The 72089-nt window shown below is 45.2% G+C and overlaps 1 protein-coding gene across 4 annotated transcripts; it reads right to left on the minus strand.

The window, feature by feature from the left end:
* Positions 1-8234: 8234 nt before the first annotated feature.
* Positions 8235-56192, minus strand: LOC144496008 (putative G-protein coupled receptor 141). 4 transcript variants are annotated; one of them, XM_078216963.1, is made up of 3 exons: positions 56118-56192; positions 43702-43926; positions 8235-9746 (listed from the first exon to the last, which is right to left on the minus strand). In XM_078216963.1, exon 3 carries the CDS (start codon positions 9710-9712, stop codon positions 8825-8827), a length of 888 nt encoding a protein of 295 aa, XP_078073089.1. In that variant the 5' UTR covers positions 9713-9746; positions 43702-43926; positions 56118-56192; the 3' UTR covers positions 8235-8824. The 4 variants fall into 4 exon arrangements, with proteins under 4 accessions (XP_078073089.1, XP_078073090.1, XP_078073091.1 ...); XM_078216964.1 differs by lacking the exon at positions 43702-43926 and having other exon boundaries at positions 56118-56177; XM_078216965.1 differs by lacking the exons at positions 43702-43926; positions 56118-56192 and adding an exon at positions 17492-17616.
* Between the last annotated feature and the right edge of the window lie 15897 nt (positions 56193-72089).

Below are 72089 nucleotides of genomic sequence, written 5' to 3' on the forward strand. Positions count from 1 at the left end.
AAAGCTGGGGGTTCTTTGTACAATGGGTTTCAGGATGCCCTCGACGTAGCCGGAGAGGGTCTCGCATAGGGTCCCATTGCCCAATACGATGGGACGGCCGGGTGTGTTTGCCTTGTGTATCTTCGGGAACAGTAGAGATCTCCAATGTGGGGAGTACGTGGGATGAGAGCACGGAGGGTGCTCTGAAGGTCCGGATCAAAGGTCTTGATCAGTCTGTTGAATTGACGGGTGTGTTCTTTGGTCGGATCTGCGGGTAACTGTCTGTAGTGTTCCTCGTTGTTCAGTTGTTGGTACACTTCTTTTCAGTAATCCGTTCCACACAGACATCTCCATCAAGGACGGTCACCTCAGCACTTCACTGTACTGCAAGCCCAGGGATAACCTCACGATGCTCCACTTCTCCAGCTTCCACCCTAAACATGTTAAAGAAGCCATCCCCTACGGACAAGCCCTCCGTATACACAGGATCTGCTCAGATGAGGAGGATCGCAACAGACACCTCCAGACGCTGAAAGATGCCCTCCTAAAAACAGGATATGGCGCTCGACTCATCGATCGACAGTTCCGACGCGCCACAGCGAAAAACCGCACCGACCTCAGAAGACAAACACGAGACATGGCAGACAGAGTACCCTTCGTCGTCCAGTACTTCCCCGGAGCGGAAAAGCTACGACATCTTCTCCGGAGCCTTCAACATGTCATCGATGAAGACGAACATCTCGCCAAGGCCATCCCCACACCCCCACTTCTTGCCTTCAAACAACCGCACAACCTCAAACAGACCATTGTCCGCAGCAAACTACCCAGCCTTCAGGAGAACAGTGACCACAACACCACACAACCCTGCCACAGCAACCTCTGCAAGACGTGCCGGATCATCGACACGGATGCCATCATCTCACGTGAGAACACCATCCAACAGGTACACGGTACATACTCTTGCAATTCGGCCAATGTTGTCTACCTGATACGCTGCAGGAAAGGATCTCCCGAGGCATGGTACATTGGGGAAACCATGCAGATGCTACGACAACGGATGAATGAACACCGCTTGACAATCACCAGGCAAGAGTGTTCTCTTCCTGTTGGGGATTCACGGGCATTCAGCCTTTGATCTTCAGTAAGCGTTCTCCAAGGTGGCCGTCACGACACACGACAACGCAGAGCCGCTGAGCAGAGACTGATAACCAAGTTCCGCACACATGAGGACGGCCTCAACCGGGATCTTGGGTTCATGTCACACTATCTGTAACCCCCATGACTTGCCTGGGCTTGCAAAATCTCACTAACTGTCCTGGCTGGAGACAATACACATCTCTTTAACCTGTGCTTAACCCTCTCTCCACTCACATTGTCTTTAAGACTTGATTACCTGTAAAGACTCGCATTCCAACCATTATTTTGTAAATTGAGTTTGTGTCTTTGTGCCCTGTTTGTGAACAGAACTCCCACTCACCTGATGAAGGAGCAGCGCTCTGAAAGCTTGTGGCTTGTGCTACCAAATAAACCTGTTGGACTTTAACCTGGTGTTGTGAGACTTTTTACTGTGCTTACCCCAGTCCAATGCCGGCATCTCCGCATCATTACTCCTTATGTGCAGGGCATTGAAGTGCAAAGAAAAAATAAAACTAAGTGTAGTCCCTTCCAAAGGCGGCGGAATGATCCCATACCATCAAAAGTATTTTCGATTTCTTCCATAAGCTAATTGACAGGGACTGTAGTCCCCAACCATTTGAAGTGAATTTCTTTCTATGGACTGCCAGGGCATATGATAAGGATAATAAAAACAGAAAATTCTGGATAAACTCAACAGGCATTGTAGCATCTGTGGAGAGAGTTAACATATCGAGTCCAAATGACCCATCGACAGAACTAATGATAAAGATGCCTGACATGTGTGGATGCTGAGTGGAAGCAGCAAGGTGATGAGGACACGACCGGGAGGGAGATGGTGTGTGTGGGACAGCGAGTGGTGATGTCCCTTGAGCTGGCAGTGAATCAGCTCCCTGTGGAGATGTTATCAGTGTGTGAGTTGAGAGTGATGAGAGGAGTGACTTACCCTGACCAAAGGGAAGAAATCATTCATCCACTTTTGGCAGTAGATGCCTATTTTGCTTTGCAGGACATAGGTGTTTACCACCCCTGCCACCATCTCCCATGTTGGGTTTATATCCTGGCTCAATGGCCTTCTCTCTGTCTGTGGGTACAGTAATGCTGACCCTCCCTCCACTGCATCCAGCAGTGAGTTGAGGGAGGTGTCAGAAAACTTGGGGGAAGCCTTCCTTGCAGCCATCTGTTGCTGTTGACCAAGGGATGATTGCTAGGGCAGCCTTTAAATGTTGCAAACCTGTGGGCTGAAATCTTTTTGTCTAAATGTGGTGCGAAAACCCGCCACTGCTGTTGGGCTCAACTTTTCTAGCCCGCCATAAGCCTTCGCTGCATTAATGGAAAATTCCACCCTTCAAAGTGGCAAACACAAGACAAAACAAATGGCTATGGACAGGAAAATTAGACAAGATCCCAAATAGCAGCTAACATGAAAGATCCATGGGCAATGAACACTTCAAGGTGTTCATAATGGCCTAAAAAAAGAGGCAAATGAAAACCTCAAAGGAGGTAAGGAAGGCCTCATAGAAACGATAACCAGGCCTTAAGGAAGATGCAACAATAGACTGCAGTTAGAGTGCAACTTTCAAAAATGGTCCATAGACAACGAAAGATCTCCAGGAAGAGGCAACAGATGACCTCAAAGAGGAGGCAGTGGAAGCTCCCAGAAGGAGGGCAATGAAAGACCTCAGATAGGAGGTAACAGAAGACCTGAGAAGGAGGGCAACGAAAGACAACAAATAACCCCAGAAAGAAAAGAACAAAAAGAATGGAAACAAGTCAGTACTTGGCGGAGGCAGACCTGGCCAACAGCTGAAGTTAAGACAATTAAAATGAAGGTTCATTTGTGAAAACATCCAGTAAAAACATGATGGAATCCTCTCAGAAGAAATGCAGAAATTAAAGAAACTAGAAATTATTGAGCATAAAGAGGAATCAGCAATGGAAGAGCTAGAAATATTTTAAAAAGTCAGCAAAAAGAATTAAAACTCTTGAGAAGTCTTTAAAACAAGATGAAATAGCTGACAGCAAACTTGGAGAAAAAAGAAGTTCCAAAAATTTACAAAATTAAGTTGGGGAGAAATTAATGAAGATAATGGAGAATAAGCTATACTCCATGAAAAAGCAACTAGGAGATAAGAACTGAATTATAAGAATTAAATCAGGAGAGTAAGAGCTTGAAGACCAGAGGCAGGATTTTAGGCCTCACTCGTCCCAAAACTGTAAAATCCCACCCGAGGTCAATGGACCTTCCCATTATCCGCCCCACTCCCGCTCCAATTCCCGTGGCGGACGGTGCAGTAAAATTCCAGCCTAGGTTTATAGATGAACCTAAGCAGTGCAGGGCTTATACAATTGATATAGCACAATTTAATTTGGAACTGTCAAGTCTCAATAAGCAATGTGAAGAAACTATTCAGAGCCTTTAGAAGGAAAGTTGACAATGAAAATTTAACTGAAGAAGTAAAAGCATTGAAATTGACAGCAAATTCAGCAATTCTGAAACAGAAAAAAAAATTTGAGATTATGGACAGAACAAGATTGCTGAAAGAAGACCTTAAGACATAATCCTCAACTCCAGTCTCCTGCTTTATCCCCATAACCCTTGATTCCCTTACTGACCGAATCAAAGAGCAGAAGGGAGACATCGCTTAGACGAATTCTGGGAGACGTCAGCGCAGTTACCATAACTAGACAGCAGATCTCGGCAAGACATCCTCTGTGATCAATGCAAGGAAGACCATCGAATCAGAGGGTGGCAGGGAGATGTCACTGAGAGGAATTCTGGGAGACGGTGCAGTCACCATGACTGGACTGCAGATCTCAGCAGGACACGCTCTGAAAGGGTGAGTCTGTTTGAAGGGAAAGGAACAACTGGCAAATGGAAGGCATTCCTACATATGGAGCATTTTTATTTAATTGGCTGGCCTGTGACTGAATTTTCCAGAGCTTTTTGAGAATGAACTTCTCTGCCGCCACTCTGTATTTTAAACCCTGGTAGTGCCACTGGACCACACTTAATGTTGAATATTGTCATAGAATCATAGAAACCCTACAGTACAGAAAGAGGCCATTTGGCCCATCGAGTCTGCACCGACCACAATCCCACCCAGGCCCTACCCCCATATCCCTAAATATTTTACCCACTAATCCCTCTAACCTATGCATCTCAGGACACTAAGGGGCAATTTTAGCATGACTAATCAACCTAACCCGCACATCTTTGGACTGTGGGAGGAAATCGGAGCACCCGGAGGAAACCACGCAGACACGAGGAGAATGTACAAAGTCCACACAGACAGTGACTCAAGCCGGGAATCGAACCCAGGTCCCTGGAGCTGTGAAGCAGCAGTGCTAACCACTGTGCTACCGTGCCGCCCAAAAATCAGAGTGGAGAATGTGGGCATTGATCCCACTACCTCTCACATGCAAAACGAGCGCTCTACCATTTGAGCTAATTCCCCGTGGCATTGTATTTTCCAGCAAGAACACATTTTGTGCCCTGCTAGTCTTTGTACTTTCTCCAAATGGTTTTCAACATGGAGGAGCTATTCATTGGTAGAGGGAGGCCAATATATGGTAATTAACAGGGATTTCCTTTCCATGTTTGATACTATGCCATGAGACGTCATAAGGTCTTGGGTCAATACAGAAGATTCTCAAGACCATACTCTCCCATCTGTATACCACTATGCCACCACTTCTGCTGGGTCTGTCCTGCAAGTGGGACAATGCAGATCCAGGGATATTGATGAAATGTCTGTGACAATGACCGTTAAGATATGCCACTCAGGCTGTTGCTTGACAGCTTTTCCAGTTTTGGCATGAGTTCCCAGATGGTAAGTGAGAAGAATTTTACATGGTCAACTGGGCAGGGATTGCTTTTGGAATTTTCGATGCCCAGGCCAATGCCACGGGGTTTATCCAGATTTAACGTTCTTTGATTTTTCTGCAGCAGTTCAATACAAATGAATGGCTTCCTCGGCCATTTCAGATATCTGTTAAGCATCAACTACATTGCTGTGAGTCACAGAGTCAGACTGGTTAAGGGCAGTAAGTTTCCTTCCCTGAAGAACATTAATGGTTAACCTGATGGGTTTTCACAAAAATCCCTAGATTCATGATGATAATTACTCGCACTAGGGGCAAAATCTTTCCATTTCTCTGCACAGTATTGCAGTGGGCAGGAAAAACAGCGTTGAAACAGTCGGCGCCAGTGGCAGCTTTCTCCGCCATACAGGTACACAGGTCACTGAAAGTGGCAAAGCAGGTGGAGAAGATAGTCAAGAAGGCACACGGCATGCTTGCCTTTATCGGCCAGGCCATTGAGTTTAAAAATTGGCAAGTTATGTTGCAGCTTTATAGAACCTTAGTTAGGCCACACGTGAAAACGTGGTAAAGTCGGGCGTGAGGCCATTAACGCGATCCGCGCCTGCGTCTGCGCAGATGGCCATTTTACCGAAGCCCCAGAATGGCCGCGATCCGATTCGCGCCTGAAACGGGCCCAACGGTGATTTAAATGCATTTACCAAGGTGCGTGAGATTATTCTCTGGTGGGGGGAAGGGGGAGGCAGGTCAGATCATTCTCTGGTGGTTGTGGGGGGGAGGGGGTGGAGGGAGGAGGAGGCAGGTCAGATCATTCTCTGGTGAGGGGGGGGAGAGAGGAGGAGGCAGGTCAGATCATTCTCTGGTGAGGGGGGGGAGGGAGGAGGAGGCGGGTCAGCTCATTCTCTGGTGAGGGGGGGAGGGAGGAGGAGGCGGGTCAGATCATTCTCTGGCTCGATCGTTGTCTGGTGGGAGAGGGAGGGAGGAGGGAGGCCCGATCATTGTCTGGAGGTGGGGGGGGGGGGGGGGGGGGGGGGTGGGAGGAGGGCAGATCGTTGTCTGGTTTGAGGGTGTGGAGGGAGGAGGAGGTAGGAAGGGGGGAGGGGATTGCGATCAGTCTGGGTAGCTGGGGGGGAGGTGGATAAGGGGAACAGTGATGTCTATAGGGGCCATCGCTCCCGCTTTTCGCTCCCGGGCCGCTTTCTCCACTTTTTGCGGCTCAGGAGCGATCTGACACAGGCACGCTTTTTCAAATTTTTTTCTAACTGCGCATGCGCAGTTCAGAGCTCCGATCGTTTCAGGCGCGCTAAGCTCCGCCCACAGCGCGATTCAGACTCGTGATTTTTTTCCAGGCTAAGTGCTAATCTGCCTTAAAGCAGATTCCCAAGTCAGATCTGAATTGCACCCAGATTCAGCACTTAGAATGAAAATGGTAAAATCAGGCCCGTAGTGTTCAATTCTGGTCGCCACACTTCCAGAAGGATGTGGAGGCTTTGGAGAGAGTGCAGAAAAGATTTACAAGGATGTTGCCTGGTATGGAGGGCATTAGCTATGTAGAGAGGTTGGAGAAACTTGGTTTGTTCTCACTGGAACAACGGAGGTTGAGGGGCGACCTGATAGAAGTCTACAAGATTATGAGAGGCATGGACAGCGTGGATAGTCAGAAGCTTTTACCTAGGGTGGAAGAGTCAATTACCAAGGTGCGTGAGACAAGGTTTAAATGAGATGTACAAGGCAAGTTTTTTACACAAAGGAAGGTGGGTGCCTGTAACTCACTGCCGGGGGAGATAGTGGAAGCAGAGACGATAGTGACTTTTAAGGGGCGTCTTGACAAATAGATGAATAGGATGGGAATGGAGGGATATGGTCTCCAGAAGGGTAGGGGGTTTTAGTTCAGTCAGGCAGCATGGTCGGTGCAGGCTTGGAGGGCCAAAGGGCTTGTTCCTGTGTTGTAATTTTCTTTGTTCTATTAGGGAAAAAATGAAAAAATCCTGAAGGGGCAGGTCCCACCACATAATGCTCGCACCAGAACTTGTAGATTGGGTGCCATTTTTAAAGGCTGCTTTGATACAAGAAAGTAAAATCTGAACATCCCAACGCAACACCCCCCGCCACCCCTCCATCCCTGTCCCAGGGGAAAGAAAATTAAAAGGAAGGGCAAAACAATTGCAGCAATAGTTTTGAACTTGGGCCATTGAGCATTAAAAACCATAAGAACCCTAAGAGTGCATTGAACTTTGTGGTTTAGGTGAGGGTGGCAAAGAAGAATTGGGGGAGGAGGGTGGTTGTCAAAAGTAGCCTGGATGGAATGAGCTACAAGAGCAGAGGATTGGACGACTTCAGTTGATATAGTGTAGTCGTCCCAATGAAGAATGCCTAGCAGAGCAGAAGAGATGCTTTGTATTAATCTTATGAATTCAAGTCTGGGATGCCAATAAGAAAAAACATAAAACAATTTACATTTGCGCAATGTATTTGATGTAGAAAATGACCCAAGAAACTTCTTAGAAGCAGAAAGAAAATGGAGGCTGAACAAAGGAGGGGAGCTAAGAAGGATCTTAAAGGAAAAGAGGAAGATGGCATGTAGGAATGATTTTTAGAATTTGGGGTCTAAGTAACTGAAAACATTGCTGCACATGGTGTGGTAAAAGGAAGGGAGTGGTACAAACAGGCCAAATTGATGTTGGGGAGTTGGGATGGGAATTAGAAAAATGGAGTGTCTCTGAGGCCAAGAAGGGATTTAAATACTAGATGAGAATTTTAGGTTTGAGGGTTTCTGCGAGAGGAAGAACTGCTGTACGTCTACAAGGGCCAAAGCCACAATTCAGGACAATGATAAGGGATAAGTTTTGATCAGTAGAGTTTAGGATGAAATTAAGTTTATAGAGGGAAAAGTTTGAAATAGTTGAGGCTGCAGATAAAAAATGAATACATGAGTGTTTTATCAGCAGATGGACTGAGACAGAAGACGTAAATGGTCTTTATGGTGGAGAGGATTTGTAGTCAGAAACTCAACACATTACAAATATGATGCCAAGGTTATGAACAGTCTGGTTCAGCTGAAATAGTGACCAGGGAGGGAAATTATATCGGTGGTGAGGATACAGGATTGTTGGTGAAAATGTTTGTTCATCATTGTTGGATGATCAGTCTACCTGGTTTTAAGAAAAAAATTGATAATATACAGACTGCTTCATAAAAGTCTGTGTCCATTGGCTAGATGACAAAGTATTAGGCTGGATTGTTTCATGTCTAAAATTTGGGAACAGAAAAGTTGGGGTATATGAAGGTGTTTATAGAAATGTTTTTTATTCAAAAAGAATGTATTACTTGAAATAATTCTAGAAGATACAATGGTAAATCCATATTGTACAAAGTTGAAAGTTTGCATCAGAATCCATTATTACATATACTCCTTTGGAGAATGGCAAATGCATCCAGCTTCACGTAGGATGGTTTTCTATCATTCAATGAGAATGTAGAAGCACGTGCATGAGCTTGTCTTCAGCAAATCAAATCCAACTTTCCAACAGAGGATGAAACAGGCAGCAATATTAAAAATCACATCAGTAACAACTAAATGAGTCAAACAAGATGTGTTTAACCTTTGACAGAAGATTTACTTTACAGATTTGGAATGATAATGGACTTCTCTTTGTTTTATTTCTCATCTGTCCATGATTCCAAATTTGTACCATAAATAACAATTTGTTGTTAGAACGCAAAGAGATCCCATGAACTTCAAGTTGGTAAGTAGATACATGTTTCTAAAATAGCTAATTTTTAAAAGGAATGTTTTTGTTATGTGAAAGTATAGAAAGTGCCCAAAAGGAAAAGTTCAAATAAATATATACAATTTTCAATCTTCACTGGCTCATAGCTTGCTAAATTTTTAAAAGGAATACCAAATCCAAAAAATTAGCAAATCAAAACAACTCATTCCTGTTATGGATAAACCTATTTCATTAATTGAATGCATAATCGATGAATTTGCCTCCGATTTGTTGATGTAAGATATTCTGAATCCAAGATATGGAACAAAAAACACAAACATTATCAATATAAATGTCAGTGTCTTTAGTTGGGCACGAAAAACTTGATGAGCACATGTCTGTGAGCCATGCTTGATGGCCAGATTTGACATTATGCTTATCTGCCAGATAAGCATAATGATAACTGTACATATTGTTGTACAGATTAAAATGTAGTTGACTATCCTCACAGGTGCTGATGAAATTTCAGCCTCAAAATGAAAACACACCTTTTCATCATAGTTCTGGTTAACACCATAATTTTTTAGAAATATTGGAAAAATAATGACAGTTACCACAAGCCAAAGGGTTACACTGAACACTAAAGCAATCCATGGTCTGTAAAACTTTAGATTCTCCCTCTTTTGAAAGACATTAAGAAATCTTGTGGTGATGATGATCACATAAAATGCAAAGGTTAAGTACATGTGAACATGTATAACAGCACTGACCAACTTGCAGAAAACTAACCCAAACTTCCATTGTTTAGTTACATAGTAAGAAATACGAAATGGCACTGTTATAAGAAAAATGACATGTGCTACTGAGAGATTGATTATGATAAATGACTTTGAGTTCTTGTCACTCTTGAGTATCCGATGTAGCATAACACTAGCTCCAATAACTCCTCCCACAAACACAATAGAGTACAGTGCTATTAAAACAGACTTCTGCTCTTCATGTACTATTTGATTATCATTTGAAGAGTTGGAATGGCCGTCAATAGACATTGCAGGTTGTTCTGTCATTTCTGTAGCTGATGAATTTTGTTTGTTGTTCGGCCTTCAATAAAACAAAAGCTCGTAAGTTCATCAACACAGTGATAATTTCACAGACAATTTACTTTCTCATACCAATAAAAAATCTTAGTCATAACCCAAATGTGCAGTTTTAATATAGGTTTTAATTCACCACTGTGCCTCAATCTAATTGTAATACCTGAACTCATCTTTTGGAAACACCGCAAAGCATTCTGCATGCATTGGAATACTTTGAATTCAGTGGCTGTTATAAAGCACTTCCAGCAGCCATTTTGTACGAGTTAAGATCTTACAATTAAACACTGGAGCTTTAAATGCTGAAAACATTCAGAAGGTTGGTCAACAGCAGGAGTGAGAAAGTAAGGTAGCATCTGAAACATTAACTTTCCAGAAGTGATGAGTCATTGATCATCCTCCTCTTGAAATCCGTAGCTTCATAGTTGCCAGTCTTCAGCTAATTTGATTCGCTTCATGTGACATCAAAAAATAGCTAAACACATTGGATACAACAAAAGCTGTGGGGTCCTGTCAAAATGCTGACTGTCGTCCTGAAGACTTGTGCTCCAGGACTAGCTGTGCCCTAGTCAAGTTGTTCCACTGTAGCCACCATACTGGCATCTAACTGACAATGTGAAAAATTGCGCAGATATTTCCTGTCCATAAAAAACAGGACAAACACAATCTATCCAATTGTTGAAATAAGCAAGATACTGTGGATGCTGGAATCTGATACAAGAACAGAAGATGCTGGAAAACTGCTGGCAGGCTGAGTTTGATAAGCGTCCTCTATTCTTCCATCCAATTACTGCCCTCCCCGTCATCAGCAAAGTGATGGAAATTGTCATCGACAGAGCTAGCAAGTGGAACTTCCTCAGCAATAACCTGCTCACTGATGCTCAGTTTGGGTTCTGTCAAGGCCACTTAGTTCTAGACGTCATTACAACTTTGTCAGTGAGCTTGACGTCCGTGGTGGGGAAGTTGTTGGAAGGGATTCTTAGAGACAGGATGTATGCGCATTTAGAACGGAACAATCTCATTAGTGACAGACAGCATGGTTTTGTAAGAGGGAGGTCGTGCCTTACAACTTTTGTGGAGTTTTTTGAGGAAATGACAAAAACGGTTGACGAAGGAAGGGCCGTGGATGTCGTCTATATGGATTTCAGTAAGGCATTTGACAAAGTCCCTCATGGCAGGTTGGTTAAGAAGGTTAAGGCTCATGGGATACAAGGAGAGGTGGCTAGATGGGTAGAGAACTGGCTTGGCCACAGGAGACAGAGGGTAACAGTCGAAGGGTCTTTTTCTGGCTGGAGGTCTGTGACCAGTGGTGTTCCTCAGGGCTCTGTACTGGGACCTCTGCTATTTGTGATATATATAAATGATTTGGAAGAAGGTATAACTGGTGTTATCAGCAAGTTTGCGGTTGACACGAAGATGGCTGGACTTGCGGATAGCGATGAACATTGTCGGACAATACAGCAGGATATAGATAGGCTGGAAAATTGGGCGGAGAAATGGCAGATGGAATTTAATCCAGATAAATGCAAAGTGATGCATTTTGGAAGAGCTAATGTAGGGGGGAGTTGTACAATAAATGGCAGAGCCATCAAGAGTATAGAAACACAGAGTGTGCAAGCCCACAAATCCTTGAAGGTGGCAGCACAGGTGGAGAAGGTGGTGAAGAAGGCATATGGTATGCTTGCCTTTATAGGATGGGGTATGGAGTATAAAAGCTGGAGTCTGATGTTGCAGCTGTAGAGAACGCTGGTTAAGCCACATTTGGAGTACTGCGTCCAGTTCTGGTCGCCGCACTACCAGAAGGACGTGGAGGCTTTAGAGAGAGTGCAGAGAAAGTTTACCAGGATGTTGCCTGGTATGGAGGGTCTTAGCTATGAGGAGAGATTGGGTAAATTGGGCTTGTTCTCCCTGGAAAGACGGAGAATGAGGGGAGACCTAATAGAGGTGTATAAAAGTATGAAGGGTATAGATAGGGTGAACAGTGGGAAGCTTTTTCCCAGGTCAGAGGTGACGATCACGAAGGGTCACGGGCTCAAGGTGAGAGGGGCGAGGTATGACTCAGATATCAGAGGGATGTTTTTTACACAGAGAGTGGTGGGGGCCTGGAATGCACTGCCAAGTAGGGTGGTGGAGGCAGACACGCTGGCATCGTTTAAGACTTACCTGGATAGTCACATGAGCAGTCTGGGAATGGAGGGATACAAACGAATGGTCTAGTTGGACCAAGGAGCGGCACAGGCTTGGAGGGCCGAAGGGCCTGTTTCCTGTGCTGTACTGTTCTTTGTTCTTACTTCTTTGGTCCAAACATGGATGAGAGCTGAATTCCAGAGATGAAGGTGAGAGTGACTATATTTGATATCAAGCTGGTTTGAGATAGTTTTCTCTTTGGCACCAAATAGGCAACAAAACACGCGGGACTCTTAATCCTACTTACAAAGGATGCCATCTGTCACCTTAATTATTGAACCCCCACAACTACCACTTTAGATTTCACCAAGCAGCCTCCTGCTCCAAGGTCCTACGGTCTGCATTCTGGCAGTCATTACAACAGTCTTTATTGGAGCTGAATATTATTTAAATGAAGAAAGCTGCAGCACAGGAGGATTTGGGGATCCTTGTGCATAATTCACATAAAGCTAGGGAGAGGGAGAATGGATTTAGTAGTACTCCTCCATCATAGTAAAAGCACATGCGAGACAAATGCTAGCCGGAATTCTCCCAAAAATATTCTAAGTGTTGAATTCGCAGGAAAACTGGAGAAATTCACTTTTTTTCTGTGGGAATTCAGACAAGAATCTCCCACATTGTGCAATGCACAGGCCACCAGCGTGAATATCATTAAATTGCAGGGGGTGTGGGGCCTATTCCTGCCTGGGAAGCTGAAACCAGCAGGCCTCTGCACGTGCGCAGTGGCCCCGAAAAGTCTCCCGTTTGTGGCCAGCTCAATTGCTGGCCAGCCCCGGGATCCCCACAGTGCTGCCCCCCCAATACCCCCATAGCCTGACCACGGCCCCCCTGGGCCCAGCCCCAATCTGTCCCCCCCTCCTCCTAGCATTGCAGACCCGCTGGGTAGCAGACCCCCTCCCGAACCCCAGCCCACCCCAATCGCTGGCCTCCCTCCTGTCCCCAGTTGATCGCAATGCAGAGTGGCAGTGGGACCCCCATCAAGCACCACCCCCGTTGGCACTGCCCTATGGGCAGTGCCAAGGTGCCCCGCACATGGGCACTTTATCCCTTCGGCAGTGCCAGGGGCACAGCCTGGCAGGGTGTCCATGCCCAGGGGGCAGCCCCCACCGTTTGACCCCCTGGGGTGCCCTGATTGCGCCCCCTTCACTCCAGCGGGGTCATCCCAATAGTTCCCTGAAAGTGGGGACCTACTGTAAACCCCACTAGAGTGAAATATATATCTATAGCAATAGCACACTATCATCACACATGCAGTAAGGGTGCAACTATACTCATGGGTGACTTTAATTTACACAAAGATTGGACAAACAAAACTAGCAATGGTATCTTGGACTGTGAATGTAATGGTTATTTTTAGATCAGTACATTAAGGAAACAACCAGAGAACAGGCTATTCTAAACTGGGTAACATGCAATGTTAAAAGATTAATTAACAATCTTGTATGGGGTCCCTTGGGGAAGAGCAACCTAATGTGATAGAATTCTTCATTAAGATGGAGACTGAAGTAGTTGAATCTGAAACTAGGGTCCTTAATCTAAATAAAGGGAACTATGATTCCTTATATAAATATGTGAAGAGAGAAAGATTAGTAAAGACTGTAAGAAGCCAGGTAAATTATAATGGGGAACAAAGAAATGGCAGGAGAATTGAATACGTTCTTTGGTTCTGCCTTCACAGAAGAGGGCACAATAACCTCCCACAGATGTTAATGAGAGGGCAGAATTAAAGGAAATCAATATTCTTAAGAAAATGGTGCTGGAGAAATTAATGGGGTTAAAGCCTGACAAATCACCACGGTCAGATAATCTAGATCCCAGAGTATAAAGGAAGTGGCCCTGGAAATATTGGATGCATTGGTGGTCATCATCCAAAATTCTGTAGACTCTGGAGCAGTTCCTACAGATTGGAGGGTAGCAAATGTAAACCCACTATTTAAAAAGGGAGGGAGAGAATTGGACAACAAAGCCAGCATGGGTATATGAAAGGCAAATCATGCTTAACAAATCTACTGGAGTTTTTTAAAGGTGTAACTAGTAGAATAGACAAGGGAGAACCAGTGGATGTGGTGTATTTTGACTTTCAGTGGGCTTCATAAGATAAAATCCTTCATAAGAGTTTAGTGGGAAAAATTAAAGTTTATGGGACTGGGGGATTGTATTGGCATGGATCGAGAATTGGTTGACAGACAGGAAATAGGGAGTGCAGCGGATCTTCATAAGGCTGATACCAGGCTTGACGGGACTGTTCTATGAGGAGAAGTTTTTTTTATTTATTAGCGTCACAAGTAGGCTTACATTAACACTGCAATGAAGTCACTGTGAAAATCCTCTAGATCTGATTGAAACGTATAAAATTCTAAAAGAGCTGGACAGACAAGGTGCAGGGAGGATATTTCCACTGATTGGGGAATCTAGAACAAGAGGACACAATCTTAGGATACGGGGTAGACCATTTAGGATTGAGATGAGGAAACATTTCTTCACTCAAAGGGTACTGAACCTGTGGAATTCTCTGCCACAGAGGCTGTGGAGGCCAAGTCACAATGTATTCAAGAAAGATATATATATATATATATTTTAAACTTTATTGGCATCAAGGGGTATGGGGAGCAAGCAAGAATATGGCATTGAGATAGTGGATCAGCCATGATCATATTGAATGGTGGAGCAAACCCAAAGGGCTGAATGGTCAATTCCTGCTCCTAGTTTCTATGTTTCAATAAGAGCATGAGAGACCTGAGGAGGTGGGTGGAAAGGCAAAGCTGGGCATGGGAAGATCTTCTGAACTTACCTTTTAACAGACTGCTTCATGCAGATGAGGGCTCATGATTCCTCCTGAGGGGTCATAAACCAGAACTCTATAAAAACCTGACTCCATGAAAATGCAGAGGAGCATGACATGTTGTTCCCCACATTGGAACAGGCCAGTTTAGAAGTGCCAGATGTGGGCTTTTGACAGGAACCAACCGCAACCTTTATTGGTACTCCCTAAATTTGGGATTAAAATGAGCAGTTAGTTTCTTTTTTCGCTTTTTCTGGTGGTGCCTGAATAGCCTCTTTCTGCACCATAACTTTGCTATAGTTCTAAAATTAGTTAGCCCAGGAACTTGGTAGGGAATCCTGGAATCGGGACCTGCCTGCCATTTTTGAAAGGATCCCCAATCAACCCGACTCAGTGAAAATCCAGATCCTAGAGCCAGACTCAAAAAACCCAAACTTCTGATAGCTGCAGAAATTGGAAATAAAATGAGCAAAGGTTGGGTACCAGGATTGATTGGTACAGAGATAGGAAGAAGTGGACCTATCTAAGTGAAATATATCTGTACCCCAAGTCTGATAAACTTTCTGTTATTTGCGTTGGATTCAGAGGTAATCAATTTCATAAAAGCCCAGTATCTGTAACCTTCCGATTCTTGACCTTCAATGAACTAGCCATCCATCATGTATGTGCAGAGACTATCATTGATAAGGGCCTATTCATCATAAGAAGCAACCTGTTTCTCCAAATACACTTTCCATCAAGCAGGAGCATCCCTAGAAGTGCTGAATGTAATTGTTACAGCCCAGTCTATATCACCGGTTCACTAGGATCAATTAATAAAGTTTACCTAGATCACATGGACCCTGTAGCATTTTATCTGTGGAGTTGAACATTACTGTAAAATTATTTTGCTTTCTTTAATACATTTAAAATTTGGGGTGTGTTTTTGTACAGAATTATTTATTTAATAATTCAAAGATAATTCAAAGTAATTCAAAGTCCAAAGATATGCGGGTTAGGTTGATTGGGCAGGTTAAAAATTGCCCCTTAGAGTCCTGAGATGCGTAGGTTAGAGGGATTAGCGGGTAAATATGTGGGGGTAGGGCCTGTGGTCGGTGCATAGTCGATGGGCCGAATGGCCTCCTTCTGCACTGTAGGGTTTCTATGATTTCTATAATAGTGACCGCTTTCATTGCAGTTCACAGATGAGAAGGTGGAAATTAAAGTCTTCAAAATGGTCTAAAAGTTCTAAAGCATTAGGTGTTGAATTTGTTGTTGTTATATGAAAATATGAAATACAAATATCAATCAAGCCAAATACTGAGAAAAAACATTTTGATAACTTCGAAACATAGACATTGCAGCTGCTTACTTCAGTCTTTCGTATTCCCAAACACAGTACAGCAAACATAGGATAGATGTAGGAAAAATACCAACAGCATTACGATACAGGTCATACCTCACAGTGTCTTAATTCTTAAGGTATTACATATCAGTCAAATGTTATTTGTCTGTGTATCTTTCAATAGTTATACGATCATAGATTGCACCCATGGACACTTTTCTTGCTGGTAAAATCTCTGCTGTAACAATCAGTAGACAGTATTTAAATGGGCTGCTTATAATACTTCCCATAAAGCAGTTAGACTCCAATTTTACTGATATTGTATAGAGTGAGTCTAAAAGGTATGCAGTCATTTTTAAAATGTGGGATACATCAAATAATTCACACACCACCCTTTCTCCAAGAGGCACAAACACTTCCAAAAATGGTCTGCACAATGCAATCTGAGAATATTATCTTGCAAGTTAACTGTCAACTTGGCCTCATAGCCAAAACAGCAACCATGAAGTAGATGAATTCTCTCCCCACTTGTAGTAGTCTGGTTACGTTCCTTGGGTTCAGTCAATCTGTCCTCTACAATTATGCCACAGGCACTGTAATAATGTAGTCATTATCATAAAAGAGAGGGATTTAACTCTGTGACAACACAGAATAACCTGTGGTGAGTACACACAGTTCCATATGGTTTTGGCAGCGGTAGTGAAACATTGTAATGATCATACCACTCAGCAGTAATAGAGCAAAAATTGTAAAGCAGGTGCCCAATTGCACTATTCCATCACTGTGGACTCTTCAGAAACAATGGAAAGAATTTTACAGCACCTCACTGGTGTATTTACAGGTGGTGGGGTTAGCCCATCACTAACCCTGATCTGTCCCCCATATTACAGAGGGTTGGAAAGGCACCAGACAAACCACCTGCCTTTAGGCCTATTGAGGCCCTCAACTGGCCAGTAAATGTAATTCCACCTACCCCACAATAATACATATAGCCGGGGAAGGCAAAATGAATGAGGCCAGCCCACCACTTACAACTCAGGTTGTAAGGGAAGTGGTGATACCTCCTTTAGGGATCGACTGTACCCATAGGGAGCACCCTACAAGATGATGCCTTCACCTGCCCTCCAAAACCCAATCCCACATCATCCTTGACCCCTTTCCTCAGGATCATCGATCCCTCTTCCAGACTTACTCAAGTCCAGTAGGGATCTTATGTTTTTCAAAGATTCCCTGTGGTCCCAACAATGGCCATTACTGTGTGCTGGTACTTCTGGAACTACTCAGTTGCAAGCCAATCAGATTGACCAGCAGGTGGACATGGACAAAAGAGCTGAATGCCAGAGGTGAAGTGAGAGACTGCACTTGACAGGCAGTGTTTGACAGAGTATGGCATCAAGGAACCCTAGCAAAACTGGAGTCAATGTAAATCAGGGGTAAACTCAGTTGGTTGGAGTCATACCTGGCACAAAGTTAGATGGTTGCGGTGGTTGGAGGTCAATCATCTCAGCTCCAAGACATCACTACAGGAGTTCCTCAGCATAATATCCTGCGCCCAACCATTTTCAGCTGCTTCATCAATGACTTATTTTCCATCATAAGGTTGGGAGTGAGGATGTTCACTGATGACTACACAATGTTCAGCACCATTCACGACACCTCAGATACTGAAGCAGTTCATTTCCCAACACAACAAGACCTGGCTTGGGTTTACAAGTGGCTAACATTCATTCCACACAAGTGCCAGGCAATGAGCAACTCCAACAAGAGAGGGTCTAACCATCGGCCCTCAACATTACCATTATGGAATCTCCCAACATCAACATCCTGGGGGTTACCGTTGACGAGAAACTGAACTGGACCAGCTATATACGCATTGTGGCTATCAGAACAGGTCAAAGGCTAGGAATCCCGTGGTGAGTAACTCACCTCCTAAACCCCACCCCCATCAAAACCTGTCCACCTGTCTACAAGGCACAAGTCAGGAGTGTAATGGAATACTCTCCACTTGCCTGGATAACTACAGGTCCAATAACACTCAAGAAGCTCAACATCAAGAGGAGAGCTAGAAGAGTTGACTAGGATCAAGGAACTAATTGATGGGGTGGAGGATGCAGGGGTAAGGGGAATTACAAAATTAATGGTAGAGGAGAGGGCGCAAGTGAATGAAGGCGGTAATTTAGATAAGGGAGTAGAGGGAGAGGGTGTTCGCGACTCATCAAAGCGGGTCCAGATAAAAGCTGGAATAAGGACACTTTGCCTGAATGCACGAAGCATTCGGAACAAGGTAAATGAGTTGATGGTGCAAATCAGCACGAGTGGGTACGATCTAGTGGCCATTACAGAAACGTGGCTGAAAGGTGACCAGGACTGGGAGATGAATATCCAGGGGTATCAGGCGTTTAGGAAGAATAGACAGGAAGGAAAAGGTGGTGGGGTCGCGCTATTAATAAGAGATAATATCAGGGTAGTACTGAGGGATGACATAGGCTCTGAGGAACAAAACGTGGAATCATTATGGGTAGAGATGAGGAATAGTAGAGGGAGAAAGACACTAGTAGGTGTGGTATATAGGCCCCCAAATAATAATGTTGAGGTAGGGAGGGCTATAAACAAGCAGATAAGGGATGCGTGTAAAAACGGAACGGCAATAATCATGGGGGACTTCAACATGCACATTGACTGGCAGACTCAAGTCGGTAAGGGTGGAATGGAGGAAGAGTTCTTAGAATGCTGTCGGGATAGTTTCCTTGAACAGCATGTTACGGAACCGACGAGGGAACGAGCTATTTTGGATCTGGTATTGTGTAACGAGGTAGGTAGAATTAAGGATCTTATTGTGAAGGACCCTCTTGGGTCTAGTGACCACAATATGGTCGAATTTCTGATTCAGATGGAAGAGGAGAAAGTTTGGTCCCAAACCAGTGTCCTCTGTTTGAACAGAGGGAAATATGATAGGATGAGGGATGAATTACATAGAACATAACAGCGCAGAACAGGCCCTTCGGCCCACGATGTTGCACCGACCAGTTAAAAAAAAAAACTGTGACCCTCCAACCTAAACCAATTTCTTTTCGTCCATGAACCTATCTACGGATCTCTTAAACGCCCCCAAACTAGGCGCATTTACAACTGATGCTGGCAGGGCATTCCAATCCCTCACCACCCTCTGGGTAAAGAACCTACCCCTGACATCGGTTCTATAACTACCCCCCCTCAATTTAAAGCCATGCCCCCTCGTGCTGGATTTCTCCATCAGAGGAAAAAGGCTATCACTAACCACCCTATCTAAACCTCTAATCATCTTATATGTTTCAATAAGATCCCCTCTTAGCCGCCGCCTTTCCAGCGAAAACAATCCCAAATCCCTCAGCCTCTCCTCATAGGATCTCCCCTCCATACCAGGCAACATCCTGGTAAACCTCCTCTGCACCCTCTCCAAAGCCTCCACATCCTTCCTGTAATGTGGGGACCAGAACTGCACACAGTACTCCAAGTGCGGCCGCACCAGAGTTGTGTACAGTTGCAACATAACGCTACGACTCCTAAATTCAATCCCCCTACCAATAAACGCCAAGACACCATATGCCTTCTTAACAACCTTATCTACTTGATTCCCAACTTTCAGGGATCTATGCACACATACACCTAGATCCCTCTGCTCCTCCACACTATTCAAAGTCCTCCCGTTAGCCCTATACTCAACACATCTGTTATTCCTACCAAAGTGAATTACCTCACACTTCTCCGCATTAAACTCCATCCGCCACCTCTCGGCCCAACTTTGCAACCTGTCTAAGTCTTCCTGCAAACTACGACACCCTTCCTCACTGTCTACCACACCACCGACTTTGGTGTCATCAGCAAATTTGCTAATCCACCCAACTATACCCTCATCCAGATCATTAATAAATATTACAAACAGCAGTGGCCCCAAAACAGATCCCTGAGGTACACCACTTGTAACCGCACTCCATGATGAATATTTACTATCAACCACCACCCTCTGTTTCCTATCCGCTAGCCAATTCCTGATCCAATTTCCTAGATCACCCCCAATCCCATACATCTGCATTTTCTGCAGAAGCCTACCATGGTGAACCTTATCAAACGCCTTACTAAAATCCATATATACCACGTCCACTGCCTTGCCCCCATCCACCTCCTTGGTCACTTTCTCAAAAAACTCAATAAGGTTAGTAAGGCACGACCTACCTGCCACAAAACCATGCTGACTATCACCTATCAATTCATTACTCTCCAAATAACTATAAATCCTATCCCTTATAATTTTTTCCAACATCTTGCCGACAACAGAAGTGAGACTCACCGGTCTATAATTCCCGGGGAAGTCTCTGTTCCCCTTCTTAAACAATGGGACAACATTCGCTAACCTCCAATCTTCTGGTACTATACCAGAGGCCAACGACGACCTGAAGATCAGAGCCAGAGGCTCTGCAATCACTTCTCTTGCCTCCCAGAGAATCCTTGGATAAATCCCATCCGGACCAGGGGATTTATCTATTTTCAGACCCTCCAGAATATCCTGCACATCCTCCTTATCAACTGTAATACTGTCTATTCTACTCCCCTGCAACCCAGTGTCCTCCTCAGCTATATTCATGTCCCCTTGCGTGAACACCGAAGAGAAATATTGGTTCAATGCTTCACCAATCTCCTCCGGTTCCACACATAACTTCCCTCTGCCATCTATAACTGGCCCTAAACTTGCCCTAACCAACCTTCTGTTCTTGACATACCTATAGAACGCCTTAGGATTCTCTTTAACCCTATCCTAAGGTAGACTGGGAGAGCAGGCTGGCAGGTAGGATAGCTGAGGAACAGTGGAGGATTTTTAAGGAGATCCTTTTCAGTTCTCAGCAAAAATATATTCCAGCAAAAAACAAGGATTGTAAGAAAAGGGAGAACCAGCCGTGGATAACGAAGGAAATAAAGGAGAGTATTAAAATAAAAACAGCTGCGTACAGAGTGGCCAAAAATAGTGGAGAAACAAGTGATTGGGAAAAATTTAAGAAACAACAAAGAGAGACTAAGAAAGCGATAAAGAAAGGAAGGATAGACTATGAAGCTCGGCTAGCAATTAATATAAAAAATGATAGTAAAAGTTTTTATAAATATATAAAAAGGAATAGAGTGGCTAGAGTGAATGTTGGACCCTTGGAGGACGAGAGGGGGGAGTTAATAGTGGGAAATGAGGATATGGCTGAGTCTTTAAATAAGTTTTTTGTGTCGGTCTTCACGGTGGAGGACACAAATAGTTTGCCAAATATTAACGATAGAGGGTTGGCAGCAGGAGAAATACTTAATACAATTAATGTTACCAGAGAGGCAGTGCTGGGAAGACTAATGGGACTGAAGGTGGACAAGTCCCCGGGTCCGGATGGAATGCATCCCAGGGTATTGAAAGAAATGTCAGAGGTAATAGTGGATGCGTTAGTGATTATTTATCAAAACTCGTTGCATTCTGGGGTAGTGCCAGTTGATTGGAAAATGGCTAATGTTACGCCGCTGTTTAAAAAAGGAAGGAGACAAAAGGCGGGTAACTATAGGCCGGTCAGCTTAACGTCTGTAGTAGGGAAAATGCTGGAATCCATTATTAAAGAGGAGATAGCAGGGCATCTGGATAGAAATGGTTCGATCAATCAGACGCAGCATGGATTCATGAGGGGAAAGTCGTGCTTGACGAACATGTTGGATTTTTATGAAGATGTGACTAGGGCGGTTGATGGAGGAGAACCGGTGGATGCGGTGTTTTTGGATTTCCAAAAGGCGTTTGATAAGGTGCCCCATAAAAGGCTACTGAAGAAGATTAGGGCACACGGAGTTGGGGGTAGTGTGTTAAAGTGGATTGCGGGCTGGCTATCCGACAGGAAGCAAAGAGTCGGAATAAATGGGTGTTTTTCTGGTTGGAGGAAGGTAACTAGTGGCGTGCCGCAGGGATCGGTACTCGGGCCGCAACTATTTACCATTTATATAGATGATCTGGAGGAGGGGACGGAGTGTAGGGTAACGAAGTTTGCAGACGACACAAAGATAAGTGGAAAAGTGAATCGTGTGGAGGACGGAGAAGATCTGCAGAGAGATTTGGACAGGCTGAGTGAGTGGGCGAGGATATGGCAAATGGAGTATAACGTTGAGAAATGCGAGGTTATACACTTTGGAGGAAATAATAACAAATGGGATTACTATCTCAATGGAAACAAATTAAAACATGCTACCGTGCAAAAGGACCTGGGGGTCCTTGTGCATGAGACGCAAAAGCCCAGTCTGCAGGTACAACAGGTGATCAAGAAGGCAAATGGGATGTTGGCCTATATTGCGAAGGGGATAGAATATAAAAGCAGGGATGTCTTGATGCACCTGTACAGGGCATTGGTGAGGCCGCAGCTGGAATACTGTGTGCAGTATTGGTCCCCTTATATGAGGAAGGATATATTGGCATTGGAGGGAGTGCAGAGAAGGTTCACCAGGTTGATACCGGAGATGAGGGGTTTGGATTATGAGGAGAGGCTGAGGAGATTGGATTTGTACTCGTTGGAGTTTAGAAGGATGAGGGGGGATCTTATGGAGACTTATAAGATAATGCGGGGGCTGGATAGGGTGGAGGCGGAGAGATTCTTTCCACTTAGTAAGGAAGTTAAAACTAGAGGACACAGCCTCAAAATAAAGGGGGGTCGGTTTAAGACAGAGTTGAGGAGGAACTTCTTCTCCCAGAGGGTGGTGAATCTCTGGAATTCTCTGCCCACTGAGGTGGTGGAGGCTACCTCGCTGAATATGTTTAAAGCGCGGATGGATGGATTCCTGATCGGTAAGGGAATTAAGGGTTATGGGGATCAGGCGGGTAAGTGGTACTGATCCACGTCAGATCAGCCATGATCTTATTGAATGGCGGGGCAGGCTCGAGGGGCTAGATGGCCTACTCCTGCTCCTATTTCTTATGTTCTTATGTTCTTATCATCCAGCACAAAACAGCATGCTTGATTGTTACCCCATCCACAAACATTCAATCCCTCTACAACTTGCAGCCATATGTACCATCTATGAGATGCAATGCAGCAACTCACCAAGATTCCTTAGGCAGGACCTTCCAAACCCACAACCACGGTGGTACAGTGGTTAGCACTACTGCCTCACAGTGCCAGGGACCCGGGTTTGATTCCGGCCTTGGGTGACCGTGTGGAGTTTACGCATTCTCCCTGTGTCTGCGTGGGTGTCCTCCGGGTGTTCCGGTTTCCTCCCACAGTCCAAAGATGTGTGGGTTAGGTTGAATGGCCATGGTAAATTGTCACTTAGTGTCAGGGGAATTAGGTGGGTGAATATGTGGGGTTATGGGGATAGGGCCTGGGTGGCATTGTTGTCGGTGCAGACTCAATGGGCCGAATGGCCTCTTTCAGCACTGTAGGGATTCTATGGATCCTATTCTACCATCTAGAAGGACAAGAGCAGCAGTTACCTGGGAACACCACCACATGGAGGTTCCCCTAAGGAACTCACCATCTATATATCATCGTTCTATCGCTGTTGTTGAGTCAAAATCCTGGAACTCTATCCTTAACAGCACTGTGGTTGTATGTACAGCTCAGGGCTGCAGTGGGTAAGAAGGCAGCTCACCACCATCTTCTCGAGAGCAATTAGGGATTGACAATAAATGCTGATCTAGCTAGCAATGCCCACATTTCAAATGAATTTTTAAAATAACATTACCAAGTTTTGTGTCATCAGAAAACATGGAAATACTATCTTTTGTTCCCTCACCTAAAATGTTGATGGAAATTGTGAATAGCTGGGGCCCAAGCACTGACCCCTGTGGGACCCTTGTTTCCTGTCTGCTAACTAACTCCTGAGCGGACTATAGCTGCTTCATCAATGCCCTTTCTTCAACATATTTGTCGGAATTGGGAGTGTGCACTAATGGCTGCACACTGTACACGTACATATGCAAATCCTTACATAATGAAGCAGTCCATGGCCTTATGGAACAAGAGCTGGACAACATTCAGGTTTTGCTGAGTGTCAAGTAAAATTCAGACCACATAATTGTCAGACAATGACCATCTCCAATAAGAACTTAACCACTCTGTCTTGACATTTCATGGCATTGCCATTGCTAAACCCCAATCATTAAAATCCTGGGGTCACCATTGGCCAGAAACCAAATGGAAAAAGCCACAGGAATACGCGGACAATGCAGAGTTCTTTTGACCTCAGGTGGGATTTTCCAGCCTTGGGGCGAGCGTGGCCAGAAAATCCTGCCCAAAGAGTGGAAAACTGAAAGGCCAAGGGAAACGGAAAGCAGTTTGAAGTTCATGCAGTGATTATACTCTGAGATGCAGGGAGAAGTTTAAGTATTTGTCTAGCAAGACATGAAGGGAGACCGCAAAGAACAGGTCCCAACTTAAAGAGCAGATCGCTCCAAAACCAAAGAGACGGACAGAAGGAAGTTCCAAGAAAATCTAGTCAAAGGGAAACAACAAGAATCTGGACAAACATAGAACATAGAACAGTACAGCACAGAACAGGCCCTTCGGCCCACGATGTTGTGCCGAGCTTTATCTGAAACCAAGGTCAAGCTATCCCACTCCCTATCATCCTGGTGTGCTCCATGTGCCTATCCAATAACCGCTTAAATGTTCCTAAAGTGTCTGACTCCACTATCACTGCAGGCAGTCCATTCCACACCCCAACCACTGTCTGCGTAAAGAACCTACCTCTGATATCCTTCCTATATCTCCCACCACGAACCCTATAGTTATGCCCCCTTGTAATAGCTCCATCCATCCGAGGAAATAGTCTTTGAACGTTCACTCTATCTATCCCCTTCATCATTTTATAAACCTCTATTAAGTCTCCCCTCAGCCTCCTCCGCTCCAGAGAGAACAGCCCTTGCTCCCTCAACCTTTCCTCATAAGACCTACCCTCCAAACCAGGCAGCATCCTGGTAAATCTCCTCTGCACTCTTTCCAGCGCTTCCACATCCTTCTTATAGTGAGGTGACCAGAACTGCACACAATATTCCAAATGTGGTCTCACCAAGGTCCTGTACAGTTGCAGCATAACCCCACGGCTCTTCAACTCCAACCCCCTGTTAATAAAAGCTAACACATTATAGGCCTTCTTCACAGCTCTATCCACTTGAGTGGCAACCTTTAGAGATCTGTGGATATGGACCCCAAGATCTCTCTGTTCCTCCACAGTCTTCAGAACCCTACCTTTGACCCTGTCATCCACATTTAAATTAGTCCTACCAAAATGAATCACCTCACATTTATCAGGGTTAAACTCCATTTGCCATTTTTCAGCCCAGCTTTGCATCCTATCTATGTCTCTTTGCAGCCTACAACAGCCCTCCACCTCATCCACTACTCCACCAATCTTGGTGTCATCAGCAAATTTACTGATCCACCCTTCAGCCCCTCCTCTAAGTCATTAATAAAAATCACAAAGAGCAGAGGACCAAGCACTGATTTCTGCAGGACTCCGCTAGCAACCTGCCTCCAATCCAAAAATTTTCCATCCACCACCACCCTCTGTCTTCGATCAGACAGCCAGTTACCTATCCAATCGGCCAACTTACCCTCTATGCCACACCTCCTCACTTTCATCATAAGCCGACCATGGGGGACCTTATAGAATCATAGAAACCCTACAGTGCAGAAGGAGGCCATTCGGCCCATCGAGTCTGCACCGACCACAATCCCACCCAGGCCCTACCCCCACATATTTACCCACTAATCCCTCTAACCTACGCATCCCCGGACTCTAAGGGGCAATTTTTAACCTGGCCAATCAACCTAATCTGCACATCTTTGGACTGTGGGAGGAAACCGGAGCACCCGGAGTAAACCCACGCAGACAATGTGCAAACTCCACACAGACAGTGACCCGAGCCGGGAATCGAACCCGGGACCCTGGAGCTGTGAAGCAGCAGTGCTAACCACTGTGCCACCGTGCCGCCCTTACTAAAATCCATGTATATGACATCAACTGCCCTACCTTCATCAACACACTTAGTTACCTCCTCAAAAAATTCTATCAAATTTGTGAGGCACGACTTGCCCTTCACGAATCCGTGCTGACTATCCCGGATTAATCCGCATCTTTCTAAATGGTCGTAAATCCCATCTCTAAGGACCTTTTCCATCAATTTACCAACCACCGAAGTAAGACTAACCGGTCTATAATTACCAGGGTCATTTCTATTCCCTTTCTTAAACAGAGGAACAACATTCGCCATTCTCCAGTCCTCTGGCACCATCCCCGTGGACAGCGAGGACCCAAAGGCTCTGCAATCTCATCCCTTGCCTCCCAAAGAATCCTAGGATATATTTCATCAGGCCCAGGGGACTTATCGACCTTCAGTTTATTCAAAACTGCCAGGACATCCTCCCTCCGAACATCTATTTCCTCCAGCCTATTAGCCTGTAACACCTTCTCTTCCTCAAAAACATGGCCCCTCTCCTTGGTGAACACTGAAGAAAAGTATTCATTCATCACCTCGCCTATCTCTACTGACTCCATACACAAGTTCCCACTACTGTCCTTGACCGGCCCTAACCTCACCCTGGTCATTCTTTTATTCCTCACATAAGAGTAAAAAGCCTTGGGGTTTTCCTTGATCCAACCCGCCAAACGTCCTGTTTAATTAAGACAAGAGTGAGGAGCAGAGACTCCGGGCCCTATTTTACCATTTTGATTCTAAGTGATGGGCGGACTTGAAACTGGGAGTGTTTCAGATCCGACTTTTAGATCCGTTCTCATGCGCACTCTGCCTAAAAAAAAATCAGCAATTCCGAATCGCGCTGCAGCAGCCTGTGGGTGGGGCTTAACATGCCTGAAATCCTGCAGCTCTGATCAGTGCCTCCAACTGCACATGCGCAGAGAAAAAAATGATAGAATGCAGCTCCCCTGCCACATCGCTCCCAGGCCGGATAATGCCTCCCACTGATCCCCACAGACATTGCCTCACCCCCACACTGACCCCCTTATCCCCCATGCCCTCCCCTACTTAGACTGATCGTGGGCCCCTCCCCCCTTCCACCGCACCGATCTCAGGCAGAGTTGCAGTGGACCCCCCTTCCCCCTCACTGATCTCAGACAGAGTGGCAGCGGACCTCACCTATTCCCCCCTCCGCCACCTATCTCAAGCAGAGAGCCGCGGACCCACCTCTACTCCCCCCCCCCCCCCCCCCACCCCCAACCCCCCACCCACCCCACTGATCTCAAGCAGAGAGCCATAGGACGCTCGGCACTTACCTCCTCACTAACTGGAACGCCCGAATCAGACTTTTGTGGAGCATGAGTGTTTCACGCCGATTCTGGATGGGCGAACGCGGTGGTAAAGGGGGAAGTGCCGATAAGGTTGGGCGTGCAGCCAATTAAGTCAATTTAAATGCATGCAAATACATTTAAATAGCCATCATGTCCATTTCGGGCGCAGTCCTGATCGCCGCCATTTTCAGGCTTTGGTAAAGGGGGAACCGGTGCAGAGGGGGGCGCGGATCACGCTACTTGCCTCACGCCCGACTTTACTAAATTTTCACACCCGAAAACAGGCGCAACTTGATGGTAAAATCAGGCCCTCCAAGTTAAAAGGCAGGGCTGCAAGGTACAGGCCTGGAATAATATGGGCTTGCACGAAGCCAGAGATCCAAGGAAACCCAAAGGTTGGTGGCTTCTTACTGCAGGCCTGTGAGACAGCAGTGTTCTGTTGGCATGGTTCTGTATCTGAAAGACTGTGTGGAAGGTGAGGCTTGAATGCACATGGTGATCCAGGGCAGAGGAACATTGGAAGGAGAGGTTAGAATCCTGGAGCTGGATCTTTGGTGAAGACATCCGAGAGCAAACATTGTTTGGGAGAAGCTTCAAAGGCATGTATTTTGAGAACAGAGATTGGACACCTTTATGTGAAAGACAGAGTTCCAGTGAAAGCAGTTGGCTCACGGTGCAGTAAGCAGCTGGAGGGAGTTGATGAGAAACCCACAGAAGATTTTTGGGTGTTATTTGTCTCTTGGTTTCAGGACGTGGTGTATCTAACCACAGGTTGCCTATTGGTTTACACAGACTGTGTACTTATTGTGAACATTGTGCTTAAGATGGATCTTGTAATTTCTGTTACTTTTATGAATCTATCTATATCTATAAAGATATAGTTTTGGTTAAAGGAGTAGTGTATTATAATTAATTTTTTCTTGTTTAATAAAGATTTTATTCTTTTGTTAAAAGTTACCAGCATTTTCTGTGACTCTCCAGTAGCCATGCTCCAGGTATCTAAACAAAAAATAAAAGTTAGGGGAGAACAAGCCAGGTTCCACTCTGGGATCTGAATTGTCTGGTTGTAACATCAGTTGGGATCGTAACACTAGACAATAGCATTCTGAACAAGAACCTCAATATGGACGGTAATTTTTCAATGGTTAATGACTGGGACACTATCAATTCTAAAATCAAAGCCAATTCTACACACTGGATGAACATCCCTTTTCAAATAATTATGGAGAAAGAAGGTCATATGACTCATGTGACCATTTTGAAATCTCTACATTCTTTTGAGAACTGAGAAATCTTCTGACTACTGTTTTAACACCAACTCAAAAGTATTCCAACAGCCCGACTGAACAAGCAGCTAGTTACCATTTCTCAACTCCTCAAAAACTCTGTGACCTGGGGCTCAGCTCCACCTCCACAACAGGTCCACAACAAATACCACCTCTCTGACCAAAAGAGAAAATGCTGGAAAGGCAGCTTTCATTCCCTCCCCCTGCAGTATAAGTATGTCCCACTCTCTTTGCCTTTTAGCTTTGGCAAAGGGTCATCTGGACTGGAAACGTCAGCTCTTTTCTCTCCTTACAGATGCTGCCAGGCCAGCTGAGATTTTCCAGTATTTTCTCTTTTGGTTTCAGATTCTAGCATTCGCAGTAATTTGCTTTTAGCCACCTCCCTGGTCCTGCACTCAACCCTGGAACAGCTAGATAACAAAGACACCTATGTCAGACTCTTATTTATCGACTACAGTTCAGCCTTCAAAACCATTATTCCTACGAAACCCATTTCCAAACTCCATGGCCTGGGGCTCGATCCTCAACTTCCTAACCCACAGACTGCAATCAGTAAGGATAGGCAACAACACCTCTTCCATGATCATCCTCAACACCGGTGCTCCACAAGGCTGTGACCTCAGCCCTTTACTATAATTCTCATACACCTATGATATGTGGCAAAGTTCCCTTCCAACTCGATTTATAAGTTTGCTGATGACACCATCGTAGTGGGTCAGTCTCAAACAATGACGGTATTCACGGTGGAAAGGGATCTGGGTGGTTGTACTGCTGGTTTGCGGTGGACAGAAAGGATCGAGCATGTGGACATAAAGAAAGAGGATGTGTTGGAACTATTGAATGGCATCAAGGTTGGTAAGTCGCCGGGACCGGATGGGATGTACCCCAGGTTACTGTGGGAGGCGAGGGAGGAGATTGCGGAGCCTTTGGCGATGATCTTTGCATCGTCGATGGAGACGGGAGAGGTTCCGGAGGATTGGAGGATTGCAGATGTGGTCCCTATATTCAAGAAAGGGAACAGGGACAGCCCGGGAAATTACCGACCGGTGAGTCTAACCTCAGTGGTTGGTAAGTTGATGGAGAGGATCCTGAGAGACAGGATTTATGATCATCTAGAGAAGTTTAGTATGATCAAAAGTAGTCAGCACGGCTTTGTCAAGGGCAGGTCGTGCCTTACGAGCCTGGTTGAGTTCTTTGAAAATGTGACCAAACACATTGACGAAGGAAGAGCGGTGGATGTGGTCTATATGGACTTCAGCAAGGCGTTCGATAAGGTCCCCCATGCAAGACTTCTTGAGAAAGTGAGAGGGCATGGGATCCAAGGGGCTGTTGCCTTGTGGATCCAGAACTGGCTTGCCTGCAGAAGGCAGAGAGTGGCTGTGGAGGGGTCTTTCTCTGCATGGAGGTCAGTGACCAGTGGAGTGCCCCAGGGATCTGTTCTGGGACCCTTGCTGTTTGTCATTTTCATAAATGACCTGGATGAGGAAGTGGAGGGATGGGTTGGTAAGTTTGCTGACGACACCAAGGTAGGTGGTGTTGTGGATAGTTTGGAGGGATGTCAGAAGTTGCAGCGAGACATAGATAGAATGCAAGACTGGGCGGAGAAGTGGCAGATGGACTTCAACCCGGATAAGTGTGTGGTGATCCATTTTGGCAGATCCAATGGGATGAAGCAGCAGTATAATATGAAGGGTACCATTCTTAGCAGTGTAGAGGATCAGAAGGACCTTGGGGTCCGGGTCCATAGGACTCTTAAATCGGCCTCGCAGGTGGAGGATGCGGTCAAGAAGGCGTATGGCGTACTGGCCTTCATTAATCGAGGGATTGAGTTTAGGAGTCGGGAGATAATGCTGCAGCTTTATAGGACCCTGGTTAGACCCCACTTGGAGTACTGCGCGCAGTTCTGGTCACCTCATTACAGGAAAGATGTTGAAGCCATTGAAAGGGTGCAGAGGAGATTTACAAGGATGTTGCCTGGATTGGGGGGCATGCCTTATGAGGATAGGTTGAGGGAGCTTGGTCTCTTCTCCCGGGAGAGACGAAGGATGAGAGGTGACCTGATAGAGGTTTACAAGATGTTGAGAGGTCTGGATAGGGTAGACTCTCAGAGGCTATTTCCAAGGGCTGAAATGGTTGCTACGAGAGGACACAGGTTTAAGGTGCTGGGGGGTAGGTACAGAGGAGATGTCAGGGGTAAGTTTTTCACTCAGAGGGTGGTGGGTGAGTGGAATCGGCTGACGTCGGTGGTGGTGGAGGCAAACTCGTTGGGGTCTTTTAAGAGACTTCTGGATGAATACATGGGATTTAATGGGATTGAGGGCTATAGATAGGCCTAGAGGTGGGGATGTGATCGGCGCAACTTGTGGGCCGAAGGGCCTGTTTGTGCTGTGGCTTTCTATGTTCTATGTTCTATGACGAGATGGAGTACCGGAAAGAGACAGAGAATCTGGTGAACTGGTGTGATGACAATAATCTCTCCCTCAATGTCAACAAAATGAAGGAAATAGTCAGCGACTTCAGGAAACGTAATGGAGGACATGTCCCTGTTTACATCAATAGAGACGAAGTAGAAATGGTCGAGAACTTTAAGTGTTTAGGTGTCCAGATCACCAACAACCTGTCCTGGTCCCTCCATGCCGACACTATAGTTAAGAAACTCACCAACGCCTCTACTTTCTCAGAAGACTAAGGAAATTTGGCATGTCCACTATGACCCTTACCAACGTTTATAGATGCGCCATAGAAAGCATTCTTTCTGGATGTATCATTGCCTGTTATGGCTCCTGCTCTGTCCAAGACCGCAATAAATTACGAAGGGTCATGAACAAAGCCCAGTCCATCACGCAAATCAGCCTCCCATCCATTGATACTGTCTACACTTCCCATTACCTCAGAAAGCAGCCAGCATAATTAAGGACCCCACTCATCCCAGACATACTCTCTTGCACCTTCTCCCATTAGGAAGAAGACACAAGAGCCCGAGGACACGTACCAACCGACTCAAGAACAGCTTCTTCCCTGCTGCCATCAGACTTTTGAATGGACCTACCTCGTATTAAGTTGATCTTTCTCCACACCCTCGCTAAGACTGTACCACATTCATAGACTCCCTACAGTGCAGAAAGAGGCCATTCAGCCCATCGAGTCTGTACCGACAATAATCCCACCCAGGCCCTATCCCCATAACCCCACACATCTACTCTGCTAATCCCTCTAACCTACACATCCCGGGACACTAAGGGGCAATTTAGCATGGCCAATCAACCTAACCTGCACATCTTTGGACTGTGGGGGGAAACCGGAGCACCCGGAGGAAACCCACACAGACACGGGGAGAACGTGCAAACTCCACACAGACAGTGACCCAAACCGGGAATCGAACCCAGGTCCCTGGAGCTTTGAGACAGCAGTGCTAACCACTGTGCCACCGTGCCGCCTATTCTGCACTCTCTCCTTTCCTTCTCTATGTATGATATGCTTTGCCTGTATAGCATGCAAGAAACAATACTTTTCAGTGTATACCTATACATGTGACAATAATAAATCAAATCAAATCAAGATTTTAAAGTTTCTGATCAATGCCTGCCAAGCAATCTCAGCACCAGGCCCATTGTGCTGCAGTGCCATTGATTTCAAAGATATTTGTCATAGAGTCATAGAGGTTTACAGCATGGAAACAGGCCCTTTGGCCCAACTAGTCCATGCCGCCCTTTTTATTAACCACTAAGCTAGTCCCAATTGCTTGCATTTGGTCCCTATCCCTCTATACCCATCTTACCCATGTAACTGACTAAACGCTTTTTAAAAGACAAAATTGTACCCGCCTCTACTATTGCCTCTGGCAGTTTGTTCCAGACACTCACCACCCTCTGTGTGAAACAATTGTCCCTTTGGACCATTTTGTATCTCTCCCCTCTCACCTTAAGCCTATGCTTTCTAGTTTTAGACTCCCCTACCTTTGGGAAAAAATGTTAACTATCTAACTTCTTGACAGAAGCCAGAGGGTGGTTGTAGAGAGTTGTTTTTCAAACTGGAGGCCTGTGACCAGTGGTGTGCCTCAGGGTTCAACCACTGTTATTTGTCATTTATATTAATGATTTGGATGAGAATATAGGGGGCATGGTTAGTAAGTTTGCAGATGACACTAAGATTAGTGGCATAGTGGACAGTGAAGAAAGTTATCTCCAATTGCAACAGGATCTTGATCAATTGGGCCAGTGGGCTGACGAATGGCAGATGGAATTTAATTTAGACAAATGCGAGGTGATGCATTTTGGTAGATTGAAACAGAGCAGGACTTACTCAGTTAATGGTAGGGCATTGGGGAGAGTTACAGAACAAAGAGATCTAGGGCTACATATTCATAGCTCCTTGAAAGCGGAGTCACAGATGGTGAAGAAGGCATTCAGCATGCTTGGTTTCATTGGTCAGAACTTTGAATACAGGAGTTGGAACTTCTTGTCGAAGTTGTACAAGACATTGGTAAGGCCACACTTGGAATACTGTGTGCAATTCTGGTCACCCTATTATAGAAAGGATATTATTAAACTAGAAAGAGTGCAGAAAAGATTTACTAGGATGCTACCATGACTTGATGGATTGAGTTATAAGGAGAGGCTGGATAGACTGGGCCTTTTTTCTCTAGAGCGTAGGAGGCTGAAGGGTGATCTTATAGAGGTCCGTAAAATAATGAGGGGCACAGATCAGCGAGATAGTCAATATCTTTTCCCAAAGGTAGAGGAGTCTAAAACGAGAGGGCATAGGTTTAAGGTGAGAGGGGAGAGATACAAAAGTGTCCAGAGGGGCAATCTTTTCACACAGAGGGTGGTGAGTGTCTGGAACAAGCTGCCAGAGGTAGTAGTAGAGGCAGGTACAATTTTGTCTTTTAAAAAGCATTTAGATAGTTACATGGGTACGATGGGTATAGAGGGATATGGGCCAAATGCGGGCAATTGGGATTAGCTTAGGGGTTTTTTTAAAAATGGGCGGCATGGACAAGTTGGGCTGAAGGGCCTATTTCCATGCTGTAAACCTCCATGACTCTATGACTCTATAACGGATCTATGCCCCTCATTAGTTTATAGACCTCTATAATATCACCCCTAAACCTCCTGCACTTAAGTCCAAGTCTATCCAGCCTCTCCTTATAACTCAAACCATCAAGTCCTGGTAGCATTCTAGTAAATCTTTACTGCATTCTTTCTAGTTTAATAATATCCTTTCTATAATAGGATGACCAGAACTGTACACAGTATTCCAAGTGTGGCCTTACCAATGTCTTGTACAACTTCAATAAGACGTCCCAACTCCTGTATTCAATGTTCTGACCAATGAAACAAAGCATGCTGAATGCCTTCTTCACCACTCTGTCCACCTGTAACTCCACTTTCAAGGAGCTATGAACCTGTAGCAGGGGCCTTTAGAAGCAGGAGACATGACTGAAATCAGTGTTGTGTAATGGATGATGCTGTACTGTATCCTCATTTGGCTTACCGCTGCCACCTCATGTGTCAGGTTGGTGCTACATGAAGACAGATGAAAGGAGCGCAAGCAGGATGCACACCAGGGCGGATGGTAAAGATGTCCAACAATGTGTAGATGCTGAGTTCAAGCTGTGGAACAATGAAGACACTACCCACAGGGGAGATGAAGATGTGTGTAGGAAAGCAAGATGTGAATGGTGTCCCTTGAGCTGGCGATGAATGGGCTGCCTGTGAATGTGTGAGTTGGAAGTTGGGGGTTTGGGGGGGCGGGAGTGCAGTGTTTGAGTGTGTGTGTGTGTATTGGCTGTCTGCACAGCCCAGAATTTCTCACCAGCTAATCCAGCACTCCATGGAATAACGATCTGAAGGGTGCCCCACATCCTCACACTGATGGGGCCAGTCTGCAAAAAACTGTAGTTGGGAATATTGACATCAGACCTCTTTACATCACTGGCGGGGGATAGGAACATAGAAACATAGAAAAACTACAGCACAAAACAGGCCCTTCGGCCCCACAAGTTGTGCCAAACATATCCCTACCTTTTAGGCCTACCTATAACCCTCCATCCTATTAAGTCCCATGTACTCATCCAGGAGTCTCTTAAAAGACCCCATTGAGTTTGCCTCCACCACCACTGACGGCAGCCGATTCCAATCGCCCACCACCCTCTGTGTGAAAAACTTCCCCCTAACATTTCCCCTGTACCTACCCCCAGCACCTTAAACCTGTGTCCTCTTGTAGCAGCCATTTCCACCCTGGGTAAAAGCCTCTGAGAGTCCACCCAATCTATGCCTCTCAACACCTTATATACCTCTATTAGGTCTCCTCTCATCCTACGTCTCTCCAAGGAGAAAAGACCGAGCTCCCTCAGCCTATCCTCATAAGACATGCCACTCAATCCAGGCAACATCCTTATAAATCTCCTCTGCACCCTTTCAATCTTTTCCACATCCTTCCTGTAATGAGGCAACCAGAACTGAGCACAGTACTCCAAGTGGGGTCTGATGAGGGTCTTATATAGGTGCATCATTATCCGCAGATTCCTAAACTCAATCCCTCGATTGATAAAGGCCAGCACACCATATGCCTTCTTAACCACCTCCTCCACCTGTGCGGCCAATTTTAGAGTCCTATGGACCTGGACCCCAAGGTCCTTCTGATCCTCTACAGTACTAAGAGTCTTTCCCTTAATATTGTACTCCTTCATCCCATTTGACCTGCCAAAATCGACACTACGCATTTATCTGGGTTGAAGTCCATCTGCCACTTCTCGGCCCAGTCTTGCATCCTATCTATGTCCCTCTGTAACTTCTGACATCCCTCTAGACTATCCACAACCCCACCAACCTTCGTGTCATCGGCAAACTTACCAACCCATCCCTCCACTTCCTCATCCAGGTCATTTATGAAAATAACAAACAGCAAGGGTCCCAGAACAGATCCCTGGGGCACACCACTGGTGACCGACCTCCATTTAGAAAAAGACCCATCTATACACACTCTCTGCCTCCTTTGGGCAAGCCAGTTCTGGATCCACAGGGCAGCAGCCCCTTGGATCCCATGCCCTCTCACTTTTTCTGGAAGCCTTGCATGGGGGACCTTATCGAACGCCTTGCTAAAATCCATATAAACCACATCTACCGCTTTTCCTTCGTCAATGTGTTTAGTCACATTTTCGAAGAACTCCACCAGGCTTGTAAGGCACGATCTGCCTTTGACAAAGCCATGCTGAGTATTCTTGAGCATACTAAACCTCTCTAAATGCTCATAAATCCTGTCCCTCAGGATCTTCTCCATCAGCTTACCTACCACTGAGGTTAGACTAATTTCCTGGGCTATCCCTATTCCCCTTCTTGAAAATAGGAACCACATTCGCAATCGTCCAATCCTCCGGCACCTCTCCCGTCTCCATCAACGACGCAAAGATCATCGCCAGAGGCTCTGCAATCTCTTCCCTCGTCTCCCACAGTAACCTGGGGTACATCCCATCCGGACCCGGCGACTTATCTATCTTGATGCCATTCAAAGATTCCAGCACAACTTCTTTCTTTAAGTCCACATACTCAATCTTTTCAGTCCACCGCAAGCCCGCAGTACATCCACCCAGGTCCTTCTGCACTGTGAAAACCGAGGCAAAATACTCATTGAGCACCTCTGCCATTTCTACTGGTTCTGTACAGACATTCCCGCCTTCACCTTTTATAGGCCCTATTGCTTCACGTCTCATCCTTTTACTCTTCACATATTTATAGAACGCCTTAGGGTTTACCTTAATCCTACCTGCTAAGGCCTTCTCGTGACCCCTTCTGGCTCTCCTAATTTCCTTCTTTAGTCCCTTCCTACAAGCCGTATACTCTTCTAAATCCCTATCTTCGCCAAGGTCTCTGAACCTCTTGTATGCTTTCCTTTTCTTCTCGACTAGGTCCCGCACAGCTTTCATGCACCACGGTTCCTTTAACCTACCAACTCCTCCCTGTCTGCTCGGAACGTTGTCCTGTAGAACTCTAGACAGACATTCCTTGAAAAACTGCCACCTCTCTTCAGTACATTTCCCTGAGAATACCTCCTTCCAATTTACTCCTCTAATTTGCTGCCTTATGTCTTCATATTTCCCCTTACTCCATATAAACGCTTTCCTAGCTTGCCTGATCCTCTCTTTTTCCAATGCAAGCATAAAGGAGATAGAGTTATGATCGCTATCCCCAAGATGCTCTCCCACTGAGAGATCTGACATCTGTTCAGGTTCATTGGTCAGTATCAGATCAAGTACAGCCTCTCCTCTTGTAGGCTTGTCCACATGCTGTGTCAGGAACCCCTCCTGAACACACCTATCGAACTCCTCCCCATCCAATCCCCTTACCCTCGGGATATTCCAATCTATGTTTGGGAAATTAAAGTCTCCCATCACAACAACTCTGCTATTATTGCAACTCTCCAGGATCTGTTTCCCTATCTGCTCCTCCACCTCCCTGTTATTATTGGGCGGCCGATAGAAAACTCCCAGCAAAGTGATCGACCCCCTCCCACTCTGAACTTCCACCCACAGAGACTCTGTGGACAATCCCTCCACAGCATACACCTTCTCTACAGCTGTGACACTATCCCTGATCAACAGTGCCACTCCACCCCCTCTCTTGCCTCCCTCCCTGTCCTTCCTGAAACATCTGAATCCCAGCACCTGGAGTATCCAGTCCTGTCCCTGAGACATCCAAGTCTCCATAATGGCCACCACATCACACTTCCAGGCATCGTGTGGGGGATCAGGAATCAAGATCTTGCCAGTGAGATTCTCATTTCCAAGTCTGCAATATTTTGCACCCGCGTTTGCTGCGAGTGCAAATGGCTACATGTGTGAGAGAGAGGGAAAGAGTGCGTATCAGAGAGTGTGTGCATATTTGTGTGAGTGATAGTGTGTGAGCAAGAGTCTATCCGAGAGTGCGTGCCTTTATGTGTGTTAAATTGTGTGTGTGTGAGGGAAGAATCTGCGTGAGAGAGAGGGGGAGAAAGCGTGTGCTCGTGCATGAGAGTGTATGTGTGTGTGAAAGTCTATGGGCTTGATATTACCAGTCGTTCAACAATGCTGCTGCTGCTTCTTATTGTCACCCATTCTCACCTTCAATATCAGAAAAGCAATAACTCAGCCATGCTGCTGCTGCTGCAGTTTCATTAGTGAAACTTGGCTACAGGAGGGGCAGGACTGGCAGCTCAATGTTCCAGGGTTCCAATGTTTCAGGTGGGATAGAGGCAGAGGGATAAAAGGTGGGGGAGGTGGCATTGTTGGTCAGGGAAAATGTTACAGCAGAATGGCTTGTCTCCAGAGGCCCTATGGGTGGAGCTGAGAAACAAGAAAGGTATGACCACATTAATGGGGTTGTATTATAGACCACCCAATAGTCAGCGAGAATTGGAGGAGCAAATCTGGAGAGAGATAGCTGACAACTGCAAGAAACACAAAGATGTGATAGTAGGGGATTTTAATTTTCCACATATAGATTGGGACTCACATACTGTTAAAGGTTTAGACGGGGTAGAGTTTGTAAAATGTGTTCAGGAGAATTTTCTACATCAGTATATAGAGGTGCCAACTAGAGAGGATGCGATATTGGATCTCCTATTGGGAAATGAGTTAGGGCAGGTGATGGATGTGAGTGCGAGGGAACACTTTGGAGCCAGTGGTCATAATGCCATTAGTTTCAACCTGATCATGGATAAGGATAGATCTGGTCCTCGGGTTGAGGTTCTGAACTGGAAAAAGGCCAAATTTGATGAAATGAGAAGGGATCTGGGAAGTGTGGATTGGCACAGGCTGTTCTCTGGTAAGGATGTAAATGGAAAGTGGGAGGCCTTCAAAGGAGAAATTTTGAGAGTGCAGAGTTTGTATGTTCCTGTCAGGATTAAAGGCACAGTAAATAGGAATAAGAAACCTTGGTTCTCGAGGGAGATTGTAACACTGATTAAGAGGAAGAGAGAGTTGTATGAAATGTACAGGCAGCAAGGAACAGATCAGATGCTCGAGGAGTATGAAGAAGGGAAAGGGTTAATGTTTTTTTTGTATTCAATGCATTTTGTACCTAAAAGGTTGAACTTTGTACCTGGAATGTATCACAAACATAACCCTTCCTTATGGCTGGTCTTCCCTTTGTTTATATTGCTCCTGGTAGTAGTATAAGCCATTTGTTCTTGGTTTCATCTTTTTACTTTTAGTATAAGCCATTTGTTCATGGTTCCCTCGCTTGTTTATATCATTCTGATAAAACAGACAGTTAAATATAGATGTTAGGTGGTAAGTCTTTCTTTCCCGTAGGCTTGTGTATGATTTAAACAAAGGAAGCAGCTACCAAATGGTAGAGTGCGAGAATGGCCGTTTGAAGGAGGACTCCCACTGGGACAGCTGCACTCGTACTCAGTCACTTCAAAGGAAAAGCTGCGGGAAGAGCAGGGGACCAGAGGTGGCACCTTGGCTTCGACTACCAGGAGAATTGTGCTTTATGACCCAAGGATATCAGATAGTCTCTAACCATGATCCAGACACTATCAGAAGCTGTTAAAGGAACTATAATTTATGATCAAGGACTGTTAACTGGACTTTGCTTTATGACTTGTATTGGGAACCCTGATGTATAAAGGTCCACACTTCTTGTGTTCAGAGAGAACTTTGGCTTCCGCTTTCAAGGGGTCAAGTTCTCCCATAAGCTTGTGAGAATAAAGCCTGACTGTATTTTGACTCATACCAGCCTCAAGAGGTATATTTACCGACTTCAGAATATAAAAAGTGCAAGAAGCTACTTAAGAGGGAAATCAGGAGGGGTAAAAGAAGACATGAGGTTGCTTTGGCAGACAGAGTGAAGGAAAATCCAAAGAGCTTCTATAGGTATGTTAGGAGCAAAAGGATAGTGAGGGATAAAATTGGTCTTCTTGAAGACCAGAGTGGTAGACTTTAACGCAGACAAGTGTGAGATATTGCACTTTGGAAGGACAAACCAAAGTAGAACGTACAGGGTAAATGGTAGGACTCTGAAGAGTGCAGTTGAACAGAGGGATCTGGGAATACAGATACAGAATTCCTTATATGTGACGTCACAGGTGGATAGGGTCGTAAAGAGTGCCTTTGGTACATTGGCCTTTATAAATCGGAGTATCAAGTATAAAAATTGGAGTGTTATGGTAAGGTTATATAATGTGGAGATGCCGGCGTTGGACTGGGGTAAACACAGTAAGAAGTTTAACAACACCAGGTTAAAGTCCAACAGGTTTATTTGGTAGCAAAAGCCACACAAGCTTTCGAGGCTCTGAGCCCCTTCTTCAGGTGAGTGGGAATTCTGTTCACAAACAGAACTTATAAGACACAGACTCAATTTACATGAATAATGGTTGGAATGCGAATACTTACAACTAATCCAGTCTTTAAGAAACAAAACAATGGGAGTGGAGAGAGCATCAAGACAGGCTAAAAAGATGTGTATTGTCTCCAGACAAGACAGCCAGTGAAACTCTGCAGGTCCACGCAACTGTGGGAGTTACAAATAGTGTGACATAAATTCTGATTCTAGGATCGCATGATAAAGACTCAGGAGGAAAAAAGCAGAAATATTTATGTGAAAACCGCACCGACCTCCTCAGAAGACAAACACGGGACACAGTGGACAGAGTACCCTTCGTTGTCCAGTACTTCCCCGGAGCGGAGAAGCTACGGCATCTCCTCCGGAGCCTTCAACATGTCATTGATGAAGACGAACATCTCGCCAAGGCCATCCCCACACCCCCACTTCTTGCCTTCAAACAACCGCACAACCTCAAACAGACCATTGTCCGCAGCAAACTACCCAGCCTTCAGGAGAACAGTGACCAAGACACCACACAACCCTGCCACAGCAACCTCTGCAAGACGTGCCGGATCATCGACACAGATGCCATCATCTCACGTGAGAACACCATCCACCAGGTACACGGTACATACTCTTGCAACTCGGCCAACGTTGTCTACCTGATACGCTGCAAGAAAGGATGTCCCGAGGCATGGTACATTGGGGAAACTATGCAGACGCTGCGACAACGGATGAATGAACACCGCTCGACAATCACCAGGCAAGACTGTTCTCTTCCTGTTGGGGAGCACTTCAGCGGTCACGGGCATTCGGCCTCTGATATTCGGGTAAGCGTTCTCCAAGGCGGCCTTCGCGACACACGACAGCGCAGAGTCGCGGAGCAGAAACTGATAGCCAGGTTCCGCACACACAAGGACGGCCTCAACCGGGATATTGGGTTTATGTCACACTATTTCACATAAATATTTCTGCTTTTTTCCTCCTGAGTCTTTATCATGCGATCCTAGAATCAGAATTTATGTCACACTATTTGTAACTCCCACAGTTGCGTGGACCTGCAGAGTTTCACTGGCTGTCTTGTCTGGAGACAATACACATCTTTTTAGCCTGTCTTGATGCTCTCTCCACTCCCATTGTTTTGTTTCTTAAAGACTGGATTAGTTGTAAGTATTCGCATTCCAACCATTATTCATGTAAATTGAGTCTGTGTCTTATAAGTTCTGTTTGTGAACAGAATTCCCACTCACCTGAAGAAGGGGCTCAGAGCCTCGAAAGCTTGTGTGGCTTTTGCTACCAAATAAACCTGTTGGACTTTAACCTGGTGTTGTTAAACTTCTTACAAGGTTATATAAGGCATTGGTGAGGCCGAATTTAGAATATTGTGCACAGTTTTGGTCACCTAGTTACAGGAAGGATGTAAATAAAGTTGAAAGAATGCAGAAAAGGTTCACAAGGATGTTGCCGGGACTTGAGAAGCTGAGTTACAGAGAGAGATTGAATAGTTTGGGACTATATTCCCTGGAGCGTCGAAGAATGAGGGGAGATTTGATAGAGGTGTATAAGATTTTGATGGGTATAGATAGAGTGAATGCAAGCAGGCTTTTTCCACTGAGGCGCGGGGAGAAAAAAACCAGAGGGCATGGGTTAAGGGTGAAAGGACAAAAGTTTAAAGGGAATATTAGGGGGGGCTTCTTCACACAGAGAGTGGTGGGAGTGTGGAATGAGCTGCCGGATAAAGTGGTAAATGTGGGGTCACTTTTAACATTTAAGAAAAACTTGGACATGTTCATGGATGAGAGGGGTGTGGAGGGATATGGTCCAAGTGCAGGTCAGTGGGACTAGGCAAAAAATGGTTCGGCACAGACAAGAAAGGCCAAAAGGCCTGTTTCTGAGCTGTAATTTTCTGTGGTTCTATGGTTCTAAGTCAGAGAATTTGGCGCCAGCCAAATCTCTGTTCACTGCAGCAGGATGGGAAAATCCCCTTGGTGTGAATAGCCATACCATTCTGGCTTGTGTATGTGTGTGCGTAAGTCTGTGTTTTGTGTACTTGTGTTAGAGGGTTTGAATGTATTTGTGTGAGTATCTGTGTGTAGAAGTCTTTGTGTTTGTTGCATGCATCTGTGTGTGTGTGTGTGTGTGTGTGTAGAGAATCAAGGTGACTATGGGGTGCTTTTACGTGAGAGTGAGCACATCGAAACTTGCAATGAGTCTGAAATACATACCATGCTTTCCTCATTCTCCCTTCCCAAAAACCTTTACACAGGGCATTTTGGGAAAGGAGGAACACCAAAGCTAAAGGCAACCTGCCTCTGATCCCTACTTTTGTACAAATTCCACTGAGGCCAACTCGGAGAGGGTGCTACAGAAGTGAATGCAAGGTCCATGTTGGCTAAATGAAGGTGAAATGGCAAATAAAACATTTTATTGGTGAACTCTGCTGTTTGGCACATTTTAATGGATATTTTTTATTCACTACTTTTATTGAAATGTATTGCTTTGACATTGATTCTTCAGAAATTCATGCTTAATGTTTAGATTTGATTTGATTTATTGCCACATATATTAGCATACAGTGAAAAGTATTGTTTCTTGCGTGCTATGCAGACAAAGCATACTATTCATAGAGAAGGAAAGGAGAGAGTGCAGAATGTAGTGTTACAGTCATAGCTAGGGTGTAGAGAAAGATCAACTTAATGCAAGGTAGGTCCATTCAAAAGCCTGATGGCAGCAGGGAAGAAGCTGTTCTTGAGTCGGTTGGTATGTGACTTCAGACTTTTATATCTTTTTCCCAATGGAAGAAGGTGGAAGAGAGAAGTCTGGGGTGCGTGGGGTCCTTAATTATGCTGGCTGCTTGCCGAGGCAGCAGGAAGTGTAGACAGAGTCAATGGAAGGGAGGCTGGTTTGCGCGATGGATTGGGCTACATTCACGACTTTTTGTAGTTTCTTGCAGTCTTGGGCAGAGCAGGAGCCTAACCAAGCTGTGATACAACCAGAAAGAATGCTTTTTATGATGCATCTGTAAAAGTTCGTGAGAGTCGTAGCTGACATGCCAAATTTCCTTAGTCTTCTTAGTCTAATGTTGTATGAAATATTAGTGAAATTTGATCATCAGTCCCCAAGATGCTTGGACAAGCCATTTGTACAGCTGTACAGCATACAGCATATTGTGGTACAGTACCTGTATACGACAGGCAGGGGTAGCCTCAGAGCAATGCAAGGCGGGTATTGAAAATTTCAAAAGAAGGAATTCTAATTTAAGAACAAAAGGAATCACCTGGCAGACAAAATCGGTGAACATTTCAAAATTGAACAGGTCTGTTATTGCAACACTGTACTAAGAAATTTGAACACATCCAGATTAATCTCTCCATTTGGGTTGCACTTTGGTTGCAATCATTCCAGGAAAGGTGCTTAAAAAAGAGAGAATTAAATGTCCTTGGTCAGGATTAATGGAAGGAATCTACTTCCAGAAACTTTGACACCATCTCCCTGTTAAAATTTGTCAAGGTCTCTGTTCCAGAATGGCTGCTGTCTTCTTGGGGAAAGAGAGAGGGAAAAGAAAACATTGATAAGCAATGGGCAATGGGTGTGCAAAGACTTTAGGGCAGGTAAACGAATATGCGAACAAGGAAGCCATGAAAGGCTGGACTTTACTGTAACAAGAAAGCTATAGTGAGGAGGCTGGGCATATAAATAACTGACACATTACAGGGACAGGTAGGAGACAAAAATAAATGTCAATTGATAATCATTACCCTTACGAAACCAATCAGAATCTGATCACTCACCACCCAAACCAATCGAGGACCGGTCATGCACTGTCCATCCCAATTAGTGTTTAGGAACGCCGCTGATCTTGCACACGAGCTGTGTCCAAGAAAGAATTAAAAAGCACCAGCTCTCAGCTGCTAGCCACATACTGAATTTGAAACTGAAGATGAGAACCTGTTTTCCAGCTAGAATGCAGAAGATGACCGAGAGAGTGAAGACCGAGTGTGTCTTTGTGCCCCAGGCTGAATAGGGAAGCAGGAACCACACTGAGTGAGCAAAGACACCGCCTAACTTTGTTAAGTATCACTTTGTTGTTACTTAATAAACATTTCCTGAGTTACATCACTAGATTGTATCCTATTTCCTGAATGATTAAAGTTTCAATGGAAGAAATTAATATTGTGTTGAGTGCAAACTGGATTTAGAGGTTCAACACCCTAAAAAAGCTTATACTGCTAAACACAATCTATAACTCAAAACCCCAACTAGTTTGTCCTTTTTTCAAAACTTTCATCCCCACAGCAACCTCAGCCAGAGTCTTAACTTCTCAAAAGTCTAACAACCTCATCATAGACAGGGATTCTAATTATCCCTCTTTCTAGAAATCTCTCATTTTACTTTGCATTTCTAGGAATATCTCAATATAAGCTTTTTGTCAAGTATAGAGTTCATCATATCATCACCATCAAGAGAGAATCTAATTATCTCCCCATGACATCACTGAATCTTCAATCATCAACATTCTGTAATTTACATAGAAAATAGAAGCCATTCAGCCCTTCAAGCCTGCTCCACCATCCATTTTGATCATGGCTGATCATCAAATTTAATATCCTGATTCCGCGTTCCTCCCTCATCTCTTGATCCCTTTAGCCCCAAGAGCCATATCTAATTTTTTCTTGAAATCACACAGTGTTTTGGCCTCAAATACATTCTGTGGTGTTGATTCCACAGATTCGCCACTCTTTGGGTGAAGAAATTTCTCCTCATCTCAATTCTAAAAGACTTATGCCTTATCCCCAAACTATGACCCCTAGTTCTGAATTCCTCCACCATTAGGAACATTCTTTCTGAACCTACCCTGTCTAACCCTGTTAGAATTTTATAAGTTTCTGTTCAATGCCCTTTCACTCTTCTAAACTCCAATGAATACGATCCTAACCGACTCAGTCTCTCCTCATATGACAGTCCTGCCATCCCAGGCATCAGCCTGGTAAACCTTCATTGTACTCCTTCTATAGCAAGGACATCCTTCCTCAGATAAGGACTGCAAATAATACTCCAGGTGTGGCCTCACCAATGCTCTGTACAATTGCAGTAAAACATCCCTATCCCTATACTCAAATCCTCTTACTATGAAGACCAACATACCATTTGCCATCTTTATTACCTCTGTACCTGTGCGCTTACTTTCAGCGACCAGACCAGAAACTTAACTAGATCAGTCTTAAATATAATGTGGCTACAAGTGTATCATTTTGCAAATTTATCAATGTTCTCCTGTTATTTGATGCAGTCCTCCTCAGTATTGACTGTCTCCATATTATGGATGGTCAAGCAATGCATCTCTCTGTGATTAGTCACATGATGTGCTGTGCATCACTAAAAGCATTCGCAAGGTTCTATCTCTGTTCTATCTTAGACTGTGATGAAACAACAGCTATCTCAGTAAACTCTGACTTGGTTAAGTAATCCACAGTATGGCTACCTACTCTTTTTCTCTTTGCTGTAGAAGAGGCTAAAGCCCCAAAATGTAACAGTAAGGGACAAAACTGGTGATGAAAAGTCTTTAACAAGATCATCAAGAAAGACCAGTTTTAAACAAAACTGGTAATGAGAAGACAGTCAGAAGAAATAATTCATCTATACCTTGAGTCAAGAGTCGATTTTCAGGGGCCACCATATCATCGATCAAAAGTGTGGTAAATTTAGCCGTGGAAACTGGCTGTTTTTAAGCATTTTCTGAGGATGAATATTAACTTTTAAGTTGATAAGAGCACTCTGGACCATTCCATTATATTTTTTAATCAATGTGACCTGAAGGCAGCTTGGAGAATCGGAATGCAGGAAAAGTAATCGTCAGTGAACCTAGCGGCAGTATTGCTTAATTCAGTAGTTCCCAAAGGGTGCGGCGCGCCACACTGGTGCAGCGAGAGAGGATGGCAAGTGTGGCGGGAAGATTCAAGGACAATCAAAGAAACATTTAAACATGGTTTAAACAAGCATTGTTTTATACTTTCTGGATGTCCCATGATCATCTTATGTTATGAATCAAGCACTGCTAGGAGTTTTTTTTTTGTTTTTGAATGTATTTCTTATCAATAAAAAATTTGGTGTAGCGCGAGCAAATTTTTATTCTGAAAGTGCGGCCCAGTGAAAAAAGTTTGGGAACCACTGGCTTAATTAGAGAACCTCCTAGTAAATGAACAAATTGTGTAAATAAGGGAGCAAAACTAAAATCAATAATGTTAGTCACTGAATTGGAGCATCCTTTTAGTCTGCGCACCACCACATGTGGCAGCGCAGATACTGTGTCTCAGAGAGAGAGAGAGAGGGAAAACCTGCTTCTGGAAAGGCAACTGCTCCATCAAAAACGCAAAAATAACAAATATAAATCAGAATTTAAATTTAAATCTTCTGGTTTAGAGGCAGATTGTTGTCTGCTATTGAGGTAAATAGAGAAGAAAAATTGGATTTCTTTTCTCTTGAAGACACAGTCCAACCAAGAAATAATTTGAAGAAACAACAAAAAAAAGACACAAATTAAATTTGGAAGAGAAAAAGAAATGAGAGGGAATAAAGAGTTAAAGAAGTACTACGATCTAAGAACCAATAACTGCAATGTCGGGCAAAGGTGGCACCATGGAAATGTTTGAGGAAAATGTGGAAACATGGAATGCATACAAGGAACTGACGCAGATTGTTGAAAATCACTTTTTACCTAAACTACTAATAATGGCTGAGAGATTCAGATGGGGCCAAGAAGAGGGTAAAAATATATCACTGCAATGTTCCAGTGAAGCTCAACGCAAACAGCATCTCATCTTCCGGCTGGGCACTTTACAGCCTTCCCGTCTCAACATCGAATTCAACAACTTGATGATTTGCTCTATCCCACCTCAACCCCTTTGTTTTCACTCTATTTGACTTAATTTTTTTACTGTTCTCTATCTTTTAATTCTTTATTGTCTTTCTTTATTTTTCTTCCCCCCACTCTTTCCCCTTGCTTTACCCCCCTTCCCTTAATTTTTCTCCCCCTTTGCTTCTCCTTTTCTAAATCTTACTCTGTCCCAACCATTTCTTCCCCCGCCCACCCCAACATCTTCATTTCAGCTTCTCTGCCATTTGGTCATTCGCACCCTTTATTTCTCTCTATGGGCTGCCATTAGCAGCCTTTCCCCTGGTTTCTGTGGCTATGACTCATCTTTCATTCCCTCTCCCTGCAGTATAAATATCTCCCACCTTCTATGCCTTTTATCTTTGACACAGGGTCGTCTGGACTTGAAACATCAATTTTCTCTCCTTGCAGATGCTGCCAGACCTGCTGAGATTTTCCTGCATTTTCTCTTTTGGTTAAAAATATATCACAATTTGTAGCAACATCAAGAAGGCTAGTAAAAAATTGTGAGTTTGGCTCAAGTCTCAAATACACACTGTTAGATAGGCTCGTTTGTGAACTTCAAAATGGAGCAATTCAAAGACAATGGCTCATCCAAAGCGCATTAATACTAAAACTCGCTGTCGAGATCGTGGTTCCATAGAATTGGCCATGAAGGAAGCTTCTCAAATTGGAGCTGGAGTCCATATATTGAAGAGGTGAACTATCAGAAAGAAACCTCTTAAAATGCAAGAATGTCACAGGTGTGCTGAAGTTGGACACTTGTCACATGAATATTGGAGCAGAGAAAATAAATGTAAAAGTTATGGCAAGGGGTGTCACGTAACTAAGGCGTGTTGGACACGACAGACTTCGCAAATCCTAAAGGTGTGCAAACACAAGAAAGTGTCAAGATCTACAAAATCTCTGATGGTAGTGAAAATTTCCAAGATGCTACCGGACTGGAGAAGATCCATGAACTGAAACTAGGGGGACGATTCTCCCATTGTGACCCGCAGATTTTCTGGCGGGTCGGGTCAGGAGATACGCATGCCATCCATTTTGCGGGATTTGGGAACGCATGCGCATCTCCCAGAGCCGGAGAACAATCGCAGTCAGAACCGCGCTGGAAATCGGCGGGAAGAGAGGTAAGTGATTTAAATCTTTTTTTACGTATTTTATATCTATTTTACATGCGATTATCGGGCCCGGCACGGAACTTGCTGGGCCTGATAGCATCTCCCACCCTGTCAGGAGTATTTCACTCCGGCGGGGTTTAAAGTAGCTCCCCACGTTCGGGGAACTAGCGAGAGACCCCACCAGAGTGAAGGGGGGGCAATCAGGGGCCTCCAGGGGATGCTGTAAACCTCTATGACTTTATAACTGGGAATATTGGGGTTGCCCAATCGCTCATCGTTATGGTTCAATCGCTCCATCCTTGACTAATTTCTCTCGTTCCAATTCTACTTTGCCTTTAATTGTATAAGGCACAGTTCCTGCCTTGAAACATCGAGGATTGCTATCAGGTTTGATCTTGAGCTTTGCCTCCACTCCAGTCATAGATCCTCGCGTATTCTTGAACACCCTCCTATACTTCTCCAGAAGTTTTTGGAGTGAGGGGGGGGTGGTGCCCCCTGGGCACGGGCACCATGGCAGTACCAGCCTGTGTCCCCAGGCTCTGCCCAAGGGGCAAAGTGCCCATGCCCAGAGGGCACCTTCACACTGCCCATTGGGCATCAAGCAGTGCCAATGGGGCGGGGCCTATTGTGGCTGGGGCCTTGGAGCGATCGGTGTGGGTGGGGGATCCTGCTGCCACTCTGCATGGGGATCGGTTTGGGCTGGAGGGAGGCCAGCGATTGGGGCGGGATGGGGAGGGGGGTGGTCTGCCGGGGCGGGGCCTGTGTCCCGGGGGGGGGGGGGGGGTCTGCTAGGGTGAGGGGGGTTAGGGGATCGCCACTGCTGGGTGCGGGGGGTTGGACATCGGGAGGCTCCAGGACGGGGAGTCAGGGCTGGTCCGAGAGTTGTCATGGGGGCCTCAATTGGGCCATGGGGGGTGCTGGAAGGGCCATGCTGTGGGGGTCCCAGGCTGGCCAGCAAACAGGGTGACTGACAGATCGGGGCCACTGCGCATACACAGAGTTCTGGAGCTGTCAGACTCTGGCGCAAATAGGCTCGGCTCCCGGTTTTTAATGATATTCATGATTGTAACCTCTGCATTGCACAGGGTGGGGAGATTCAGGTCTGAAGTTTCACTGAAAAAACAGTCGTGATCTAGACCAGTTTCCTCACCAATTCAGCACTTTTGGGAGAATCGCCCTCACGGGTGTCCTATCCATGAAAGGGCTTGTGCAAAAGTTCCGGATTTACCCAAAGTTAGACGGAAATGAATTAAAGTTGGAAGTAGGTACGAGAGCTGCTATATCACTTCTCCCAGAAAGCATATACAATCAGAAGCTTAAATATTTATCATTAGAACCTTGAAATGTATTCCTGAGAATTTATACCATGGAGATAGTCCCACTGAAGGGATATATCATGGTTCAAGTAGAAAGTAATGGTCAATCAGCAGAATTGCCTCTGCACATAGTAAAGGGAAATTTTCCTGCACTCTTTGGAAAAGTGTGGTTACACAAAATCAAACTCAACTGGGAGCACTTGACAGCAAGAACACGCTACAAAAACTTCTGGAGAAGTATAGGAGGGTGCTCAAGAATACCCAGGATCCATGACCGGAGTTGAGGCAAAACTCAAGATCAAACCTGATAGCAATCCTCGATGTTTCAAGGCAGGAACTGTGCCTTATACAATTAAAGGCAAAGTAGAAATGGAACGAGAGAAATTAGTCAAGGATGGAGTGATTGAACCATAACGATGAGCGGTTGGGCAACCCCAATGTTCCCAGTTATAAAGTCATAGAGGTTTACAGCATGGAAACAGGCCCTTCAGCCCAACTTGTCCATGCTGCCCCTTTTATTTTAACCACTAACCTAGACCCAATTGCCCGCATTTGACCCATATCTCTCTAGTGCCATCTTACCCATGTAACTGCCTAAACACTTTTTAAAAGACAAAATTGTACCAGCCTCTACTACTACCTCTGGCAGCTTGTTCCAGACACTTATCACCCTCTGTGTGAAACAATTACCCCTCTGGACCCTTTTGTATCTCTCCTCTCTCACCTTAACCCTATGCCCTCTAGTTTTAGACTCCACTACCTTTGGGAAAAGATAGAAGAATAGAACATTACAGCTCAGAAACAGGCCTTTTGGCCTTTCTTGTCTGTGCCGAACCATTTTTTGCCTAGTCCCACTGACCTGCACTTGGACCATATCCCTCCACACCCCTCTCATCCATGAACATGTCCAAGTTTTTCTTAAATGTTAAAAGTGACCCCACATTTACCACTTTATCCGGCAGCTCATTCCACATTCCCACCACTCTCTGCGTGAAGAAGCCCCCCCTAATATTCCCTTTAAACTTTTCTCCTTTCACCCTTAACCCATGCCCTCTGGTTTTTTTCTCCCCTCGCCTCAGTGGAAAAAGCCTGCTTGCATTCACTCTATCAATACCCATCAAAATCTTATACACCTCTATCAAATCTCCCCTCAATCTTCGACGCTCCAGGGAATAAAGTCCCAACCTATTCAATCTCTCTCTGTAACTCAGCTTCTCAAGTCCCGGCAACTTCGTTGTGAACCTTCTCTGTACTCTTTCAACCTTATTTACATCCTTCCTGTAACTAGGTGACCAAAACTGTACACAGTACTCTAAATTCAGCCTCACCAATGCCTTATATAACCTTACCATAACATTCCAACTTTTATACTCAATACTCAGATTTATGAAGGCCAATGTTCCAAAGGCACTCTTTACGACCCTAAGTGCAATATCGGCTTTGTCAAGGGCAGATCGTGCCTTACGAGCCTGGTGGAGTTCTTCGAAAATGTGACTAAACACATTGACGAAGGGAAGGCAATAGATGTGGTTTATATGGATTTTAGCAAGGCGTTCGATAAAGTCCCCCATGCAAGGCTTCTAGAAAAAGTGAGAGAGTATGGGATCCAAGGAGCTGCTGCCCTGTGGATCCAGAACTGGCTTGCCCAAAGAGCTCCGAAAGCTTGTGTGGCTTTTGCTACCAAATAAACCTGTTGGACTTTAACCTGGTGTTGTTAAACTTCTTACTGTGTTTGCCCAAAGGAGGCAGAGAGTGGGTATAGATGGGTCTTTTTCTAAATGGAGGTTGGTCACCAGTGGTGTGCCCCAGGGATCTGTTCTGGGACCCTTGCTGTTTGTCATTTTCATAAATGACCTGGATGAGGAAGCGGAGGGATGGGTTGGTAAGTTTGCCGATGACACGAAGGTTGGTGGGGTTGTGGATAGTCTGGAGGGATGTCAGAAGTTACAGAGGGACATAGATAGGATGCAAGAATGGGCGGACAAGTGGCAAATGGACTTCAACCCAGATAAATGCATTGTGGTCCATTTTGGTAGGTCAAATGGGATGAAGGAGTACAATATAAAGGGAAAGACTCTTAGTACTGTAGAGGATCAGAAGGACCTTGGGGTCCGGGTCCATAGGACTCTAAAATTGGCCCCGCAGGTGGAGGAGGTGGTTAAGAAGGCGTATGGTGTGCTGGCCGTTATCAATCGAGGGATTGAGTTTAGGAGTCCGGGGATAATGATGCAGCTATATAAGACCCTCGTCAGACCCCACTTGGAGTACTGTGCTCAGTTCTGGTCGCCTCACTATAGGAAGGATGTGGAAAAGATTGAAAGGGTGCAGAGGAGATTTACAAGGATGTTGCCTGGATTGAGTGGCATGCCTTATGAGGATAGGCTGAGGGAGCTCGGTCTTTTCTCCTTGGAGAGACGAAGGATGAGAGGAGACCTAATAGAGGTGTATAAGATGTTGAGAGGCATAGATTGGGTGGACTCTCAGAGGCTTTTTCCCAGGGTGGAAATGTCTGCTACGAGAGGACACAGGTTTAAGATGCTGGGGGGTAGGTACAGGGGAGATGTTAGGGATAAGTTTTTCACACAGAGGGTGGTGGGCGAGTGGAATCGGCTGCCGTCAGTGGTGGTGGAGGCGAATTCAATAGGGTCTTTTAAGAGACTCCTGGATGAGTACATGGAGCTTAATAGGATGGAGGGTTATAGGTAGGTCTAGAAGGTAGCGATGTGTTTGGCACAACTTGTGGGCCGAAGGGCCTGTTTGTGCTGTAGTTTTTCTATGTTCTATGTTCTATCTCACACTTGTCTGCGTTAAATTCCATTTGCCATTTTTCAGCCCATTTTTCTAGTTGGTCCAAATCCCTCTGCAAGCTTTGAAAATGTTCCTCACTGTCCACTACACCTCCAATCTTCGTATCATCAGCAAATTTGCTGATCCAATTTATCACATTATCATCCAGATCATTGATATAGATGACAAACAACAATGGACCCAACACCGATCCCTGCGGCACACCACTAGTCACAGGCCTCCACTCAGAGAAGCAATCCTCCACAACCACTCTCTGGCTTCTTCCATTGATGTGGAGATGCCGGCGTTGGACTGGGGTAAACACAGTAAGAAGTTTAACAACACCAGGTTAAAGTCCAACAGGTTTATTTGGTAGCAAAAGCCACACAAGCTTTCGGAGCTCTAAGCCCCTTCTTCAGGTGAGTGGGAATTCTGTTCACAAACAGAGCTTATAAAGACACATACTCAATTTACATGAATAATGGTTGGAATGCGAATACTTACAACTAATCAAGTCTTTAAGAAACAAACTATTTCCATTGAGCCAGTGTCTAATCCAATTTACTACCTCCCCATGTATACCCAGCGACTGAACCTTCCTAACTAACCTCCCATGAGGGACCTTGTCAAAGGCCTTGCTGAAATCCAGGTAGACAACATCCACCGCCTTCCCTTCATCCACTTTCCTGGTAACCTCCTCGAAAAACTCTAACAGATTGGTCAAACATGACCAACCACACACAAAGCCATGTTGACTCTCCCTAATAAGTCCCTGTCTATCCAACTATTTGTAGATCCTATCCCTTATCACACCTTCCAATAACTTGCCCACCACCGATGTCAAACTTACTGGCCTATAATTTCCTGGATTTCTTTTGGAACCTTTTTTAAACAACGGAACAACATGAGCCACCAATCATCCGGCACCTCCCCCGTGAATACTGACATTTTAAATATGTCTGCCAGGGCCCCTGCAAATTCAACACTAGCTTCCCTCAAGGTCCGTGGGAATACCCTATCCGGTCCTGGGGATTTATCCACTCTGATTTGCCTCAAGACAGCAAGCACCTCCTCCCCTTTAATCTGTAAAGGTTCCATGACCTCCCTACCTGTTTGCCCTATTTCCGTAGACTCCATGCCCGTTTCCTCAGTAAATACGGATTCAAAAAAACCATTTAGTATCTCCCCCATCTCTTTTGGTTCCATACACAGTCTACCACTCTGGTCTTCAAGAGGACCAATTTTATCCCTCACTATCCTTTTGCTCCTAACCTACCTATAGAAGTTCTTTGGATTTTCCTTCACTCTGTCTGCTAAAGCAACCTCATGTCTTCTTTTAGCCCTCCTGATTTCCCTCTTAAGTAGCTTCTTGCACTTTTTATACTCCTCGAGCATCTGATCTGTTCCTTGCTGCCTGTACATTTCATACAACTCTCTCTTCCTCTTAATCAGTGTTACAATCTCCCTCGAGAACCAAGGTTCCTTATTCCTATTTACTTTACCTTTAATCCTGACAGGAACATACAAACTCTGCACTCTCAAAATCTCTCCTTTGAAGGCCTCCCACTTTCCATTTACATCCTTACCAGAGAACAGCCTGTGCCAATCCACACTTCCCAGATCCCTTCTCATTTCATCAAATTTGGCCTTTTTCCAGTTCAGAACTTCAACCCGAGGACCAGATCTATCCTTATCCATGATCAGGATGAAACTAATGGCATTATGATCACTGACTCCAAAGTGTTCCCTCGCACTCACATCCATCACCTGCCCTAACTCATTTCCCAATATTGACTATCTAGCTGGTCTATGTGCCTCATTATTTTATAGACCTCTATAACAGCACCCCTCAGCCTCCTACGTTCCAGAGAAAAAAATTCCAGTCTATCCAGCCTCTCCTTATAACTCAAACCATCAAGTCCCGGTAGCATCCTAGTAAATCTTTTCTGCACTCTTTCTAGTTTAATAGTATCCTTTCTATAATAGGGTGACCAGAACTGTACACAGTATTCCAAGTGTGACCTTACCAATGTCTTGTACAAATTCAACAAGACGCCCAACTCCTGTGTTCAATATTCTGACCGATGAAACCAAGCATGCCGAATGCCTTCTTAACCACTCTGTCCACCTGTGAGTCCACTTTCAAGGAGCGATGAATCTGTACCCCTAGATCTCTTTGTCTATAACACTCCCCAATGCCCTACCATTAACTAAGTAAGTCCTGCCTTGGTTTGATCTACCAAAATGCATCACCTCGCATTCATCTAAATTAAATTCCATCTGCCATTCATCAGCCCACTGGCCCAATTGATCAAGATCCCGCTGCCATCCTTGATAACCTTCTTCACTGTCCACTATGTCACCAATTTTGGTGTCATCTGCAAACTTACTAACCATGCGTCCTAAATTCTCATCTAAATCATTTAAATAAATGACAAATAACAGTGGACCCAGCACCAATCCCTGAGGCACACCACTGGTCACAGGCCTCCAGTTTGAAAAACAAGCCTCTACAACAATCCTCTGACTTCTGTCATCCAGCCAATTTTGTATCTATTTGGCTATCTCATCCTGGATCCCGTGAGATTTAACCTTATGCAACAACCTACCATGTAGACAACATCAACTGCACTGCCCTCATTGACCTTCTTGGTTACCCCTTCAAAAAACTCAATCAAATTTGTGAGACATGATTTTCCACTCACAAAGCCATGCTGACTGTCCCTAATCAGTACTTGCGTTTCTAAATGCAAATTTCAAAGTGCAAATTTCAAAGTGCAAATTTCAAAGTTGTGTTTTTGATTCCAAAGTCTAAATTGTGAACAGCAAAGTTTGTTGCTTCTCGTAAGCAACCAATTTAAGATGATCAATCAAGCTAATTTATGTTTGTTAGAAGTGACATACAATCATAGACCTTTGCAGAATATGATATTCACAGACCTTTGCACTACAAACAAAAGAAATATGTTCAAGCCTTGCACTTTTTTTGAATTATCTAGGATCTTGGGGAGCAGATGACAATATCTTGGCCAATCAGAGTCAACTTTTGCCAACCAATCTTTTCTCCTGTGGTTTATATTGTGATCGTTTAAACATTTGCATTCTTGCATTTGGCCTGATAAACGCAAAGTTAAAAAGTTTGGCAACAAGTCTCTTTTTCAGAAATATTCAAATATGAAATTAGAGTGGGTAAATTCCATTCCGAATCTCCTCCCACACCTAGTGGTGCATTAAGGCAGACTTTTGTCTGTTTCCGTAGCTAGTTATTCCTGGAACAGGTTGCTAGTCTGTCATAGGAGGATTATAGCTTGAATCAAGCATGGCTGACCAGGAGTTTCTCCCACTGTTACAACCAGTGGTGTGTCGGAAGGATTTGTAGGTTGACACTCAACCTGTTGAGTCGTGTTACGAGAGCACCTTCCTTCGCCATCAAATCCAGGAATGGGACTCAAACCCGGAGCTTCTGGCTCAGAGGCAGGGACACTACCCACTACATCACAGGACCTCCTGTTAAATGAAGTTAAGTTATGGTTCAACCATGATCTAATTTAATGGTGGAACAGGCTTAAGGAACAGGGCTCACTTGTCCTTGAACTCATTAATATAAAAGTGAACCAGACTCTAGTTCCCAAAGGTCAGTTTGGGAAGAACATTGCCAGTCAAATACTGAGCAAAAGCTGCCACTCCTGACCATTATTTAGCAAACCCTGCTGGGAAGCTTCCATGTATGGATGGCAGGGAGGTATGGCTATAACTGATATGGCTATAACTGGGTAGCAGAACAACATTTATTATCTAAACACTCACAAGAGGAATAGCTATTAGAGTATCAGAGTCAGCTATGTCAATTCTTTTCATTAAAGCAGAAGCAAATATAATTCCACAATAGTGTGCAAATTATGTACATAAAAGGAAGCACAGGTCAAAACCATAGTAACCACACAGAAAAACATCTCACTCTATTTGTCTATTTAAGAATCTAATTCATCTGCACTGAAATAACAAGGTACTTAAAATGAGTAAAAATCAGGATAAATTCAAAATGAATTTTTTTCTCGAAATGCATTGATAGAATTTCAAATAATTTATCCTACCAAAATTCTGTACGTGAAGAACTTGGTACCTCAACTCAAAATGAGTTGATGCTGGTTTTTATCTGCGAATTATAATGTGCAGTGAAGAAAGTCAATGCTGAAATATGGAAGCAACTGACTGACACTCAGGAAGAGGTGGGGCAAACAATCACTGTAAATCAAACAATTCTGATAGACTTGTGCACTAATATTACATTGATGACTACAGGCGAGCAGAAAGGTCAAATATAGAAACTGCACATTCAGTCCAACAGGATATTCTCAGGTTAACCACAAGGTTGAAAACTAAAATATACAGCGGTTTGTACATCTGAAATCTTCTCAAAAACCTCTACAGAGCCGAAAGCTTAAATGTGACCTTATAAGGGAGTATCCTTTAAGGTTGTATACCACTGCGTGGTATTTCTGAACAAAACATATGAGTTCACTATTTGTTGGGAAAGAAAAAAATTGAAAATGGTGGAAACTTTAAATAAAAGAAAATGCTGAAAACACACAGAGGTCAAAAGGCATTTGAAAAGAGAAATTGTAGGTGAATGTTTTAGTTGTTAGCTGTTCAAAATGATGAAAGTAGATAAAAATAATGTTCGGGAGAAATACAGCAAAAGAAAAGGAACAACAACCAATGCAGTAAAGTTGGAAATACTGAGCTCTAGGAAGTTGTGAAAAGGCTGACACGTTTTCAGAAACTAATGGATGATATGCAAAGATCATATCTATCAGGAAGTGAAAAAGCACAAATGGTTATATAAATAGGAAGTTCACAGCAAATGTGCCTGCAACAGAGCCTCACGTTTGGACAAAGGGAACAAAGAAAATTACAGCACAGGAAACAGGCCCTTCCGCCCTCCAAGCCTGCACCGACCATGTTGCCTGACTGAACTAAAACCCCCTACCCTTCCGGGGACCCTATCTTTCCATTCCCAACTTATTCATGTATTTGTCAAGACACCACTATCGTATGGAGCGGATTAAAACTGGTCAAAAGCACAAGGGAATGGAGGATTTGATTTGATTTGATTTATTCTTGTCACATGTATTAGCATTCGGCGAAAGCATTGTTTCTTGCATCCTATACAGACAAAGCATACCGTTCATAGAAAAGGAAACAAGAGAGTGCAGAATGTAGTGTTACAGTCATAGCTAGGGTGTAGAGAAAGATTAACTTAATGCAAGGTAAGCTGTTCTTGAGTCGGTTGGTACGTGACCTCAGACTTTTGTACCTTTTTCCCGAAGGAAGAAGGTGGAAGAGGGAATGTCCAGGTGCGTGGGGTCCTTAATTATGCTGACTGCTTTGCCGAGGCAAGCGGGAAGTGTAGACAGAGTGAATGAATGGGAGACTGGTTTGCGTGATGGGTTGGGCTACATTCACGACCTTTTGTAGTTTCTTGCGGTCTTGGGCAGAGCAGGAGCCTTACCAAGCTGTGATACAACCAGAAAGAATGCTTTCTATGGTGCATCTGTAAAATGTCTTGTTGGTCATATGAGACAGTGATTTACATTCTCTCCAATGCAGTATATTGTTCCGAAAAGTGTTACAACCAGTTCCTGGGCTAGGTCCACAAATTTATAACCCTCTGTTCCTTCTGTGGGAACTACCTCGACACAAGCATCAACTTGTTAAATTCCAGATGGGATAATATTGAATTATTATGCCCCTGGGTGAGGAGTTTTGAGCTGGCTCCATTTGTTTATTCAAAACCCCCCGGTTGGGCACACCAAGATTACTTTTAAAAGGATCCTTCCCTTGCACATACCTTTTCCCAGAGCCATTGTGTAAACGTTTTAAAAGGAACCAATTTAATAAGGCTTTATTGAGTGAAAGAAAGAGTGAAATCATTAGCTATATTCACACAGATTAGAAATGAGAATTGAGTCAAAATAAGTAAAAAAGATATGTGAATGAGTCCTTGACTTGTCTGTTAGGAGTAGATGACAAAACATTGCAACTGTTTGAGAGTCATGATTCTAGTAATGCTGACTTCTGCAGTTGAAAAGTTCTGAAATTTAGCTGAAAAGTTGCCACCCTTCCTTTTCAGCTGTGGCTTTGCTGATTAGGATGTTTCCAGGAATCAGAGAGAGGGCGAGACTGCTACCTGCAAGCCTTTGCAGGCATGACTGCTGCTACCTTTCTGTGATAGTATGACCCCTTTAAGGAGGTGTTCCCTGAGGGCCACATGGTCAGGCTGGAACCTATGGAATGTTGAGGCCGAAAGCTGAGCCAATTAAGTGTGAGGGCGCATATCCCGGGTTGGAAACGATCGGCATATGGAGCTAGGGAGGAGTAGTGTACAGTCGCATAGTTAGGAACATAGAAACAGGAGTAATCCATTCAGCCCATCAAGTCTGTTCCTGCTTTTAATAAGATCATGGCTGATCTGTGGCCTAACTCCATATACCTGCCTTTGGCCCATATCCCTTAACTCCTTTATTTAACAAAACTTTATCTATGTCGGATTTAATGATAGCAACTAATTTAGCATCAACTACCATTTGTGGAAGAGAGGTCCGAACCTCTACCACCTATTGAATATATATCATTATTTGTTGCTTTAGCAATAAAGCCTTTGTGTTGAGAAGCCTCATCGAGTCTATTACACTGGTGATGAGAAAATCTTTCAAAGTTCCTTGGGAATCGCAGTGCATAGCTAGAGGGAGAAGTGGCTGAGCGTCGAGATAATAGGGTGGCATGGTGGCACAGTGTTTAGCACTGCTGCTTCACAGTGCCATGGACCCGGGTTTGATTCCCGGCTTGGGTCACTGTCTGTGCGGAGTCTGCATGTTCTCCCCGTGTTTGCGTAGGTTTCCTCCGGGTGCTCCGGTTTCCTCCCACAGTCTAAAGATGTGCAGGTTAGGTGGATTGGCCATGCTAAATTGTGCCCTAGTGTCAGGGGGACGAGCTAGGGTAAATGCATGGGGTTATGGGGATAGGGCCTGGTGGGATTGTGGTCGGTGCAGAATTGATGGGCCGAATGACCTCCTTCTGCACTGTAGGATTCTATGATAAGAAAAAGCAAGGTGCAAGGGCATTGTTAAAATGCCTTTAGAACATTTTGACCCTGAAGTAGAAAACTGGCCCATTGAGAGACTACATTACTTTTTTGTAGCAAATGAGATAACAACTGAAGAAAAATGGAAGGTTATTCTGTTCACAGTTTGTGGCCCACAGACTTACAGTTTAATCAGAAGTTTAAAGTCACCTGATGCTACAGATACTCAATCTTTTGACCAGACAGTCGAGCTGGTTAAGAATCATTTCATCCCCAACAATAATTATGTTGAGGTACAAGTTTCACTCAGCAGTCTGAAAGCCTGGGGAAACAGTCTCAGGCTTCGTGGTCAGATGGCGAGGATTAGCAGAGCATTGTGAATTCAGCCCAGCTTTAGGCAAAATGTTGAGGGACTGTTTGGTCTGTGGTATAAACAGCCTGATTATACAAAGGAAGTTGGTAGCAGAGGGCAAAATTTTTATAGAAAAAGCGGTGGAGCTAGCCGAAGTGACCGAATGTGCAGAATAGGGTGTAAGCAAATTTCAAGGCATGCCAAACGAAGTAAACCGCTTGGTGGCATGGTGGCATAGTGGTTAGCACTGCTGCCTCACAGCGCCATGGACCCGGGTTCGATTCCCGGCTTGGGTCACTGTCTGTGTGGAGTTTGCACATTCTCCCTGTGTCTGCGTGGGTTTCCTCCGGGTGCTCCAGCTTCCTCCCACAGTCCAAAGATGTGCAGGTTAGGTAAATTGGCCATGATAACTTCTCTCTGAGTGTACCTGAACAGGCACCAGAGTGTGGCAACTAGGGGATTTTCACAGTGACTTTATTGCAGTGTTAATGTAAGTCTACTTGTGATTAATAAATAAACTTTACTTTTTTGTAGCAGGGGGTGGGAATCAAAATGTGGTGATTGGGAGAGAGGAGGTTAGAGTAAAAATAAGAGGGGCTGGTCGGCAGTGTGAGAGGGAGGATAGGCAGGAGAAGGGGAAGGGGAGCTCTCAGACCGAAGGGTTGAGGTGTGTTTTGTGGTAAACCACTGTTAGCTTATTACCTGTATATGTGACATGCCTGGACACATCCCTGCCGGCCCTACCTGAGACTCCTCCCCCCCCGGGTCCAGGTATAAAGGCGACTGCTCCCCACCCCCTTGCCTCAGTCTGGGCAGGTTCATCGGCATGGGTGTGCCTCAAGTCTTTTGCTAATAAAAGCCTATTTGTTCTGGCATACAAACTAGTCTTTGCTTGATTGATGGTGCATCATGTTTATTTTAACGCAAGGAGTGCAGTGAACAAAATGGATGAGCTTAGAGCGTGGATCGCTGCTTGGAAGTGTGATGTGGTGGCCATTACAGAGACTTGGTTATCTCAGGGTCAGGACTGGGTACTTCAAGTACCGGGTTTCAGATGTTTCAGGAGGGACAGGGAAGGAGGCAAAAGAGGTGTGGGAGTGGCACTGTTGATCAGGGATAGTGTCACAGCTGTAGAAAAGATGAATGCCACAGAGGGATTGTCTACAGAATCTCTGTGAGTGGAGGTTAGGAACAGGAAGGGGTCGGTAACTTTACTGGGTGTTTTCTATAGGCCGCCCAATAGTAGCAGAGATGTGGAGGAGCAGATTGGGAAGCAGATTCTGGAGAGATGTGATAACAGAGTGGTCGTGATGGGAGATTTTAATTTCCCAAATATCATAAGAACATAAGAACATAAGAAATAGGAGCAGGAGTAGGCCATCTAGCCCCTCGAGCCTGCCCCGCCATTCAATAAGATCATGGCTGATCTGACGTGGATCAGTACCACTTACCCGCCTGATCCCCATAACCCTTAATTCCCTTACCGCTCAGGAATCCATCCATCCGCGCTTTAAACATATTCAGCGAGGTAGCCTCCACCACCTCAGTGGGCAGAGAATTCCAGAGATTCACCACCCTCTGGGAGAAGAAGTTCCTCCTCAACTCTGTCTTAAACCGACCCCCCTTTATTTTGAGGCTGTGTCCTCTAGTTTTAACTTCCTTACTAAGTGGAAAGAATCTCTCCGCCGCCACCCTATCCAGCCCCCGCATTATCTTATAAGTCTCCATAAGATCCCCCCTCATCCTTCTAAACTCCAACGAGTACAAACCCAATCTCCTCAGCCTCTCCTCATAATCCAAACCCCTCATCTCCGGTATCAACCTGGTGAACCTTCTCTGCACTCCCTCCAATGCCAATATATCCTTCCTCATATAAGGGGACCAATATTGCACACAGTATTCCAGCTGCGGCCTCACCAATGCCCTGTACAGGTGCATCAAGACATCCCTGCTTTTATATTCTATCCCCCTCGCAATATAGGCCAACATCCCATTTGCCTTCTTGATCACCTGTTGTACCTGCAGACTGGGCTTTTGCGTCTCATGCACAAGGACCCCCAGGTCCCTTTGCACGGTAGCATGTTTTAATTTGTTTCCATTGAGATAGTAATCCCATTTGTTATTATTTCCTCCAAAGTGTATAACCTCGCATTTCTCAACGTTATACTCCATTTGCCATGTCCTCGCCCACTCACTCAGCCTGTCCAAATCTCTCTGCAGATCTTCTCCGTCCTCCGTCCTCCAAATATCGATTGGAATATCCCTAGGGTAAGGGGTTTAGATGGAGAGGAGTTTGTTAGGTGTGTTCAGGAGAGCTTCCTGACACTGTATGTGGATAAGCCCTACAAGAGGAGAGGCTGTGCTTGATTTGATATTAGGGAATGAACCTGGGCAGGTGTCAGATCTATCAGTGGGAGAGCATTTTGGAGATAGTGATCATAACTCTATCTCCCTTACACTGGCATTGGAGAGAGATAGGATCAGCCGAGCTAGGAAAGTGTTTATCTGAAGTAAGGGCAACTATGATGCTATTAGGCAGGAAATTAGAGGCATAAATTGGGAGGAGGTTTTCTCAGGGAAATGTACAGAAGAAATGTGGCAAATTTTCAAGGAAATTTTGTCTGGAGCTCTGCACGGCAATGTTCCGGTGCGACAGGGGAGTTATGGTAGGTTACAGGAACCGTGGTGCACGAAAGCTGTAACGGATTTAGTCAGGAAGAAAAGAAAAGCCTACAAAAGGTTCAGGGAGCTAGGTAATGTTAGAAATCTAGAAGAGTATACGACTAGTAGGAAGGAACTAAAGAGGGAAATTAGAAGAGCCAGGAGGGGACATGAGAAGGCCTTGGCAGACAGGATAAAGGAAAACCCCAGGCATTCTACAAGTATGTGAAGAGCAAGAGGATAAGATGTGAAGGAGTAGGACCTATCAAATGTGAAGGTGGGAAAGTCTGTATAGAACCAGTAGAAATGGCAGAGGTACTCCATGAATACTTTACTTCAGTATTCACAGTGGAAAAGGATCTTGGTAGTTGCAGTGCAGACTTGCAGTGGACTGAGAAGATTGAGCATGTGGGCATTAGGAAAGAGGATGTGTTGGAGCTGTTGAAAAGCATCAAGTTAGATAAATCGCCGGGACCGGATGGGATGTACCCCAGGTTACTGTGGGAGGTGAGGGAAGAGATTGCTGATCCTCTTGCGATGATCTTTGGGCCGTCAATGGAGACGGGAGAGGTTCCGGAGGATTGGAGGATGGCGGATGTGGTTCCATTATTCAAGAAAGGGAGAAGAGATAGCCCAGGAAATTATAGACCAGTGAGTCTAACCTCAGTGGTAGGTAAGTTGATGGAGAAGATCCTGAGAGGCAGGATTTATGAACATTTGGAAAGGAATAGTATGATCAGAAGTAGCCAGCACGGCTTTGTCCGAGGCAGATCATGCCTTACGAGTCTGATTGAGTTTTTTGAAGATGTGACGAGACACATAGACGGGGGAAGAGCGGTAGATGTGGTTTATATGGATTTCAGTAAGGCGTTTGATAAGGTGCCCCATGCAAGGCTCATTGAGAAAGTGAAGGGGCATGGGATACAAGGGGACGTTGCTTTGTGGATTCAGAACTGGCTTGTCCACAAAAGGCAAAGAGTCGTTGTAGATGGGTCTTTTTCAGAGTGGAGGTCGGTCACCAGTGGGGTGCCCCAGGGATCTGTTCTGGGACCCTTGTTCTTTGTGATTTTTATAAATGACCTGGATGAGGAAGTGGAAGGATGGGTTGGCAAGTTTGCTGATGACACAAAGGTTGGAGGTGTTGTGGATAGTGTAGAGGGATGTCAGCAGTTGCAACGAGACATAGATAAGATGCAAGACTGGGCGGAGAAGTGGCAAATGGTCTTCAACCCAGATAAGTGTGTGGTGGTTCATTTTGGCAGGTCGAATAGGATGGAAGAATATAATATTAAGGGTAAGACGCCTGGTAGTGTGGAAGATTAGAAGGATCTTGGGGTCCGGGTTCATTGGACGCTCAAAGTGGCGTCACAGGTAGAGGCTGTGGTTAAGAAGGCGTATGGAATACTGGCCTTCATCAATAGAGGAATTGAATTTAGAAATCGGGAGATAATGCTGCAGCTGTATAGGACCCTGGTCAGACCCCACCTGGAGTACTGTGCCCAGTTCTGGTCGCCTCATTACAGAAAGGATGTGGAAGCCATAGAGCTACGTCTATTCTCCTTGAAGAGGCGAAGGATGAGAGGTGACCTGACAGAGGTGTATAAGATGTTGAGACGTATTGATAGAGTGGATTCTCAGAGGCTTTTACCCAGAACTGAAATGGTTGTCACGAGAGGGCACAGGTTTAGGGTGCTGGGGAGTAGGTACAGAGGAGATGTTAGGGGTAAATTTTTCACTCAGAGGGTGGTGGGTGCGTGAAATCGGCTGCCGGTGGTGGTGGTGGAAGCGGATTCGATTGAGTCTTTTAAGAGACTTTTGGATAGGTTCATGGAGGTTAGTAAGTTAGAGGGTTATAGATGAGCCGAGAAGGTAAGGAAATTGTTTGGCGCAACTTGTGGGCCGAAGGGCCTGTTTGTGCTGTAGCTTTTTTATGTTTCTATGTTTCTATGAAACAGCTATTGCAAAGGCCAACTCAAATGCAGGCACTGAAGAGGCCAATAAAAGGGATACAGCATCGAGGGCAGAGCTTAGAAACATAGAAACACAGAAAAACTACAGCACAAAACAGGCCCTTCGGCCCCACAAGTTGTGCCGAACCTATCCCTACCTACTAGGCCTACCTATAACCCTCCATCCTATTAAGTCCCATGTACTCATCCAGGAGTCTCTTAAAAGACCCTATTGAGTTTGCCTCCACCACCACTGACGGCAGCCGATTCCACTCGCCCACCACCCTCTGTGTGAAAAACTTCCCCCTAACATTTCCCCTGTACCTACCCCCCAGCACCTTAAACCTGTGTCCTCTCGTAGCAGCCATTTCCACCCTGGGAAAAAGCCTCTGAGAGTCCACCCGATCTATGCCTCTCAACATCTTATATACCTCTATTAGGTCTCCTCTCATCCTACGTCTCTCCAAGGAGAAAAGACCGAGCTCCCTCAGCCTATCCTCATAAGACATGCCACTCAATCCAGGCAACATTCTTGTAAATCTCCTCTGCACCCTTTCACTCTTTTCCACATCCTTCCTGTAATGAGGCGACCAGAACTGAGCACAGTACTCCAAGTGGGGTCTGACGCTGCATCATTATCCCCGGACTCCTAAACTCAATCCCTCGATTGATAACGGCCAGCACACCATACGCCTTCTTAACCACCTCATCCACCTGCGGGGCCGATTTTAGAGTCCTGTGGACCCGGACCCCAAGGTCCTTCTGATCCTCTAAGAGTCTTTCCCTTAATATTGTTCTCCTTCATCCCATTTGACCTGCCAAAATCGACCACTACGCTTTTCTCTGGGTTGAAGTCCATCTGCCACTTCTCCGCCCAGTCTTGCAGCCTATCTATGTCCCTCTGTAACTTCTGACATCCCTCCAGACTATCCACAACCCCACCAACCTTCGTGTCATCGGCAAACTTACCAACCCATCCCTCCACTTCCTCATCCAGGTCATTTATGAAAATGACAAACAGCAAGGGTCCCAGAACAGATCCCTGGGGCACACCACTGGTGACTGACCTCCATTTAGAAAAAGACCCATCTATACACACTCTCTGCCTCCTTTGGGCAAGCCAGTTCTGGATCCACAGGGCAGCAGCCCCTTGGATCCCATGCCCTCTCACTTTTTCTAGAAGCCTTGCATGGGGGACCTTATCGAACACCTTGCTAAAATCCATATAAACGACATCTACCGCCTTCCCTTCGTCACATTTTCGAAGAACTCCACCAGGCTCGAAAGGCACGATCTGCCTTTGACAAAACCATGCTGAGTATTCTTGAGCATTCTAAACCTCTCTAAATGCTCATAAGTCTTGTCCCTCAGGATCTTCTCCATCAGCTTACCAACCACTGAGGTTAGACTCACGGTCGGTAATTTCCTGGGCTATCCCTATTCCCCTTCTTGAAAATAGGAACCACATTCGCAATCCTCCAATCCTCCGGCACCAATCCCGTCTCCATCGACGTCGCAAAGATCATCGCCAGGGGCTTTGCAATCTCTTCCCTCGCCTCCCACAGTAACCTGGGGTACATCCCATCCGGACCTGGTGACTTATCTATCTTGATGCCATTCAAAGATTCCAGCACAACCTCTTTCTTTAAGTCCACATACTCAATCTTTTCAGTCCACCGCAAGCCCGCAGTACATCCAGCCAGGTCCTTCTGCACTGTGAAAACCGAGGCAAAATACTCATTAAGCACCTCTGCCATTTCTACTGGTTCCGTACAGACTTTCCCGCCTTCACCTTTTATAGGCCCTATTCCGTCACGTCTCATCCTTTTACTCTTCACATATTTATAGAATGCCTGAGGGCTTTCCTGAATCCTACCTGCCAAGGCCTTCTCGTGACCCCTTCTGGCTCTCCTAATTTCCTTCTTTAGTCCCTTCCTACAAGCCGTATACTCATCTAGATCCCTATCTTCGCCAAGCTCTCTGAACCTCTTGTATGCTTTTCTTTTCTTCTCGACTAGGTCCCGCACAGCTTTCGTGCACCACGGTTCCTTTAATCTACCAACTCCTCCCTGTCTGCTCGGAACGTTGTCCTGTAGAACTCTAGACAGACATTCCTTGAAAAGCTGCCACCTCTCTTCAGTACATTTTCCCGAGAATACCTCCTTCCAATTTACTCCTCTAATTTGCTGCCTTATGTCTTCATATTTCCCCTTACTCCATATAAACGCTTTCCTAGCTTGCCTGATCCTCTCTTTTTCCAATGCAAGCATAAAGGAGATAGAGTTATGATCACTATCCCCAAGATGCTCTCCCACTGAGAGATCTGACACCTGTCCAGGTTCATTGGTCAGTATCAGATCAAGTACAGCCTCTCCTCTTGTAGGCTTGTCCACATGCTGTGTCAGGAAACCCTCCTGAACACACCTAACGAACTCCTCCCCGTCCAATCCCCTTACCCTCGGGATATTCCAATCTATGTTTGGGAAATTAAAGTCTCCCATCACAACAGCTCTGCTATTACTGCATCTCTCCAGGATCTGTTTCCCTATCTGCTCCTCCACCTCCCTGTTACTATTGGGCGGCCTATAGAAAACTCCCAGCAAAGTGATCGACCCCTTCCCACTCCGAACTTCCACCCACAGAGACTCTGTGGACAATCCCTCCACAGCATACACCTTCTCTACAGCTGTGACACTATCCCTGATCAGCAGTGCCAATCCACCCCCCTCTCTTGCCTCCCTCCCTGTCCCTCCTGAAACATCTGAATCCCGGCACCTGGAGTATCCAGTCCTGTCCCTGAGACATCCAAGTCTCCGTAATGGCCACCACATCATACTTCCAGGCTTCGATCCACGCTCTGAGCTCATCCCCTTTATTCACTATACTCCTGGCATTAAAGTAAACACATCTCAATCCTTTGGTCTGAGCTCTCCCCTTCTCTATCCTCCGTCCATCCTTCCTCTTGCACTGTCTATAACCCTTCTCTGTTTGTGAGCTAACTTCCTCGCTCCCAGTCTCCTCATCTCGATCCCCTCCCCCCCAACCTATCTAGTTTAAACTCTCCCCAGTAGCCTTAGCCAACCTTCCCGCCAGGATGTTGGTCCCCCTGGGATTCAAGCGCCACCCGTTTTTTGTGTACAGGTCACACCTGCCCCCAAAGAGGTCCCAATGGTCCAGGAACCTGTATCCCTGCCCCCTGCACCAGTCCCTCAGCCACACATTCATCCTCCACCTCAATTCCTGCCCACACCTTCCCGTGGCACAGGCAGCAATCTTGAGATTACTACCTTTGCTTTCCTCCTTCTCAGCTGTCTCCCTAATTCCCTATACTTTCTTTTCATGACCCCTTCCCCCTTCCTACCCACATCAGCGGTACCAATATGCACCGCTACCTCCGGCTCCTCTCCCTCCCACCTCAGGATTTCTGGGACTCGACCAGCGACATCCTGGATCCCGGCCCCAGGGAGGCAGACCACCATGCGAGACTCCCGCCTGCCTCCGCAAAATCGCCTGTCCGTCCCCCTGACTGTCGAGTCCCCGATTAACACTGCCTTTCTCCTCTTTTCCTTCGCCCTCTGAGTTACAGGGCCAGACTCCACTGCGGAGACACGGCCACTGCTGCTTCCCCCAGGCGGGCTGTCCCCCCCAGCAGTACTCAAGCAGGAGTACTTGTTGTGTAGGGGCACATCCACCAGGGTGCTCTCAATCACCCGAGCTTTACCCTTCCTGGCCGTCACCCACTTGGCCTCCACCTGTGGCCCTGGTGTGACCACCTGATGATAGCTCTTGTCTATCACCTCCTTATTCTCCCTTAACAGCCTAAGATCCTTGAGCTGCTGTTCCAGCTCCTTAACACGGTCCCTCAGGAACCGCAGCTCGACACACCCCTCACAGTGGAGTGCCAGGTGCCTCCAGGACCTCCCACATCCTACACTGGGAACAACACACTGGCTTCACACTCATATTTGACCCTTTTTACCAAGGTACACAGAGAAAAGTAAATAAGAATTAAAAACTAAGAATTAAAACTCACCCCTGCTCGCCCTGTCTCCCGAAGCCCTGTGAGCCAAAGCCCTTACAGCTCACACTCTGCTCCCCACTCACTACGCTGCCCGCTCCCGACGCTGCCCGCTGTACACTGCGGCCTCCCTTTTAAAACCTCCCGCGCGCTTAAAAAAAAACACACTTTCCCGACACACCCCGCGGCCCACTTCCACTAAAATTTTAAAGTTATTTAAGGTTAAAGTTAAAGTAATTTTACCACACACAAAGCCCGCGAAAAACTTTAAAAAGTCAGTCGCTCACCTCACACACTGGAGGTGTGTGAGGTGAGCGACTCCTCTCTGCTTGTTCCACGAACCTGTTATTGGTTTCAGATAAAGCTCGGCACAACATCGTGGGCCGAAGGGCCTGTTCTGTGCTGTACTGTTCTATGTTCTATGTTCTATGGTGTGGAGGTGATCACTTCAAAGAAGCCTGTTGATATAGAAATTGTGTGTTTTCAATACAACAATAATGGTCACTTACAAGCGTGGTGGAGCCTAAATCTTTCAGGACAGAACGTGCAAAAAAAGTGTACAATGGTTAGTTTAACTCCTGTGAACTGGCTGAGGAACCCAACAAGGGACCAGAAAGAAAAGGAACAACAATGCAAGTAAAGTTGGAAATACTGAGCTCTCGGAAGTTGTGAAAAGGCTGACACGTTTTCAGAAACTAATGGATGATATGCAAAGATCATATCTATCAGGAAGTGAAAAAGAACAGATGGCAGACCTCTTAAAATGGAAGTCGACACAGGGACTGTGGCTACAGTCAAAGGGGAACAGGCATTTTGTTACCTTCAAAAAGATCTCAGGCCATTGAGATTAATTGAGTCTGGAGTTATATTGCCTGGAAAGACACTGCAGACTTTAGGAGCAGCAACAGTCACAGTGTCCTACAAAGATCAGAAGGCACAGTTACCTGTTTTGGTAATTAAGAAACATCGGCCTTGTTTAATGTGGCAACGGATTAAGCTAAATTGTTTAGAGATATTAAATCTGCAAGGCGGAGGTTTTCAGGACCTGCGATATAAATACTCAGAGGTCTTTCAAAAGGATATATAAGGGGAGCTAAAGCTAAAATATATTTGAATCCGGAGGCAACACCAAAATTGAAGTCGAACTGAAGAGACTCAACGATTTCGGTATCATGAAGCTGTTCAACATTTAAAATGGGCTGCACCAATTGTCCCTATCCTAAAACCAGATTGGACTAAGAATTTGTGAGTGCTATAAATTATAGAGCTATAGAATCATACAGTGCAGAAAAGGCCCTTTGGCCTTTCAAGTTTGCATCAACAATATTTACCATTAAAGGCGTGCTGAGATGGGTGAGATCCTAAATGAATATTTCTCATCAGTATTCACTGTTGAGAAAAGCATGGATGTTAGGGAACTTGGGGAAATAAATAGTGATGTCTTGAGGAGTGCACATATATCAGAGAAGGAGGTGCTGGAAGTCTTAAAGCGCATCAAGGTAGATAAATCCCCAGGACCTGATGAAGTGTATCCCAGGACATTATGGGAGGCTAGGGAGGAAATTGCGGATCCCCTAGCAGAGATATTTGAATCATCGATAGTCACAGGTGAGGTGCCTGAAGATTAGAGGGTGGCAAATTTTGTGTCTTTGTTTCAGAAGGGCTGCTCGGTAAAGCCTGAGAACTACAGGCCGGTGAGCTTCACATCTGTAGTGGGTAAGTTGTTGGAAGGTATTTTAAGAGACAGAATCTACAGGCATTTAGAGACACAAGGATTGATGAGGAACAGTCAGCATGGCTTTGTGAGTGGAAAATCATGTCTCACAAATTTGATTGAGTTTTTTGAAGGAGTAACCAAGAAGGACGATGAGGGCAATGCAGTTGATGTTGTCTATATGGACTTTAGCAAGGCCTTTGACAAGGTGCCACATGGTAGGTTGTTGCATAAGGTTAAATCTCATGGGATCCAGGGTGAGGTAGTCAAATGGATACAAAATTGACTGGATGACAGAAGACCGAGGGTGTTTGTAGAGAGTTGTTTTTCAAACTGGAGGCCTGTGACCAGCGGTGTGCCTCAGGGATTGGTGCTGGGTGCACTGTTATTTGTCATTTATATTAATGATCTGGATGAGAATTTAATGGGCATGGTTTAGTAGGTTTACAGGTGACACCAAGATTGGTGTCATAGTGGACAGTGAAGAAGGTTATCTAGGATTGCAGCGGGATCTTGATCAACTGGGCCAGTGGGCTGACAAATGGCAGTTGGAGTTTAATTTAGAGAAATGCGAGGTGATGCATTTTGGTAGATCGAACCAGGGCAGAACTTTCTCAGTTAATGGTGGGGCGTTGGGGAGAGTTATAGAACAAAGAGATCGAGGGGTACATGTTCATAGCTCCTTGAAAGTGGAGTCACAGGTGGAGAGAGTGGTGAAGAAGGCATTCGGCATGCTTGGTTTCATTGGTCAGAACATTGAATACAGGAGTTGGGACGTCTTGCTGAAGTTGTATAACACAGTAAGAAGTTTAACAACACCACGTTAAAGTCCAACAGGTTTATTTGGTAGCAAATGCCACTAGCTTTCGGAGCAGGCTGTTCCTTCGTCAGGTGGAGTGGAGAAATGCTCACAAACAGAGCACACAGAGACACAAACTCAATTTACAGAATAATGATTGGAATGCAGTCTTTACAGATAATCAAGCCTTAAAGGTACAAACAATGTGAATGGAGGGAGTATTAAGCACAGGTTAAAGAGATGTGTATTGTCTCCAGACAGGACAGCCAGTGAGACTCTGCAAGTCCAGACAAGCTGTGGGGGTTACAGATAGTGTGACATGAACCCAAGATCCCGGTTGAGGCCGTCCTCATGTGTGCAGAACTTGGCTATCAGTTTCTGCTCAGCGACTCTGCGCTGTCGTGTGTCGTGAAGGCTGCGTAAGCGTTCTCCAAGGCGGCCTTCACGACACACGACAGCGCAGAGCCGCTGAGCAGAAACTGATAGCCAAGTTCCGCACACATGAGGACGGCCTCAACCGGGATCTTAAGACCATAAGACCATAAGACATAGGAGCGGAAGTAAGGCCATTTGGCCCATCGAGTCCACTCCACCATTCAATCATGGTTGGTTTCAACTCCATTTACCCGCTCTCTCCCCATAGCCCTTAATTCCTCGAGAAATCAAGAATTTATCAATTTCTGTCTTGAAGACGCTCAACGTCTCGGCCTCCACAGCCCTCTGTGGCAATGAATTCCACAGACCTACCACCCTCTGGCTGAAGAAATTTCTCCTCATCTCTGTTCTAAAGTGACTCCCTTTTATTCTAAGGCTGTGCCCCCGCGTCCTAGTCTCCCCTGCTAATGGAAACAACTTCCCTACGTCCATCCTATCTAAGCCGTTCATTATCTTGTAAGTTTCTATTAGATCTCCCCTCAACCTCCTAAACTCCAATGAATATAATCCCACGATCCTCAGACGTTCATCGTATGTCAGGCCTACCATTCCTGGGATCATCCGTGTGAATCTCCGCTGGACCCGCTCCAGTGCCAGTATGTCCTTCCTGAGGTGTGGGGCCCAAAATTGCTCACAGTACTCCAAATGGGGCCTAACCAGTGCTTTATAAAGCCTCAGAAGTACATCCCTGCTTTTGTATTCCAAGCCTCTTGAGATAAATGACAACATTACATTTGCTTTCTTAATTACGGACTCAACCTGCAAGTTTACTTTTAGAGAATCCTGGACTAGGACTCCCAAGTCCCTTTGCACTTTAGCATTATGAATTTTGTCACCGTTTAGAAAATAGTCCATGCCTCTATTCTTGGGTTCATGTCACACTATCTGTAACCCCCACAGCTTGCATGGACTTGCAGAATCTCACTGGCTGTCCTGTCTGGAGACAATACACATCTTTTTAACCTGTGCTTAATGCTCCCTCCATTCACATTGTTTGTACCTTTAAGACTTGATTATCTGTAAAGACTCGCATTCCAATCATTATTCTGTAAAT

This window comes from Mustelus asterias, chromosome 7 (genome assembly GCF_964213995.1).
Source record: "Mustelus asterias chromosome 7, sMusAst1.hap1.1, whole genome shotgun sequence".
In the NCBI taxonomy this organism is placed as follows: Eukaryota; Metazoa; Chordata; class Chondrichthyes; order Carcharhiniformes; family Triakidae; genus Mustelus; species Mustelus asterias.

Bases quoted from the DNA above. Each gene is read 5' to 3' on its own strand.
- LOC144496008 (XM_078216962.1), bottom strand. From the start codon at position 14,737: ATGAAGCAGTCTGTTAAAAG. The intron at 9,747-14,717 runs GTAAGTTCAGAA...GTTTTATTGAAG, and splicing joins ATGAAGCAGTCTGTTAAAAG to GCCGAACAACAAACAAAATT.